Genomic DNA, 72,089 nt, shown 5'->3' on the forward strand with positions numbered 1-72,089 from the left:
AGTGCGAATCATGTTTACTTGGCAAAATGACAAAGCAACCTTTCTCTAAAGTTGGAGAAAGAGCAACTGAACTATTGGGTTTAATCCATACAGATGTATGTGGACCAATGAGTACAATTACTAGAGGTGGTTTCAGCTACTTTATCACTTTCACTGATGACTTCAGTAGATATGGTTATGTCTACTGAAGGAAATATGTCCTTCACCCAAGGTGCATTAAGTCTAATACCAAGGTTCAGATTAATTGCGAACAATTAATTCAGTGAGATCAAGTGATCGGAACAGCTAGCTGGAGCAATGCTTCCGATCAGTGAGTTCTAATGGATATTGAACTCACAACTTACTCTTGACTGAACCTACAAGGTCACACCAATGACACGTAACAGATCACAGGATTAAATGAATCGGAAATTCATTTAATAGCTTTTCGGGAATTAGTTAGAAACGTATTATACGATACGACCTTTGTCGAAATCGTATATCGTATCGCGAATATTCGTAAGCTGGGCGACACGAATAAATCGTATCGTACGACGGTGATTCGTCGTATACGAAACGATAAATAATATATCGGAAATATATTAAATCGCGAATACGAAGGGCATCGGAGTTGCCGGCCCGTCGAGCCAAGCACGTAAGCGTGCAAGGCCCAACGAGCCAGCAAACTCGCGAGCAAAGGCGAGCAAGGCCAGCCCATAGGGCGCGAGCACGCAACAGCACGCAACAGCGCACAGCAGCGACGAGCGAGCAAGGCCCACAGCCCAGCTGCTCGGCGCGCGCGCTGTGGGCTTCGGCCCGTAGTGTGTCGCTGGGCGCGGGCGTGCGGTCCGTGTGACTTGGCGTGCAAGGCTTGCTAGCCGGCCTTGCCTCTTGGCTTGGTCGGTTAGTAAGGTTATGTAAATAACCTTACAACCTAATTTCCAACTAAGAACAATTCATATTACTCAAACCCTAGAGACACAAAGAACCCTAATTCTCTCTGTGCCTCCAAAGTGAGTTCTTCCCAAAAGCAAAGTATCTTGATCGATTGTCTAAGCTACGATAATCAAGACGGATCTGAACGTGTTGGTGAACCAAGTAGAGGAACGACAAGTGGAGTTCTTTGTTCGTGTTCGTTGACAGATTATTGTGGAAAACACGCTTCGAATGTAAGTTTGCTTAATCTGTGCTTTATACCTGTTTCCTGGCTTTGGGGATTGTTCCGCACATGTTATTATGTTTAACTGTATTCCCCTACAGTGGTATCATGAGCCTTATGTATTCAAAGCATGAATTAGCATGATTATTATTGTTTTTACATCTGTCGAAAATTTGGATTTTTGTTGATATTTCGGAATTTTTACGAATTATTGGATGAATTGCGTAATAATCAGGTCCGAAATCATAAATCTTCTCTTTTTCGATTTTTAAAACCCTAATCTGATGGAAAACAATTTTCTAAGATCAACTCATGAGAATAGAATTGGAAAACAGACCTCGAAGTATCGTTTTTTGGGCGTTTTTGTTAATTTTTCATTAAAAATTAAAAGTGTCGCACAGTAATTCAATTAAAAGGGCAACCTAAACTACTCGGAATTTCTTTAAATTTTGAAACAATGTTGCTGGGTACATTCTTGATCTATGCTAAAGGTTGCCTTTTAATTAATTTTGCCTTTCCCCAATTCGTAAAATTTGAAACCCTAATTTTGCCTTTCCCCAATTCGTAAAATATGAAACCCTAATTGAATTTTAATTAATTTTGGTTTAATAATTCGGTTAATTGGGAAAGGGGATATAATTTCATGGGTCAGTGGCTAATTTTAAAAATTATTGGATTAAAATTTTGAATGGTTTCGTTAATTTTAATCGCACTTAAACCAAATTATTAAAAATCTGAAATTTAATTGTTTATGAACGATTTAAAGCTTCGGATTTTATTAATTAAAAGTTCAAACTTTAAATGTTGATTCGTTCATTCTTAAAAGTTTGAATATTGTTAGCCCTTGATTTAATAATTTTACGAAATTGGATTGTCGTTAAAGTTTATTAAATCGTTAAATATCGTTGTTTTTCGAAAATAAAAATCGTAACTGTTTTTGAAAAATAAAATTAATGCAAGTTGGTGAATTAAATTAAATTTTAATTAAGTTGGTCCGTATTACGAACCAAAGGCACGAACATGAGCATGGTGGAAGTATGGCTCGACGAGGCCATTGTGCTTAGGCCGAGCCATGCGACACGGGCAGCAGCAGCTATGCTGCGTGCCTCGTGCGCGCTAGGCGAGGAAAGGGCAGGCGAGGGAGCTTGCGGGGCTGCGACGAAGCAAGGCGCAAGCCTTGTGACGTCCAGCACACACACGATGCACAACACGCAGTACAGGGACAGCATGGCTGCGGGGACGCGGTGCGCGCACGCGATGGGGCTGGGGGTGTGCGAGCCTTGCTCGTGCGCCCTTGGGCCTCACGCAAGGCACGGGGCTGGGCGCAAGCCTAGCCCGACTAAGTAATTGGACTTTTTTTGTTAAAAATCGTTTAATTCGTTGGGCTTCGTATATTTGCATTAATTTGGCCTAACGGGATATTTAATTTAATATTTTATTTGCTTGGGCCGGGCCACGAGTTTTAATTTAATATTTCATAATTAATTATCCGGAATAATTATTGGTTTGAGTGGGAGCCGCTAAATGAAATTAAAATGAAATAATTATTTTTAATTATTTTCGTAGGTCGCATTATTTTAATTAAATTCAATTTTAATTAGAATAAAGTCTAAGGATTAATAATTTGAAAATTGATTAATCTTTTAGGACGCGTTTATGTGAACGTGAATTTTAATTAATTCACGTAAATACTTGCATATTAATATGGGCCATTCGTTTTAGCATACGAATGGGTGAATGCATAGAATATATATTTTATGTAATGCAGGTACTCCAAGTGACTAGTATGGCCAATTTAGGATAGTTAAATACGGTATGCGCACCGTTCTATCTTTGAATGTAAAGTTTTAAATATGGTCTGTGTACCATGGAAATTTTGATGTAATTTATTATTTTCAAGTATTTCTAAGTTTAGAACTTTAAGTTAGCATTTGAATGAAGATTCAAGACGATGCCAAGCTAACAAGGAGGTGATGAAGATTGGATGCTTCAAGACAAAAGTTTTGGGCCATACTAGATCACCATTTATTTATGCACTTCAATATATATATTATGCGTAAATGTATGAATGTATGTATGCTTTGCATGAACAGGTTGTTTCCTATGAATCGATTAGTTTTAAGTTCACTTAATAATCGAACCAACATAGAAACAACTAGGTCCAAGTAATATTGAGTTTAAAAATTGCCTTCCAAATCAACACTTACAAAAATCTAGGGATCTAAGATAGTAGGTTTACGCTAAAGCGATGTGCTATTTTAGTTGACTTAGGTGGTAAGGCGTCCTAAAGGAGCACGTTGATTATGGTTACAACTCAAACAACAATGGCATTAAGTTGTGGCAATGGGATAAATTATGGCATTAATTTATTAACCAAGAGTAATTTGGAGATTACTAGCAATAGGTTTTGCTTACCTAAAATCTTAAACTACTTAAGACATGCTAAAGCTGCTTAAGGATTTAGGACTTTTGGGGTCTTGGAATCGTTTCATTCATTTTGGACCATGTTTTTGCTTTTTGCATGAATGAAATTTTTTAATAGCTTTAATGATTGCATGTTTTTCTTTTATTTCAAAGTTATTGAATTGTATGAATGGTTATTTATTGCAAATTATTTTCGATTGTAGTAATCAAAATGGTCGCAAACATAACAACAATCATATCAGCTGAAATTCTGGATGTCGAGTTAGACTTGACTAATTTTCTTGAATGGAAAGGGAAACTTATCGAAGTTTTGAAAGTTAATGGCATACACTATGTCATTGAACAACCTTTCCCTAGCTATGATGCGCGAGGCATGACTCCTGAAAGGTACAGAAGTTGGGCACTTCAAAAGTACCTTGTCACGGAGTTCATCCTTAAGTCTATCCCTGAGAGTTGGAGAGGGAGGTTCATTACTTTTGAAACTCAAGCTCTCCTAATTAGCCTCGAGGATAAGTGTGCGGGTTTTCAACCCTTATGCCAAACTGGTGGCAATGGGGTTGACGAATTGGCTAATTCGATGAGCTATCTCAAGCTCGTAACCCCAAGCAAGTCGTGCCTAGAAATCGAACTTCTAGAGGCACAAAGGCGCATTTACTCTGTCAAGATGGACAAAAACACATCAATTCGGTCTCATGTGGATATGATGTCTGGATTATTTTTCACAATTGAGAGACTTGGTGGTTCCATCAAAGAGTCGGTAGCTATTGCACTAGTGTTGAATTCTCTTCATAAGGATTATGAAGGTTTCAAGATGCACTATCTCTTTCATCAGAAAGAGAGCACATTCTGTGAACTTGTGGAATTACTTGTGAAATGCGAGAAAATCCTTAAGTTCAATCAAGACCCTTTGAATGTGAGGTTCACTAAATTCAAGAGAGTAGGCAAGGGGAAGAAAAGCAAGGCTGCATCTTCGTCCACTCCCGGAGGGCATCTGGCGCCTTCCAAGAGCAAGATGAAGAGGAATGCTTCTCCTTCTACATCGCAATGCTTCAATTGTAATGAAATTGGTCATTACAAGCGAGATTGCCCCAAACTAAAGGAAGAGAAGAAGGACAGAAACGTTGCTTCTCCATCAGGTATGTATGTTATACATTGTAATCTAGCTAATTCTACTTCTTGGGTATTAGATACTGGTTGTGGCTCACACTTATGTTCCAATTCACAGGGACTAAGGAGAAGTAGAAGGCTTGATAAAGGCGAGATGGATCTACGCGTGGGAAATGGAGCACGGATTGCTACATTAGCCGTAGGATCTTATTTTATTTCTTTGCCTAGTGGGTTTGTTTTGGAACTAGAAAACTGTTACTACGTTCCTATGTATCACCAGAAACATTATTTCCGTTTCAAGTTTGGATTCTAAAGGTTTTAGTTTTCAATTTAAAGACAATAGTTGTTCTTTTTCTTTGAATGGAATGTTTTATGGTTCAACACAACAAGAAAACGGTCTTTATGTGATAGATACGAGCAAACACATTTATAACATAAATACCAAAAAGGCTAAAACTGGTGATTTGGATCTCACATTTCTGTGGCATTGTCGATTAGGCCATATAAACATAAAGCGCATGGAATTACTTCAACGGAAAGGAATTCTAGAATCATTCGACTTTGAGAAGATTGATCAATGCGAATCTTGTTTACTTGGCAAAATGACAAAGCAACCTTTCTCAAAGATGGGAGAAAGAGAAAGCGAACTACTAGGGCTAATACATACGGACATATGTGGGCCCATGAGTACGAAAGATAGAGGTGAGTTCAGCTATTTCATAACGTTTACTGACGACTTCAGTAGATATGGCTATATTTACTTAATGAAGCACAAGTCTGAATCGTTTGAGAAATTCAGAGAATTTCAAAATGAAGTAGAGAATCAACATGGCAAGAAAATCAAAGCTCTAAGATCGGATCGAGGAGGTGAATATCTTAGCCACGAGTTTGATGACCATCTAAAAGAATGCGGTATTCTTTCTAAATTGACTGCTCCGGGGACACCTCAATGGAATGGAGTGTCGGAACGGAGAAATAGGACCTTACTCGATATGGTCAGGTCAATGATGGGTCAGGCCGAACTTCCTTTACAGTTCTGGGGACATGCGTTGCAAACTGAAGCACTCACACAGAATCGTGCTCCGTCAAAAGCTATTGAAAAGACTCCATACGAATTATGGACTGGGAAACTTCCAAAGTTGTCTTTTCTGAAGATTTGGGGTTGCGAAGCATATGTTAAGCGATTAATTTCGGACGAGTTACAACCTAAATCTGACAAATGTTTCTTCGTTGGGTATCCAAAAGAAACTATGGGGTATTATTTCTACAACAAGTCAGACAACAAGGTATTCATTGCTCGTGACGGTGTCTTTTTGGAAAGAAATCATATTTCCAAATTGACAAGTGAGAGAATAATAGACCTCGAAGAGATTCGAGACGAACAACGAACTCAGAACTCTTTAGAAGCAGTTGTAGACACCTACTTTTGTCCCCATTCCCGAAAGGGAAAGGTTCGATGATGAAAGCATAAAATTTCCACTTGACAACGCATCTCCTATAAAATAAACGGATCTCAATTCCCCTTTTCATTTCACCCGAAACCTGCTATTTATGGAAACATGCTAAAAATAGTAACTGCCGTAAAAGGTAGCTTCTAAAAGTGGCAAATCATAAAGGATAGAAACCTGTCAGAATTAGGTGTTGCATTCCAACATAAATCCTAAATGAGATAGAAAACCGCGAGAATCCTATTCTTAATAGGATTCGGGAATAAGAGTTACGTATTAATTAAAATCCTATTGAGCCTAGAGTTCGTAACGGGCCCAGACGCATTCCGTCATAAAATTGATACGCGCTAAAAGACTCGATTAAATCTCAAACTCTACGGATTTCAGGAATCCGAATCTAACTAAAGAAAACAGCCCAGACCCTATTTTCAACGCCTGGCTCTGGGCGCCGAAATCTTCGGCGCCCAGGCCTGGGCGCTGAAATTACCTGGGTACGTGTTTTTTCCTAATTCTTTGCGGATTAGAACTCTGCAATTCTATCTTTCCACGAACTCTTCCCTATAAATAGACCCCTAAATTCGACGTGAAAGGAACACACAACAACACATAATTATATTCTGAGTATTGACTCCAACCCTTAGCCTAAGCCTCTCGTTGCGAAATTGTTCATGCGTTCTGTCGCAATCGATCCATAAATCGAACAGAACGTATCCTGTCCCATAATTGAGATTCGTTAAATAAAAAGGAGAAATAGCAAAGTCAAAGTGGTTAGTTTTCTGAGAACCGTGACGCACCTCTCAAGGGTGCGTCGTAATGTGTCCCTTTTCGATGATTTAACTGCTTTCCTCGCCCTTTTTATGAACTGTTAAACTAACCTAATCTGATTGTTCTATCACGCCTAACAAATATAATATTTTTGGGAAATGTGATTATCATGCTAGGCCCCTTAATACTATTTAAATCAGATAATCACGATCGAATTAGTATTATATGTTGCATATTGCTAAAATCAACTCAGATTAGTTTAATAGTTAACACATGCCCCTTCAATTATTTATGCTGAGCTAGTAAGGATATCCTGCCTCTGGAGTTATCGACGAGCGAAGTACTCCTCTCGGTAGTTACAGTCCCCCGAACCCTCAATCTCTACCTTGCGGGTGTATATTGAGAGATCCCCACACCAGGGATCACAAGGGAACCTACGGCCGTCGTGGTCAACATAATTGCACTCCCTTTATGTCACGATAACCGGGTTTTGTCAGTTTTTCTCATTGTCGTTAAAAACTGAATGGCGACTCCTATATTACTAGTCAATTGGGTGTATACTCACAGGGAATCCAATTACACTTGATTGAATAAAAAGAATCGTCACACCCACGAGGGACGAGGTCACGCATTAGCCTCGTGCTTTTTCGACCCCCTCACAGTGGCGACTCCACTGGGGATAGTGAAGGAAATACTCGTGCTTGTAGGTAATCAAAAAAGCCGAAGGGTGAAACGATCCTACCCCGCATTTATTTCCCCATCAAGTTGGGACGACCTGAAAATCAGCATATTAATGTGAACGGGCAGAACCTCATAACGAATCTCGGCTCCCTCGGGAGTTGGGACTAAGGATACCTTTTTTCGCCAATAGGGGGGTGCATACGCCGCGCATGTTTCCCACTCGGTACTTGTGCAGGTAGTACACCTATCCCGAACCCAATCGCTCGCTCATTAGGTCCCTCTCGCCTGCATGCCCCCTTGGCTTGCACTTGCGGGTTGGCCTCTTGAGAGAAATTCGTCTGTTGAAGACACTACCTCGACCGGGGCATGTGTTGGATCTACGATAGAAGCGGTACCAAGCCAGGCGCAGATAAACTACCCATAGAAGCCTATCATAAACTACGTGGCATATTTAATTTACAAATCCATGTTTGTAATGTAGTTATGTGTAGCGAAATATGTGATTGTGTGTGATAAACTATCCTAGAAAACCAACAACCTTAAAAATTGCCCAAACATTCATAGACTAACTTGCCAAAGAGTTATACCGAAACACGTGTTCCGCAAACCCGAATGATCGCCACAAAAATAAGCGACGCTCGGGATGGCCTGTAACGAATCCCACAAGCGCTGCTACGCGTAAAGGACGTTATTAGGCAAGCACGCAAATCGAAGTCGCATAAACAGAAGGCAGAAAACGAGAAGCAGCCAGGGACGCATTTCCAACGCCCCTGGCTGGGCGCCAGAATTTCTAACGCCCCTAGCTGGGCGCTGAAGGGTCTGCTTGGCGTTCTGGTCAGGCGCAGCAGCCTCGGGGCCCGAGCGAAAGGAAAATACGTAGCGCAAAAAACAAAATGTTCATAAGAAGAATTGCTACGAGGGCGTAAGAAAAGCACTCGATTTCAAAAAGCGACTCGCGAAAAAATTAATAACTCTTTGCGTCGTTGTTAGGCCTCCTACGACGGCAATGCTCGACACTAAGAGTCGACCATGCAAATAATCATGAATGTCACACGGGCAGAGATTTTCGAAAACATAAAGAGTTCAAAGTGCACACATAGCAGTCCAAATATACTAGTCCGACTTAAGGGTAGTCACAGAATGTCTAAAAAAACCGACTCACGAAACAAACTAATGTGTCTCCTACTCCACAACAATAATGCAGGGCCCCTGAGTACTTGCCCGTGATAGCCATCAAGGAACGCGATGGAAGAAGCACATCCCGAACATCTATACCTAGAGGTCGCACAAACCCAAGAGATGCATGCTCTGGGACACGACCCTTTATGTTCTCAAAGGCCACTCGCCCCAAAGAACCATGCTATGCCAAAAACGCTCCCCAACTCACACGCTTTCGGGCTATTGTTTGGGTTAGAAAAGAAAAGAGCGAAGAAAGAAACAGAAATTATGGCATTAGCTCTCCAAGATGAAGTGTTCGATCCTACTAAATTGATCGCTCCATCACCTTCGAAAGATGACCAAATCCAACGAGGGTGGCGCAAGACTTTCAAATGGACTAATGCTCGTGGGATGAAGTTCAAGATATCTGCGGGAGAGGGTCCGATGTACGAAGAATTAGAGTCTAAATCCGAGTCTGACTCCGAGTCCGAACCTAGCAAAATTGTAACCCCTCCCAAAAATAGTTTAGACCCGGAAATCTCTACTCCGGGAGATCTTTTTGATGTAATGCTTCATGACTTTAATAAGATAAACAAAACTTTTGAGTATGTGCCGCTTAAAAATCCGAGTAATAATGCAGAATGTCTCGCCACTAATGAGCACGAAAAAGAGCCAGGAGAGGAATATACCGAATTAATAAAAGCTGTAAGTGAACAAGAACTCAAAACTCCTATAATTGAGGACACAGAATCGGTAAATGTTGGAACAGAAGAAAATCCTAAAATTATTAAAATTGGTCTCACCTTAACTCCCACTGAAAAGGCCGATCTAATCTCCATTTTGCGGGAATTCGAGGGTGTCTTTGCTTGGTCCTACAAAGACATGCCAGGAATAGATCGAGAAATTGCTGAGCATAAAATTCCACTAGATCCCAAAATGATGCCAGTAAAACAAAAGCTACGGCGGCTCAAACCAGAGATAGCCTTAAAAATAAAATAAGAAGTCACTAAACAATTAGACGCCGGCTTTATAAAAGTCTCCAACTACCCAGAATGGGTGGCCAATATTGTCCCCGTAGCTAAAAAAGATGGACGAGTGCGAATGTGCGTAGACTTTCGAGACCTCAACAAAGCCAGTCCTAAAGATGACTTCCCTCTACCTCACATTGACATACTAGTAGACAACACCGCAGAGCACGCGTTCCTCTCCTTTATGGACGGGTACGCCGGATATAACCAAATACTCATGGCAGAAGAAGACATGGAAAAAAAAACTTTCATTACCCCTTGGGGAACATATTGTTACACTGTAATGCCTTTTGGTTTGAAAAACGCGGGGGCCACCTATCAAAGAACAGCCACCACGTTACTCCATGACATGATACACAAAGAAATCGAGGTCTATGTGGACGACATGATCGTCAAATCTAAAGACCGGCACGGTCACCTCCCGGCACTTAAGAAGTTCTTCACCCGAATCTTGAAATATAACATGAGACTAAATCCACAAAAATGTGCGTTCGGGGTAACCTCGGGAAAATTTCTAGGATATGTTGTTAGTACGCGAGGAATCGAGATTGACCCATCTAAGATCAAAGCCATTACCGAAATGCCCCCATCAAAAACTGAAAAACAGATAAGGGGCTTCCTAGGAAAGCTGCAATACATTAGTAGGTTCATTTCCAAGCTTACTATGACTTGTGAGCCAATATTCAAAAAGTTAAGAAAAGAAGAAAAGGCCGAATGGGATGAACAATGCCAAACTGCCTTCGATAAAATCAAAGAATACCTAAGCAAACCACCCGTCCTCTCCCCGCCTTTGCCTGGAATCCCTTTACGCCTATACCTAACCGTCACGGATACTGCAGCGGGAGCTATGCTCTCACAGTGTGTACATGGATCCGAGCGAGCCATTTACTACTTGAGCAAGAAGTTCATACAGTACGAGACGAGATACAAAGAACTTGAGACAACCTGCCTCGCCCTCGTCTGGGCATCCAAAAAACTCAGACATTACCTACTGGCCCACACTGTTCATATAGTGTCACAACTAGATCCCTTAAAATACATGTTCGAAAAGCCCGCCCTAAATGGTCGCCTGTCCAGGTGGCTAGTCATGCTCTCAGAATTCGACCTAAAATTCATGCCGGAAAAAACAATCAAAGGAAGAGCGGTAGCCGAATTCCTGGGCGAGCATGCCACGAATGAGAAAACCACGGAAGCTTACCTCCTCCCCGACGAGGAACTTCTGATGATACGAGACGACTATTTGACACTATACTTCGATGGCGCGTCCAACCAAAAAGGATGCGGCGTCGGAGTTCTCCTAGTCAGTCCCGAAGGAGTCCATATACCAATTTCCGTCAAACTTGACTTCGAGGCCACAAACAATGCCGCCGAATACGAGGCCTGCATAGTTGGGCTAGAGGCCGCAGTTAGCCTCGGAGTCAAACAACTACAAGTCTTCGGGGATTCTTCCCTAATAATCAACCATATATCCAAAAGATGGAAGGTCCGAAGCACTAGTCTCTCAAAATATCAAGCTCGCTTAGACCAAATAGTCGAGCAATTTGAAAAAATCGAGTATACGTACTTGCCAAGAGACGACAACCAATTCGCGGATGCACTAGCGAAGCTAGCTTCAATGCTCAACATCCCGAATGAATGGGACGGAATGACCCTTCGGGTCGAGCGAAGGAAAGAGCCGGCTTATTGTTGTGCCATAGACTCCGAACCTGAAAATACCGAAGAAGAACCATGGTACACGGACATCCTTCGTTACAAAACAAGTGGGGAATTCCCCCCAAACACTTCCCCGCGAGCACAAAAGGCCCTACGCCTCCTCGCTTCACAATATAGCATAATTCTGGGAGAACTGTACAAATACACGCCGAATAAAATCAAGTTACTTTGTGTCCATCAAAACCAAGCCCAAAGACTAATTGAAGAATACCATAACGGCGTGTGCGGACCCCATATGAACGGAAAAATGCTATCCCGAAAAATATCCCGCTCAGGGTACTATTGGACCACTATGGAAACTGATTGTCATCACTTTGTAAAAACTTGCCCAAAATTCCAAATCTTCAGTAACCTCAACCATTTGCCTCCCTCAGCACTACACCTTCACTTCTCCATGGCCCTTTTCCACCTGGGGCATAGATATAATCGGCAAGGTAACACCAACAGGCGTAGGGGGACACGAGTACGTTTTAGTCGCAATTGATTACTTCACTAAATGGGTAGAGGCAGTCTCCTATGCAAAATTAACGGCCAAACATGTCGCTCGATTCCTAGAAAAGAACATATTCTGTCGATACGGGGTTCCACATGAAATCATAAGTGACCAAGGTTCCCACTTTAGGGCCGAAGTCCAAGACCTGCTCGAAAAATATCATGTCAAACACCATAAATCCTCTCCCTACAGGCCGCAAATGCACGGCGCGGTAGAGGTGGCCAACAAAAATATTAAAGTCATAATCGAAAAAATGGCCGAAAATTATAAGGATTAGCCCAACAAATTACACTTCGCATTATGGGGCTATCGAACCTCAATCCGCACCTCCATTGGAGTAACACCCTACTCCTTGGTATACGGAATGGAAGCAGTTCAAACGGTCGAGTTGCAAATTCCCTCCCTCCGGATCGTCCTAGAAAGCAAGCTACCCGAAGCTGATTGGGTTCAAGCTAGGTACGACGAGCTCGTCCTTTTAGACGAACGGAGGTTAAGAGCTTTACATCACGTGCAAGTGTATCAAAAGCGCATCGCAAGGCAATTCAACAAAAGAGTCAAACCTCGAAATATCAAAGAAGGCGATTTTGTATTAAAAGAAGTCCGCGCACCTACTACGGACCCTCGAGGAAAATTCCGGCCTAACTGGACAGGACCGTATTTTGTAAAGACCATCCTACCTGGCGGAGCAGTCCAACTAGCTGACATAGATGGAGCGGAATTCGCTAACCTCACGAACTTAGACCAATTGAAAAAGTACCATATTTAATAAAATTCAGTCCGGAGTTAAGGCATCTAATAAAACACATTAAGACTCATAAGCAAACATTCTGCGCATTACTATAAGCAAACGGCATAAAACTCGATAAAATAGAAAAAGCGAAGGACAAAGCTGCAACGCCCAGGACTGGCGCTGTTATTTTTCACGCCCAGGCCTGGGCGCCGATATTTCCTTCGCCCTTGTTTGGGCGTCATTCTCTCTTGCCACCTACCCTCCCGCTTCTGCAAGTGTTCGTACTCCTTTTTCTAACCCTCAAAAGCACCACGAACACTTGGGGGGGAAGCAGACGTGTAATGAACACCCTTTCAAATTTTTTTTTTTTGCAAAAGCTAGAACTACGCGCGACCTGATTCTGACAAGATACGTAGGCAATCCTTCTCAAGGATTCGGTCCAATAAAAATTAAAAAATAATAAAGTCATGCAACGCATCAAGAAGAAAAGATATTGCAAAGGGCACCCTACCGTAACCCATGCACGGGAAAGACCAAATAGAATGAAAAAACAAAGCCACAAGAATTTTCAGGAACAAGCCTAACAAAGGAGTATGGCACGAGTCGGCAAAAAACAAAAAAATAGTGAACATGCATATGTAATACCCCAAGTAGTCGGTTAGTCTAAAAATATGTGTGCACTCTTGTATGAACTCATTATTTTTACGAAAGTCTTTCCCTTTTCAAAATTCGTCGTTGGTTTAGAAAGCTAATATTGCTATAAAATGTTAAAACAAAGCCCACGGAAGGCTCAAAACCTTCTTGCACCAAAATCGCAAAAAATATATATATACATGCGGAATACAAGAATGAATATGTACAAAACAGGAGGTAAGCCTAAGACTCGTCATCGGCTCCATGTCTCCAAGCCTCGCCGGTCCATCCACTCCACTCCCCGTGGTATGAGGGCCCCCACCCAGAATCACCCCAAAAATGAGGCTGTGACTGCAACTCGGGGCTAGGCTCTCGGGCCACCGACACGGAACGTCGCCTACACTCCGGCTCGGACCTCTCCCCGGAAGAACTCACCCCCGCGTCGGAACGGCGATGCCGTAAGGGCGAGTGCCGTACCCTCTCTCTCTCACGACCGTGTCCCCCGCCCGAGGGACCCGCGTCGTTGGCCCCGGCGCGTCTAGCACCCGTCTACAAGAAAAGACAAAAAAGAGAGTGAGTAACCGAAAGCCAAACAAAAGGTACAGATCAAAAGAAAAAAAGAGGGCACATTACCGAGTAGAGTGGGGGCTCCTGCAAGAAAGTGGGCACATTACCCGAGTAGATTGGGGGCTCCTGCAAAAAAGAGGGCACATTACCCGAGTACAGTGGGGACTTCAACCGGTTGATCACCCCCACCATCGCGTTGGCCGTACGGGCCGGAACCTGAAACAAGAGTGTTAGTAAAAAAAGAGAGAGAAAAAAATATAAGAAGAGTGCACAAATAAAAGGTGCATACCGCCTGTACTCCCTCAGGGAGCGGAGCATGAAAAACCCGGTCTTCCGGGAAAGTCTCCACAATCTCGGATCCACTCTCTCCGGTATACGAGATCCGAGCATCGGGAAGCACCCATCCCCCCAACGAAGGGTCAGGACACTCCTGCACAAAACACAGTAGGCATAAACATATGGGCACGAGCATGAAAACACTAAGATCAATACAAAGAGAGAAGGCAACTTACAGCGCCAGGCTCCGGGAGACGAAGGTAATCCTGGATAAACTGGTAATAGCTAGCTCCCTCTATCACCAACTCCGTCGCCGGCACGCCAGTCCTCGAGTGGACCCTCCACGACTCGCCTATCGAGCGAGTAGACAGCATGGTCGCAGGCGGAGGCCTACGCACCGAAAAAGCCCCGACCGTCTGCATACGTACCCTCTCTCCCAGGTACCAGACAGGGTCCCGGCGGCCAAGGAACAAGACCCGCATCTGGCTCAGGGCATAACTATCCCTTACCGAAGCATGGGTACCCCTAAAAGAGAGCCATGGGGTCCAAACCACCTGTTTTTGTACAAACACAGTCAGATCTCGCACATAGAAAATAAAAAGAATGACAAAATACGAGATAGAGGATAAGATTCTGTACATGCTCAGGGTTCCCGTCCCGGATAAGATCCCACACGGTATCGGGCGGTGGACGCACTGTCAGCTTCTTCTTCCAACCCCAACGGCGACCGGCAGGGAACTCCAAAGGCCTCTACCCCTTTCGGGGAGCCAGCCAAGGTAAGTGCTCAAAGGCCCACAGCTGCAAAAAGAAAGGACAATAAAACATTAAAAGAGAGGCCCGGTAAAAGCGAGAAAACAAAAGAAAGTCTAGGCACATACCTCGATCAAACGCGGCACTCCCGCTAATGTAATCACGAAGTGACGTCTACTCGGGTCTGAGTCGCGCACCGACAAACTCATCTGGCCGACAAGCGTCGCATAGCCCAAATCGCCCCAGCGATAGTCACCCAGTGTAGACACGTCCTCCACCATGCCTATCCACCTCGGGTCAAAGGTGTCAGTCGGACCCGATAGAAAAGTGGAAGTAATAAAATGGAGGTAGAACAGCCGAGCCTGTCTCGAAGGCGACTCCTCTACCCCATGCTCCAAAGCCCACATCAGGTCAGCGAAAGGTATCCCACGGGGCTGGTACGAAGGTAATCTACTACCCATCCACGAGCCCAGGAGCCTGGTACCCTCGGCAACAGTCGGCGATGGGCCATCCGACCTCAGACGAACGGGGTTCCCTGTAAAGGTCAAGCCCGTCAAAGCCGTGTAGTCCTCAGGAGTGATCGTCATCTCGCCCCAAGGAAAATGGAAGGTGTTGGTGGTATCCCACCACCACCTCATGAACGACCGCAGAAAGGACAGGGAGATGTTAAGCCGCAGTATCTCCCAGAAGGTCTCAACCACCGGAAACAGTGAGCTTGCCCTCACCAAGGCCTGGGCGTCCGAGCTCAGGTAGCTAAAAACGGTCTCACTCGTCGCTGCGCCATAGCCGCGAACCGTAGTCTCTCTCCTCGCGTGAAGGCGAGAAGTCACGTGGTGTTCTAGGTCGTAGTGCAGATCACGACCGTCGTAGAGCTCAGGGCCCATCCATAGGGGACCCGTGCCAGTAGACTAACGCGTCATGCCACGCTCCTCGTGGCCACCAGGAGGGGGTAACGACTCGTCAGACATGCTGATCAACAATACAACAAGGCATTATACCTTTGACAAAATCGGCACTCACACCGATCCCTAAAAAGAGTGCATTTCACTCGTGAAATGGAGTCATACAAGTTTTGTTCCCTAAAAACATGATACTAAGTTCATACTTAGCAAAATTCCCTAAGTAAAAATTAACTCCAGTAAAAATCAAAATTCTTCCATGATTTGTCACCCATGAATTATGAGGAACGCAAGCAATATACCAAGAACACCTACATTATAAGAAAATACTAGGGTCGTAGGTATACTTGGGGGCTAGCATGAAAATGCCCAAATTCAACAAAAATCAACATACTTGCAAAAATTAACATGCACAAACTAATTAACATGTTATGAGGAACATTTCCAACTATCTAATTGAAGGAAAGGGGCACAAAATCAAAAAACCCCAAATCAATTTCATGCACAAAAATACCTGACAAAAATACTGAAATTGACAAAAAAGCTCAAAATTACTGAAAATTACTTACATTGGGAAGATTAGGAAGTGATTTGGAGTAGAATTCGTGAAGAAAAGTGAAGGAAACGAGCAAAAATCAGTAGAAAGAAGTGAAGAGTTTGGGCGAAAATGGTGGAAATGGGAAAGGAAGGAGACGGTCCGCGTATTTAAAGACCAGCCTCCCCCTTCGCATTTTCAACGCCCAGCTCTGGGCATTAGAAATTCAAGCGCCCACAGTTGGGCGCTGAAAATGCTTCCCAAACAGCGAATATTCGCTGTCGGGCACGCGTACTCCCCTATATTGTGTAAGATATCCGTTATCTTGATATTTCTTTCCCAAAAAAAAACGGTATTTCGAAAAGAAAAAAAAATAAAAAATAAATATTGTTAAGCAAAATATACACAATGTGGACCCACTTATAGGACACATCTAAGCAGGAAATATTACGACCCACCAACAGGTTGTAATCACAAAAGCCTTTCTACATAGGCAAAATAAGAAATTCAAAAATGGGCTCGCCCACCCTCAGCGGGCGGGGTCTGCGTCACTAGCCGCGCAGGTCCTCAGTTTTCGAAAAAATAAAGTCTTCAAAATATAAACAGGCTCGCCATCTTCAGCCGGCGGGGTCTACGGCGCAAACCACGTAGGTCCTTATTTTCAAAAAAGCAAAACAAATTTCAAAATAGATTCGTCCACTTCTATCGGACGGGGTGTCCACCCTTAGCGGACAAGGTTCGCCATCTTTAGCTGGCGGGGTCTACGTCACAAACCGCGTAGGTCCTTTTTTTCAAATTTCAAAAACAGATTCGTCCACTTCTATTGGACGGGGTGTCCACCCTTAGCGGACAGGCTCACCATCTTTAGCCGGCGGGGTCTGCGCCATTAAACCGCGCAGGTCCTTAGTCGCTGCAGCGATAACTTTTGCTGGATTTTCCTTCGTTTTACGTCCTATAAAAACAAGGGTGCTGGATTTTCCTTCGTTTTACGTCCTATAAAAACAAGGGGGTTGGATTTTCCTTCGTTTTACGTCCTATAAAAACAAGGGGGTTTTCTCGTTTAACTAGCCTTGAAAATGAGAATCTTTAAAAACATTTTTACCTCGTGATTAGGCTTGGCCAGGCCCAATTACACTTTATAGCTTTGATTTCGAAAACATCTGTAGCTACTCCCAATGACAAAGTGAGGGAGTTTCTACGCACCTTTAGATCCTTCCAATGACAAAGTGAGGAAGTTGACAAATCCCAATGACACGTGAGGGATATGTCGACACTTCAAGTGATGACCCTTAAGTCAAATGTTATCACTCGGGGGCTCGTGAGACCCTCGCAAAACAGGTCACATATACCATGGCTTGTGTGATGCACTCCGTCTAATACTTTGACCATCGTCTTACTCCAAGACTCAGTCAAAGTGGGGGCTAACTATAGACACCTACTTTTGTCCCCATTCCCGAAAGGGAAAGGTTCGATGATGAAAGCATAAAATCTCCACTTGACAACGCATCTCCTATAAAATAAACGGATCTCAATTCCCCTTTTCATTTCACCCGAAACCTGCTATTTATGGAAACCTGCTAAAAATAGTAACTGCCGTAAAAGGTAGCTTCTAAAAGTGGCAAATCATAAAGGATAGAAACCTGTCAGAATTAGGTGTTGCATTCCAACATAAATCCTAAATGAGACAGAAAACCGCGAGAATCCTATTCCTAATAGGATTCGGAAATAAGAGTTACGTATTAATTAAAATCCTAACGAGCCTAGAGTTCGTAACGGGCCCAGACGCATTCCGTTATGAAATTGATACGCGCTAAAAGACTCGATTAAATCTTAAACTCTACGGATTTCAGGAATCCGAATCTAACTAAAGAAAACAGCCCAGACCCTATTTTCAACGCCTGGCTCTGGGCGCCGAAATCTTCGGCGCCCAGGCCTGGGCGCTGAAAATACCTGGGTACGTGTTTTTTCCTAATTCTTTGCGGATTAGAACTCTGCAATTCTATCTTTCCACGAACTCTTCCCTATAAATAGACCCCTAAATTCGATGTGAAAGGAACACACAACAACACATAATTATATTCTGAGTATTGACTCCAACCCTTAGCCTAAGCCTCTCGCTGCGAAATTGTTCACGCGTTCTGTCGCAATCGATCCATAAATCGAACAGAACGTATCCTGTCCCATAATTGAGATTCGTTAAATAAAAAGGAGAAATAGCAAAGTCAAAGTGGTTAGTTTTCTGAGAACCGTGATGCACCTCTCAAGGGTGCGTCGTAATGTGTCCCTTTTCGATGATTAAACTGCTTACCTCGCCCTTTTTATGAACTGTTAAACTAACCTAATCTGATTGTTCTATCACGCCTAACAAATATAATATTTTTGGGAAATCTGATTATCATGCTAGGCCCCTTAATACTATTTAAATCAGATAATCACGATCGAATTAGTATTATATGTTGCATATTGCTAAAATCAACTCAGATTAGTTTAATAGTTAACGCATGTTCCTTCAATTTTTTATGCTGAGCTAGTACGGATATCCTGCGTCTGGAGTTATCGACGAGCGAAGTACTCCTCTCGGTAGTTACAGTCCCCCGAACCCTCAATCTCTACCTTGCGGGTGTATATTGAGAAATCCCCACACCAGGGATCACAAGGGAACCTACGGCCGTCGTGGTCAAACATAATTGCACTCCCTTTATGTCACGATAACCGGGTTTTGTCAGTTTTTCTCATTGTCGTTAAAAAGTGAATGGCGACTCCTATATTACTAGTCAATTGGGTGTATACTCACAGGGAATCCAATTACACTTGATTGAATAAAAAGAATCGTCACACCTACGAGGGACGAGGTCACGCATTAGCCTCGTGCTTTTTCGACCCCCTCACAGCAGTTCACGTTGATGAACCTCCAAGGTCTTTAGAAGAGCCAGTGGGAGTAGTTCCTCAAAACGTTGTTGCCCCTCGTAGGTCAAATAGAACTATTTTTCTGCCGGACAGATGGACAGGCGTCCTCTTGACTGAAAACTTAGACGTTCTCATATTGGATAGTGATGAACCTTTGACTTACAAGCAAGCTATGACGAGCCCAAGCTCCATTAAATGGTTAGAGGCCATGCAATCTGAAATAGACTCCATGTCTGAAAATCAAGTCTGGGATTTGGTTGATTTGCCGGATGGGTTCACACCTATCGGATGCAAATGGGTCTTCAAGTTGAAGAAAGACAAAGATGGAATTGTATACATATACAAGGCTAGATTGGTAGCAAAAGGTTACAGGCAAGTTCACGGCGTTGACTACGATGAAACCTTTTCTCCAGCCGCGATGCTTAAGTCTATTCGGATAATCCTTGCGATTACCGCTTTTCATGACTATGAAATATGGCGAATGGATGTCAAAACTGCCTTCTTGAACGGTGTTCTTGAAGAGACTGTGTTTATGACACAGCCGGAGGGTTTTGTCGATCAAAAGAACCAAGGAAAGGTATGCAAGCTTAAGAAGTCCATCTACGGACTAAAGCAGGCATCAAGGAGTTGGAATAAACGATTTGATGAAGCAGTCAATAAGTTTGGCTTCATCAAGAATCAGGACGAATCTTGTGTATACAAGAAGGTCAGTGGGAGTAAAATTGCATTCCTAGTCTTGTATGTTGACGACATACTACTTATTGGAAACGACATTCCTATGTTGGAGTCTGTAAAGACTTGGCTCGGGAAGTGTTTCTCAATGAAGTACTTAGGAGAGGCACAGTACATATTGGGCATCAAGATCTATAGGGATAGATCTAAGAGGATGATTGGACTAAGCCAAAGCACTTACATTGACAAAGTGCTAGCTAGGTTGAATATGATGGAAGCCAAGAGAGGCCATCTACCCATGTCACATGGCATATATCTAAGCAAGAATAAGTGTCCCAAAACATCTGATGAGCGTAGAAAGATGAGTGGAATTCCATATGCTTCGGCTATTGGATCCATCATGTATGCTATGATTTGTACAAGGCCGGATGTTTCGTTCGCACTCAGTGCAACGAGCAGGTACCAGTTAGAACCAGGTGAGGCGCATTGGACTCCTGCCAAGAACATCCTAAAGTACCTGAAAAGGACTAAGGATCAGTTTCTGGTTTATGGTGGTACAGATGAGTTGATTGTTAAGGGCTATACGGACGCAAGCTTTCAAACCGACAGAGATGATTTCAGATCACAGTCTGGGTTTGTGTTCTGCCTCAACGGCGGAGCAGTAAGCTGGAAAAGTGCTAAGCAAAGCACTATTGCGGATTCTACAACTGAAGCGAGTACATTGCTGCCTCAGAAGCAGCAAAGGAAGCTGTTTGGATTCGGAAGTTCATCGAAGAACTTGGTGTTGTCCCCTCCATTAAAGGACCAGTGGATTTGTATTGCGACAATAGCGGAGCCATTGCCCAGGCAAAGGATCCTAGGAGCCACCAGAAGTCCAAGCACATACTGCGGCGATTTCATATACTTCGAGAGATCGTTGAAAGAAAGGAAATCGAGATTTGGAAGGTTGGAACTGACGACAACGTCGCGGATCCATTGACTAAACCGTTGTCACAAGTGAAACAAAACGCACATGTAGCAACCATGGGAATTAAGCATGTTGGAGGATGGCTTTGATTTTCTAAGTATTATTTTAGAACATCTGTTAGATCTATATTTAAAACAATTGGTTTAACCATTTCATATTTATGAAATTTATTTATTTCATATTCATTTAATTGTGGTTTAGAATTAAATGATAAGTCCATGTGATTTAAATCATTCAAATGGGATGTCAAGATGGATTCTTCGACAAAGAAACACCCATAAGTGAACTTGAATATTGAAGTCACAAAGGATCCCTAATCCAGGTCATTGAAAGGTGGACGACCAATGACTAATGAAGATTAGATTGCAAGTAGATTATTTACTTCTGTTTCTTGAACTAGAGTGACTGGATGTCAGAATCTTTTGCATAGATACTTATTGGATCTTGTAGCGGATTGACCATGAGAACACTTTAAGAGATTAAAGTCACGTCATAGGTAGTTCTCATTAATGGTGATTAGAAACCGTTCCTCAGAACATGAGCGATTATGTCTGCTCATTTGAGAATTAGTTCGCTTTGATACTAGCTAAACGTCGCACCGTAAAAGGAGGCTATAAAAGCAGTTATTGGGCGTACTATGAATCAAAGTGAGTGTTCATAGATTGCAAGAATGGATTGTCCTCCTATCTTTGATAGGATATGGTGTTGTTGTGTCACAAGGCCTCTCGGAGAGTTAGATACTGTAAAATGCATGGCCGTGCTCAGAATGGTTAGGCTTAACCTTCTGCAAAAGTTTGACAGTTGAACTCTGTAATCCGAGAAACACTTCTGGACCTAATAAGGATGGCTTGGATCTTACCTTATGTTCATTAAGTAACACTAAGTGACAAAGGAATGTGGATGCACACTTGTCTGAATGACAAGTGGGAGATTGAAGGAAATATATCCTTCACCCAAGGTGCATTAAGTCTAATACCAAGGTTCAGATTAATTGCGAACAATTAATTCAGTGAGATCAAGTGATCGGAACAGCTAGCTGGAGCAATGCTTCCGATCAGTGAGTTCTAATGAATATTAAGCTCAAAACTTACTATTGACTGAACCTACAAGGTCACACCAATGGCATGTAAAACATCACCGGATTAAATGAATCGGAAATTCATTTAATAGCTTTTCGGGAATTAGTTGGAAACGTATTATACGATACGACCTTTGTCGAAATCGTTTATCGTATCGCGAATATTCGTAAGCTGGGCGACACGAATAAATCGTATCGTACGACGGTTATTCGTCGTATACAAAACGATAAATAATATATCGTAAATATATTAAATCGCGAATACGAAGGGCATCGGAGTTGCCGGCCCGTCGAGCCAAGCACGTAAGCGTGCAAGGCCCAACGAGCCAGCAAGCTCGCGAGCAAAGGCAAGCAAGGCCAGCCCATAGGGCGCGAGCACGCAACAGCGCACAGCAGCGACGAGCGAGCAAGGCCCACGGCCCAGCTGCTCGGCGCGCGCGCTGTGGGCTTCGGCCTGTAGTGTGTCGCTAGGCGCGGGCGTGCGGTCCGTGTGACTTGGCGTGCAAGGCTTGCTTTCCGGCCTTGCATCTTGGCTTGGTCGGTTAGTAAGGTTATGTAAATAACCTTACAACCTAATTTCCAACTAAGCACAATTCATATTACTCAAACCCTAGAGACACAGAGAACCCTAATTCTCTCTGTGCCTCCAAAGTGAGTTCTTCCCAAAAGCAAAGTATCTTGATCGATTATCTAAGCTATGATAATCAAGACGGATTTGAACGTGTCGGTGAACCAAGTAGAGGAACGACTAATGGAGTTCTTTGTTCATGTTCGTTGACAGATTATTGTGGAAAACACGCTTCGAATGTAAGTTTGCTTAATCTGTGCTTTATACATGTTCCCTGGCTTTGGGGATTGTTCCGCACATGTTATTATGTTTAACTGTATTCGCCTACAGTGGTATCATGAGCAAGCACAGTACATACTGTCAAGATTTGGCTTGGGAAATGTTTTTCGATGAAGGAACTAGAAGAAGCACAGTACATACTGGGCATCAAGATTTACAGAGATAGATCTAAGAAGATGATTGGACTTAGTCAAAGCACTTATATCAATAAGGTACTTGAAAGGTTCAAGATGGCAGACTCCAACGAGGCTACCTACACATGTCTCATGGAATGGCTCTAAGCAAACTCAGTGCCCAAAAACACTAGATGAACGTAGACGAGTGAATGGGATTCCATATGCATCATTGATTGGTTCAATAATGTATGCTATGATATGTACACGCCCGGATGTTGCGTATGCACTCAGTGCTACGAGCAGATACCAGTCAGATCCAGGAGAGGCACATTGGACTACTGCCAAGAACATTCTGATGTACCTGAAAAGGCACAAAGATGATTTCCTGGTCTATGGTGGAGATGATGAATTAATTGTTAAAGGCTATACGGACGCAAGTTTCCAAACCGACAAGGATGATTTCAGATCACAATCTGGGTTTGTCTTTTGCCTCAACGGAGGTGCAGTAAGCTGGAAAAGTGCTAAGCAAAGCACCATTGCGGATTCTACAACTGAAGCGGAGTACATTGCTGCACATGAAGCAGCAAAGGAAGCTATATGGCTAAGGAAGTTCATAGGTGAACTTGGTGTAGTCCCCTCCATTAAAGGACCAATAGCTCTGTATTGTGATAATAATGGAGCTATTGCACAGGCAAAGGAGCCTAGACACCACCAGAGAGTCAAGCATGTACTTCGTAGATTTCACCTTCTACGAGAGTTCGTTGAAAGAAAAGGAGTCGAGATAAGCAAGATTGGAACTGATGACAACATCTCAGATCCATTAACTAAACCTCTGCCACAGGGGAAGCACAACTCGCACACTGCATCTATGGGAATCAAGCATATTAGAGAATGGCTTTGATGTCCTTATGTAATGTTTTAAAGTTTTAGAGTTTAATACTTTGTAAAACATTATTGGTTAATCATTCACATAAATGAATAGAATTCATTTTTCCATTTAATTTGTGGTTTATTAAATGATGAGTCCCTTCAATTTGACGATATATTAAAGATAGACTGTCAGGACCAGTCCTGTGACTAAGAAATGTCTATCAAGTGAACTTGAATGTCAAAAGTTGAAAATGGTCCCTGGTCGGAGTTTTCTATAAAGATGGACGCATAGAAAACGTTAGACGACTAGAATGCAAGATGACTAGTAGTTCTGTTTCTTGAACTATGAGGACATGGCAATGTCGTAATCATTTGCATAGATACTTACTTTGGGAAGACTAGTATCGTCGGACAGACCTATGAAACTTTACTGTAAGAGATGAAAATCTGTCATAAGTAAATTTCATTAAAATTTTTAGACACTAATCCTCAATACCTGAGTTATTTGAGATTACTTGTTTGAGAACTGCTTACTTTGACGTTGTCAACCGCCGCACCGTATAAGGAGGCTATAAAGGCAACACTCAGGTAATCACCTATCAAACGAAGTCTAATCTCAAGATCACAAGGTTGGGATTGTCCACCCATAAATCGGGATGAGATACTGAAAGTTGTACAAGGCCACTCGGAGAGCTAGAAACTGTAAAATGCATGGCCGTGCTCAGATGAATCATAGGCTATGATTATCTGTTTATTTGATCTGTTGAACTCTGAAACCGAGAAACACCTCTGGACATAATAAAGATGACAACTCTTACCTTATGTTAAAGAGCAAGAATCGAGAGACAAAGGAATTAGGAAATAGAGACTGAAGGAAATAATGCCCTTGGTCCAAGTATGCATTTAATGTTAAGTCTAATAAATGCGGTTCAGTATTATTTAACAAGTTAATTAATAATTCAGTGAGATCAAGTGAGCTGAATGCCTAGCTAGAGGTCGCTTCAGTTCAAGTGGAATTAATGATATTAATCCACAGCTTACTCTTGACTGAACCCGTAGGGTCACACAAATAGTACGTAAACGGATCAAGTATTTAATGGCATTAAATACTCCATCTATGGATATTCGGAATCGACGGATCTTGGTTTCAGTGGGAGCTGATGAATACTCCAGAAACGATGATATTGCCGGAAACGGAAATATGGATCGTATCGGAAATATAAATATTATCCAAGTCGTAGATGTTACCGGAAACGGAAACATGGTACGTATCGGAAAATATTATCGGAAATGGAAATATTGCCGGAATCTGAAATATTGCCGGAAACGGATATATTGTCGGAATCGGAAATATTATTGGAATCGGAAAATAATTCCGGAAACGGAAATATTAAATATTTGTTCGAAACAGAAATTAATTCCGGAATCGGAAATATTAAATATTGTTCGTATTGGAAATGAATTCCGGAATCGGGAAATTAATCGGAAGCGTGTGCGTGTGTTTGTGTCCGATACAAATCCTAAATCTAAAGGGATTTGTTCAATGATTAAATTCCTAATCCTAATTGATAAAATAGTTAATAAGAGTTTTAATATAATTCTAATTAAGCTAATTAGTATCCTAGTAGGATTCCAATTCTCTTTGCATACCCCTATAAATATGTGGCCTAGGTTCACAATTTAAGGACGAGTTTCAAGTATTCAAAGTGACATTTTGAGAGAAAATTTCAGTCATACTATTGCCGCATATTAGCCAAAATTCCTAGTACCTTAAGGGCGATTTTAGTTGGTCAATCTTAAGGCGGATCCGGACGTGCTATGGACTTTCTACGGAGGGACGACACTTGGAGTCCTAAAGACTTGTTCTTGTTCGGTTCGGGCACAGGTAGGGAGGGCACGCTACAAAGTGTATGCATTCTAGACTAATTATTTGATTATGTGCAATTAATTTGAATCCTGACATATAGGTTTTTCCGCATGATTTATGTTGTTCATATGTATCATAACCTAACAGAAAGTACGTTTGAAGTGCTTGCCCTTAATTTGTTTGTTCCCTCTAGCAATTAATTTCGCCTTACACCTTTCAAGGTCACCACTACATTGAGACTTCTCCTTATAAACCCATTTACTACCAATTGCAGTTTTGCCTTCTGGTAGATTGGTTAATTCTCATGTTCCATTCTTCTCTAAAGCTTCCAATTCATTTTCCATAGCATCAACCCATTGAGTATCTGGCTAGCTTGATTATTATAGTTAGGTTCATGAACAGAAGGAACATTTTTCCATGCTGGCTTTGTATTATTCATCAAGAAAAGAAAGATTTTCTCCATAAGAACGCTCAAAGCCAAAGCAGAGAAAGAAGTAAGAGATGTAGAACTCTTAAGAGGGTGATGTGTTTTAGAAAGGATATAATCATCAAACTTTTTTGTAAGTTGTGTAGGTCTAGTAGATGTTCTGTGTACTGGCACAGAGGGATCAAAAATAGGAATGGAAGAAACATGAGGAAAAGAGATATGAGGAGCAATAGAAGAAGGAGATGAAGAAGTAGAGGATGAACCAGGTTATATTGAAGAACCTGAACGAGGTTGATGTTCCATGTTTGGTTGAACAGAAACAAGAGACGGAGAAAAAGGGTGTTGAATAGGAAAAGGAGGAATACAGATAAGAGAGTCACCAGAGTGCTCATTTTCAGGGGAAAGAGTTGGATTGACCAAAGGGAAAGAATGCCCTGGTTCGGAAACATCTTTTGTTTGTTGAAAAGGAAAAATATGTTCCTTGAACACAACATCCCTACTCAATATGATTTTGTGAGAAACTAGACCGTAGATCTTATAACCCTTTTGAGCATAAGGTTGGATAACCGAGGAAAATTCACTTTCTAGCCCTAGGTGCTAGTTTGTCATGAGATTTAACGGCGGCATAGCAAAGGCAACCAAAAACCCTCAAATTCTCATAATTCGGAGACTTCTTCGTCAAAATCTCGTAGGGAGTTTTCAAAGACAAAACTAAACTTGGAATCAAATTAATCAGATAAGTGGATGTAAGGAGGCAGTCACCCCAAAATCTCATAGGAAGATTAGCATATAAGCGAAGATCCTTGGCGGTCTCAAGAAGGTGACATCGCATTTCAACCCTTCCATTTTTTTGAGGAACACCAACTAAACTACTCTGCTGAATAATACCTTTAGAAGAAAACAGAACCCCACAAAACTCTTGAACTATCTCTATACCATTGTCACTCCCAAGGACCTTAATCCTACACTGAAATAGAGTCTCAACATAGGCAAGAAAAGAAGAAATAAGTTGGGGAACTTGAGTCTTATTATGAACCAAATGAGTTCAAGTAGTTCTAGAGTGATCATCGAGAATGGTTAAAAAACAACGAGCACAAGACAATTTAGGAGTCTCATAAGGACCCCATAAATCAATGTGCACTAGATCAAAACAAGCACAATCGATAGATGTAGACACAGTAAATGGCAGCTTATGATGTTTTGCTAACACACATGCTTCACAATGAAAATCAACAGTTGTATTTATGGTAGAAAAGAAGGGAAAGTGTTGTAATTTTCTTAAGGATGCATGCCCTAGACTAGCATGAATCACATCATGAGAGCAAGTGTGTACATAGGCTTGTGAAACAAAAGAGTCCATAACAAAAGGTTTATTTTCAGCAACAAAGGAAGGAACTTTCTTAAGAAACCTATAGAGACCACCATGCCACGTTGCAACTGCTTTGACATGAGTAGTTGTAAGGTCCTGGAAACAACAAGAATTTTTCTCAAACTTTCCAAGAAGGTTATTTTGATCTAGAACTCTGCCAACAGATAACAAGTTGTGTTTGAAGGAAGGGACATAGAAGATATTGTACAACAAAATGTCAGAAGTCAATACAATATCTCCAATAGTATCAACTAGTTTATATGTACCATTAGGCAAGACAATTTTTATGGGTTGTTTAAGAATGCATGTGTTATCAAACATGTCTAAACTAAATTTCATATGATCGATTGCTCCTGTGTCAACTATTAAAACATGCTCATTAACAGATAAGGAAGATTCGGAAGTCTTAGTGGCAGATAAGGTACATGATGCGAAGTTAACTGCAAAACCATATGACTCGACTGAAGATGCTTTTGATGACTGCATTATCTTCACAAGCTTCTTTTAAAGAGAAGAAAAAACCCGAGGATCATCAACATTATTTGCACAAGCAACATTTTGTGAACCAGAAGTAGACCGAATTTCAAAATCTAGAGGTGAGCTACCAAGAATTCCATCAGAAGTATTATCTTGAACAGAGCTCGCAATCTCTGATAATCGTGAAACTTATTTCCTTGAGTACTCTGACTTTTGCTTCCTTTATACCACTCCGGATAGCCAACAATTTTGAAGCAGACATCCTTAGTATGACCTTTCATCTTGCAGTGATCACAAAACCTATCATGTTTCAGCTTCTTAAAAGAATCTCTATAGTCTCTCCGCTCACCAGCAGAACCAAAAGAAACTCTATTACATTGATGATTGTGAATAGACAATAGTGCACTCATTTCTGAAGAATGAGAAACCAGATTTAGAGCACCTTGCATCTCAATTTGTTGAAGTAAATTATAGGCTCTATTAACAAATGGTAGAGGGTCCATACTCAACAAATTGATCTTAGCTTGATCATAGTCCTTATTAAGACCAATAATCAATCACTAGTAGAAAAAACCCTTGTTGCAGCCCCCTTGTTGCAGCGTACATGTATTAATACGCTTCAACAAGCAGTAGGTCAACGCGGGTCAAACCCTTTAAAGGGTTATTGCAGCGTACAAATTAATAGCCCCCTGCAAAAGAGCTTTTTGCAGCGTACATATTAAAAGCTCCTGCAATAGCTAGATACTGTTGCAGCGTACATGTTATTGTTGAAGGAAATAATGCCCTTGGTCCAAGTATGCATTCTATGATAAGTCTAATAAATGCGGTTCAGTATTAATTAACAAGTTAATAATTCAGTGAGATCAAGTGAGCTGAATGCCTAGCGAGAGGCCGCTTCAGTTCAAGTGGAATTAATGATATTAATCCACAACTTACTCTTGACTGAACCCGTAGGGTCACACAAATAGTACGTAAACGGATCAAGTATTTAATGGCATTAAATACTCTATCTATGGATATTCGGAATCGACGGATCTTGGTTTCAGTGGGAGCTGAGATCGTCACAGGCAAGAAATGAATACTCCGGAAACGATGATATTACCGGAAACGGAAATATGGATCGTATCGGAAATATAAATATTATCCAAGTCGTAGATGTTGCCGGAAACGGAAACATGGTACGTATCGGAAAATATTATCGGAAATGGAAATATTACCAGAATCGGAAATATTGCCGGAAACGGAAATATTGTCAGAATCGGAAATATTACCGGAATCGGAAAATAATTCCGGAAACGGAAATATTAAATATTTGTTCGAAACGGAAATTAATTCCGGAATCGGAAATGTTAAATATTGTTCGTATCGGAAATGAATTCCGGAATCGGAAATTTAATCGGAAGCGTATCGTACGAATAAGCATCGGACGAGGCCTGCCGGACGAGGGCCCAGCACGAAGCCAGGCCATCGCCCAGCAAGCCAAGCGCGCCACACAAACAGCCACGCCAGGCCCAGCGCAAGGCCAGGCCCAGCAGGCCGTGGCAGCGCGCACAGCGCGCGCAGCGCGCGCGGGTGCTTGCGTGGGCTTGTGGCTCGCGCAGGCCTCGCTGCGTGGGCTGCTGCTCGCACGCACGCATGGGCGGCCCATCGAGGCTGCCGTGTGTGTGTGCGTAAGTGTTTGTGTTCGTGCACGTTTCCTAAAACGTGCAGAGTTCGGTTAATGATTAAATTCCTAATTCTATTTGATAAATTAATTAAATTAGAGTTCTTGTAGGATTCTAGGTTTAATTAATTTGTATCTGAATAGGATTCCAATTCCCTTTCCATAACCCTATAAATATGTGGCCTGGGTTCACAATTTATAACGAGTTTTCAAAGTATTCAAAGTGAGTTTTTGAGAGAAAAATTCAGCCACACATCTTGCTCAAAAGTGCCGAAAATTCTAGTACCTTAAGGGCGATTCTAGTTGGTCAATCTTAAGGCGGATCCGGACGTGCTGTGGACTATCTACGGAGGGACGACACTTGGAGTCCTAAAGACTTGTTCTTGCTCGGTTCGGGCGCAGCTAGGGAGGGCACGCAACAAAGAGTATGCATCTAAATTATGCTATATGATTATGTGTAAATAATATGTAATCCTGGGTTAATGGTTGTTTCCGCATGATTTATGTAATATCATATGTATCATAACCTAACAGTGGTATCACGAGCCCCTTATTATTTTCATAATCTAAATTGCATAAACATGGTTAAATATTACAAATTTGCAAGAATCAAAAGGGGTGATTAATTTTCGTAATTGTTAATTAATTGCAAATTGCGTTTATTTAATTATACGTACGCAGTTTTTCGGCAGTTTCTTCGTTACTCATCCAAATCGAGTGATTTTTGTGTCAATTCCGCATGTAAAAGGCATTCTAAAATTTTGACAAAAATAGTGTTTTACTGCCGAACCCAGAATTCTCAAATTCGAAGCCTAACTATGACTTTTCGAAGGTTTTAGTTTTTCGAATGCAAAAATTTCGTAAATTTAAGATGTTAAATTAAATATTTGCGATTCTTGTTGATAAATCTTGAATTTTTGATTGACCTACTGCATATGTTTAACAAGTTTGAATGCCTAGTCTTGTTAATTATGCAATCTAATTTGTAATTATGATTAATTTGTTGAAAATTAGAATAATTTAGAATTAATTTGATTTTCATAATTAATTGTAATTTAATTAGAAACCTATGATTAAAAACCACCATAAAAATTGTAAATTTATGATAAATTTTAAATTTTTATGACCTAGACTTGAATCCATAACAATCGGAAATCAATTGGATAATAAATTTTCGATTTTTCGCCCTAAAATTATGAAATTAATAATATTTATTAATTTGTCATTAATTTTATAAATTTTAAATTTTTTATGCGATTCGTTCATATAACTTGCACGCACAAAGCAATGGACGCTTCGTGTTACCCTTAAGGGGTGTTGTATAATGCGGGCATGCAACGACGAGCAAGGGAGCTCGTCGCCCGTGCGGCACGAATGCAATGAGCAAGGGCGTAGTGCACGAGCACAAGGCAGCAGCCCTGCCTTGTGTCGTGGGCCACGAGCAATGGACGAATGGGCATGGGCGAAGGGCGAGCCAAGGCAGTCGCGTGTGGGCAGCAAGCGAGCTGCGCCACAACGCGCACTGCCTCGCGCGCAGCGAGCGCAAGCTCGCGTGCCACGAGCGCTGCGCCCAGCGTCGCTCGCGCGCACAGCGAGCGATGTCGCGCGCCAAGCGAGCGATGGCTCGCGCGCACTGCAAGCGATGGCTCGCGTGCGACGAGCGCTGGCGCGCGCGCAGCAAGCACCACAGCGTGCGATGGCTTGCGATGGAGATGCAGCAGCTATGCGACGAGCGCATGGGCTGCGCGCACATGGCCAGCGATGGCTGTGTGCGTGCGGCCCATGGGCGTGCAATGCGTAGGGTGTTTGCGTTACGATTAGATCGTTTTGAATGTTTAATTTGAAAATTTCAGTTCACGTAATTTTAATTAATTTTAAAATTAATAATTTAAATTATTTTCTTGGATTTTTAATTTTGAATATTGTAATTATAATAAATGTTATTTATTCTAATTATTTTACTAAAATTAAAATCATGAATTAATTTAAATAACGACTGAAATTAAATTAAACTTTTTGGATTCAATTATAAATTTATATGAGCTTTAAATTTTAATTAAATTTGTATGTTTCCGGTTAGACTAGAAATACATTTTTATGTTTAAAATTAGTAAAGCATATGATTTTATTGGTTTAAGTGGGAGCGTTTTTTAGTCATAAACTCTTGATTAGGTCTACAAATCCTTAAGGTTAAAACAACTTGATTAGAATTAATAAGGACTGAATAATTGGTAGATTATTGGTGCCCTTGATTAATTGCTGCAAATATTTACGTGATGCATAATGTGTTTTACTAACCAGCTAAGTGGGCCATTCATGATAATGAATGGGTGAATGGTATATATTGTATATGTACTGTTTTGCAGGTTATGAAGTGACTAGTATGGCCCAAATAGGATAGAAAATATGGTCTGCGTACCATTAATTTGAATGTAATTGGTCTAAAGAACCAAAGTTATTTTTCAATTCAAATATGGTCTGCGTACCATCAAATAGTTGTAATTAGTTATAGCTTATCCTATTTGAAGAAAATGGTGCCTCCCACGGAGATTTTCAAGACGGACTTTGAAGTTAAAGCTTCAAGATGAAGTCGGGCCATACTAGATCACAAATATCTTATGCATGTTTTAAGTTATTTATTGCTTTTAAATATGTCTTAAAATGCATGAGATCAAAAGCTTGATTATGTTGCATGATTAAGGATTTTAGTTCACTTAAAATCTAACCAACATAGTAAGAGCCTTAAGTTCCAAACTTAAAAATTGAGTTAAAAGGTGCCATGCCAAAATATACACTTGCTTGGATATCCTTTACATCAATCTAGTAATAGTTTTCGCTCAGCGAGGTGTTACTTATTGGTCCTAAAGGGGCAAGGTACACAAATAATTGTGAGTACATGTTAGTTTTGGTGAAACTCAACGATATAAGTAAGGAGTCCTTTTATGTCGTGGCAAAATCGATAGGTTTACCTAATAAGTTCTTAGACGTACCTATCAACCAAGAATAGTTTCTAGACTATTAGCAAAAGGCTTTTGCTTACCTAAGATGTTCTAGGATTAAGTCGACAAACTGTGCTTAGTTCTTCAATGATTTTAGGATCTTGGAATCATTTTATTCACACCTGCCGGAACACATAATTTGAATAAAATGCTTAATAAACATTGAATTATGCATGTATGCTAGAATTTAAGTTTATTAAGAGAAACTGTGAATGGTTATTTATTTGTTTATTCTTTTCAATTGTAGTTTTTAATATGGCAAACAACAATTCATTCAACATTCGATCAATTCTCGAAAAGGAGAAGTTGAACGGGAAAAACTTCCTTGGCTGGCAAAGGAACTTGCAAATAGTTCTTATGCAGGAAGAAAAGGAGTATGTCCTAGATGAGGCGATGCCCGAAGCTGCAGGCGACGGGGTCACTCAGGCAGCCCTCAATCGTTGGATTGATGCCAACAAGGATGTGAAATGTCTAATGCTCGCCACCATGAGTGCGGATCTGCAGAAAACGTTCATCAACTCAGATGCTTTCACAATCATCAGTGAGTTGAAGAACATGTTCCAAGATCTGGCTCGAGTCGAAAGATTCGAGACTCATAGGCAAATTCTTGAGACCAAACTTAAGAAAGGCGAGCCCGTAAGTCCACATGTTCTCAAAATGATTGGACTCATTGAGAATATGAGTCGGCTAGATCAGCAATTTTCTCAGGAAATGGCTATAGACACCATCCTCCATTCTCTTCATAGCGGGTATGATCAGTTCAAACTGAACTACAGTATGAATAGTCTGGACAAAACGCTCACTGAGCTTCACGGTATGCTGAAGACCGCTGAAAAGACGCTCAAAAGTGATAAGCAGGATGTGCTTATGGTGCGTGGGGGCAAGTTCAAGAAATCTGGAAAGAAGAGGAATGCTAAGAAAGGTGGCAACAAGGCCAGCCCAACTAAGCAAACTGGCGCCAAATCTGTAAAGAGGAAGGTCAGTCAACCCACTTCTGAATCCGAATGCTTCTACTGCAAGAAGAAGGGGCATTGGAAGAGAGATTGCTTGAAGCTAAAGGAAGATCAGAAGAACGGAACAGTCGTTCCATCTTCAGGTATTTTCGTTATAGACTGTATACTTGCTAATTCAACTTCTTGGGTATTAGATACAGGTTGTGGCTCACACTTATGTTCCAATCCACAGGGACTAAGAAGAAGTAGAAAGTTAAGCAAGGGTGAAGTCGACCTACGAGTGGGAAATGGAGCACGGATTGCTGCATTAGCTGTAGGAACTTACTATTTGTCGTTGCCCTCTGGGCTAGTTTTGGAACTGGAAGAATGTTTCCATGTTCCAAGTCTTACTAAAAACATCATTTCAGTTTCTTGCTTAGATGCTAAGGGATTTTCCTTTTTAATAAAAGACAATAGTTGTTCGTTTTATTTTAAAGAGATGTTTTATGGATCTGCTAGATTAGTCAATGGACTTTATTTATTAGATCACGACAAACAAGTATATAACATAAATACCAAAAAGGCCAAAAAGAATGATTCAGATCTCACCTATCTGTGGCATTGTCGATTAGGCCATATAAACTTGAAATGCTTAGAAAGTCTTCAAAAGGAAGGAATTCTAGAACCATTTGACTTAGAGGATTATGGTAAATGCGAATCATGTTTACTTGGCAAAATGACAAAGCAACCTTTCTCTAAAGTTGGAGAAATAGCAAATGAACTATTGGGTTTAATCCATACAGATGTATGTGGACCAATGAGTACAAATGCTAGAGGTGGTTTCAGCTACTTTATCACTTTCACTGATGACTTCAGTAGGTATGGTTATGTCTACCTAATGAAGCATAAGTCTGAATCCTTTGACAAATTCAAGGAATTTCAGAGTGAAGTAGAGAATCAATTAGGCAAGAAGATTAAGGCACTGCGGTCTGATAGAGGCGGTGAATATCTGAGCTATGAATTTGATGACCATCTGAAAGAATGTGGAATTCTATCAGAGTTGACTCCTCCTGGAACACCACAATGGAACGGTGTGTCGGAACGGAGGAACAGAACCTTGCTAGACATGGTCAGGTCAATGATGGGTCAGGCCGAACTTCCATTAGAATTTTGGGGACATGCACTAAATACAGCTGCACTCACTATAAATAGAGCTCCGTCTAAAGCTGTCGAAAAGACTCCATACGAATTATGGTTTGGAAAGCCTCCAAATGTGTCTTTTCTTAAGATTTGGGGATGTGAAGTATACGTCAAACGATTAATTTCAGACAAACTTCATCCAAAATCTGACAAATGTATCCTTGTGGGCTATCCAAAGGAAACAAAGGGGTATTACTTCTACAATACATCTGAGAACAAGGTGTTTGTTGCTCGAGATGGTGTCTTTTTGGAGAAGGATCACATTTCCAAAATGACAAGTGGGAGAAAAGTAGACCTCGAAGAAATTCGAGTCGAACAACAAACTCTAGAGAATGCTCAAGATGACATTCAGGATGAAACTCAGAGATCTTTAGAAGAATCTGGTGAGAATCATGGTCAATCTAGAAATGTTACCCCGCGTAGATCGCAAAGATATAGATCTCAACCGGAAAGGTACTTAGGTATTTTGACGAACGAGAGCTATGACGTTCTATTACTTGAAAGTGATGAACCTGCGACTTACAAACAAGCTATGACGAGCCCTAGCTCCAAGCAATGGCAAGAAGTCATGCAATCTGAATTAGACTCCATGTCTGAAAACCAAGTATGGGATTTGGTCGATTTGCCAGATGGCTATCAAGCCATTGGAAGCAAATGGGTTTTCAAACTGAAAAAGGACAAGGATGGGAAACTTGAAGTTTTCAAAGCTAGATTGGTTGCAAAAGGTTACAGGCAAGTCCACGGTGTGGATTACGATGAAACCTTTTCACCAGTTGCAATGCTAAAGTCTATTCGGATAATGTTAGCAATCGCTGCATATTACGATTACGAAATATGGCAGATGGATGTCAAAACTGCTTTCTTAAACGGCGTTTTAACAGAAACTGTGTTTATGACACAGCCTGAAGGTTTTGAGGATCCAAAGAATGCTAAAAAGGTATGCAAGCTAAAGAAGTCAATCTACGGATTGAAGCAGGCATCCAGGAGCTGGAATATACGTTTTGATGAAGCAGTCAGTGACTTTGGTTTCATCAAGAACGCAGACGAATCTTGTGTATACAAGAAGGTCAGTGGGAGCAAAATTGCTTTCCTAGTATTATATGTCGACGACATATTACTTATCGGAAATGACATTCCTATGTTGAACTCTGTCAAGATTTGGCTTGGGAAATGTTTTTCGATGAAGGATCTAGGAGAAGCACAGTACATATTGGGCATCAAGATTTACAGAGATAGATCTAAAAGGATGATTGGACTTAGTCAAAGCACTTATATCAATAAGGTGCTTGATAGGTTCAAGATGGCGGACTCCAAGCGAGGCTACCTACCCATGTCTCATGGAATGACTCTAAGCAAGACTCAGTGCCCAAAAACACTTGATGAGCGTAGACGAATGAATGGGATTCCATATGCATCATTAATTGGTTCAATAATGTATGCTATGATATGTACAAGCCCGGATGTTGCGTACGCACTCAGTGCTACGAGCAGATACCAGTCAGACCCAGGAGAGGCGCATTGGACTGCTGCCAAGAACATTCTGAAGTACCTGAAAAGGCACAAAGATGACTTCCTGGTCTATGGTGGAGATGATGAATGAATTGTTAAAGGCTATACGGACGCAAGTTTCCAAACCGACAAAGATGATTTCAGATCACAGTCTGGGTTTGTCTTCTGCCTCAACGGAGGAGCAGTAAGCTGGAAAAGTGCTAAGCAAAGCACCATTGCGGATTCTACAACTGAAGCGGAGTACATTGCTGCACATGAAGCAGCAAAGGAAGCTATATGGCTAAGGAAGTTCATAGGTGAACTTGGTGTAGTCCCCTCCATTAAAGGACCAATAGCCCTGTATTGTGACAATAACGGAGCTATTGCACAGGCAAAAGAGCCTAGACACCACCAGAGAGTCAAGCATGTACTTCGTAGATTTCACCTTCTACGAGAGTTCGTTGAAAGAAAAGAAGTCGAGATAAGCAAAATTGGAACTGATGACAACATATCAGATCCATTAACTAAACCTCTGCCGCAGGCGAAGCACAACTCGCACACTGCAGCTATGGGAATCAAGCATATTGGAGAATGGCTTTGATGTCTCTGTTTAATGTTTTAAAGTTTTAGAGTTTAAATCTTTGTAAAACATTATTGGTTAATCATTCACAATAAATGAAAAGAATTCATTTTTCCATTTAATTTGTGGTTTATTAAATGATGAGTCCCTTCAATTTGACGATATATTCAAGATAGACTGTCAGGACCAGTCCTGTGACTAAGAAATGTCTATCAAGTGAACTTGAATGTCAAAGGTTGAAAATGGTCACTAGTCGGAGTTTTCTATAAAATTGGACGCATAGAAAACGTTAGACGATTAGAATGCAAGATGACTAGTAGTTCTGTTTCTTGAACTATGTGGACATGGCAATGTCATAATCATTTGCATAGATACTTACTTTGGGAAGACTAGTATCGGACAAGACCTATGAAACTTTACTGTAAGAGATGAAAGTCTGTCATAAGTAAATTTCATTAAATTATTAGACACTAAATCCTCAATACCTGAGTGATTTGAGATTACTTGTTTGAGAACTGGTTGCTTTGACGTTGACCAACCGTCGCACCGTAAAAGGAGGCTATAAAGGCAACGCTCAGGTAATCACCTATCAAACGAAGTCTAATCTCAAGATCGCAAGATTGGGATTGTCCTCCCATAAATCGGGATGAGATGCTTAAAAGTTGTACAAGGCCACTCGGAGAGCTAGAAACTGTGAAATGCATGGCCGTGCTCGGATGAATCATAGGCTATGATTATCTGTTTATTTGATCAGTTGAACTCTGAAACCGAGGAACACCTCTGGACATAATAAGGATGACAACTCTTACCTTATGTTCAAGAGCAAGCATCGAGCGACAAAGGAATTAGGAAATGCACACTTGTCCCTAAGGACAAGTGGGAGACTGAAGGAAATAATGCCCTTGGTCCAAGTATGCATTCTATGATAAGTCTAATAAATGCGGTTCAGTATTAATTAACAAGTTAATAATTCAGTGAGATCAAGTGAGCTGAATGCCTAGCTAGAGGCCGCTTCAGTTCAAGTGGAATTAATGATATTAATCCACAACTTACTCTTGACTGAACCCGTAGGGTCACACAAATAGTACGTAAACGGATCAAGTATTTAATGGCATTAAATACTCTATCTATGGATATTCGGAATCGACGGATCTTGGTTTCAGTGGGAGCTGAGATCGTCACAGGCAAGAAATGAATACTCCGGAAACGATGATATTACCGAAAACGGAAATATGGATCGTATCGGAAATATAAATATTATCCAAGTCGTAGATGTTGCCGGAAACGGAAACATGGTACGTATCGGAAAATATTATCGGAAATGGAAATATTACCAGAATCGGAAATATTGCCGGAAACGGAAATATTGTCAGAATCGGAAATATTACCGGAATCGGAAAATAATTCCGGAAACGGAAATATTAAATATTTGTTCGAAACGGAAATTAATTCCGGAATCGGAAATGTTAAATATTGTTCGTATCGGAAATGAATTCCGGAATCGGAAATTTAATCGGAAGCGTATCGTACGAATAAGCATCGGACGAGGCCTGCCGGACGAGGGCCCAGCACGAAGCCAGGCCATCGCCCAGCAAGCCAAGCGCGCCACACAAACAGCCACGCCAGGCCCAGCGCAAGGCCAGGCCCAGCAGGCCGTGGCAGCGCGCACAGCGCGCGCAGCGCGCGCGGGTGCTTGCGTGGGCTTGTGGCTCGCGCAGGCCTCGCTGCGTGGGCTGCTGCTCGCACGCACGCATGGGCGGCCCATCGAGGCTGCCGTGTGTGTGTGCGTAAGTGTTTGTGTTCGTGCACGTTTCCTAAAACGTGCAGAGTTCGGTTAATGATTAAATTCCTAATTCTATTTGATAAATTAATTAAATTAGAGTTCTTGTAGGATTCTAGGTTTAATTAATTTGTATCTGAATAGGATTCCAATTCCCTTTCCATAACCCTATAAATATGTGGCCTGGGTTCACAATTTATAACGAGTTTTCAAAGTATTCAAAGTGAGTTTTTGAGAGAAAAATTCAGCCACACATCTTGCTCAAAAGTGCCGAAAATTCTAGTACCTTAAGGGCGATTCTAGTTGGTCAATCTTAAGGCGGATCCAGACGTGCTGTGGACTATCTACGGAGGGACGACACTTGGAGTCCTAAAGACTTGTTCTTGCTCGGTTCGGGCGCAGCTAGGGAGGGCACGCAACAAAGAGTATGCATCTAAATTATGCTATATGATTATGTGTAAATAATATGTAATCCTGGGTTAATGGTTGTTTCCGCATGATTTATGTAATATCATATGTATCATAACCTAACAATTGTACCCTGCAACAAGTCCGTGTAACAAAATTTGTTTGCTGCAATAATATTATTGTTGAATAATTTAATTCATTTAACTAAAATATCTATCTCAAAATTTTAGAGTTCCCCGCGCTCAACTCCAAGCTCCTTCCCTCAATTTTCAATTCCTTGCGTCGCCGACGAACTCAGAGCTTGCTCGGTCCTGCGTCGTCGTCGAACTCATCTTGCTCGGATCCGCCGTCACTCTCCTCGCCAATGAGTTTCTTTTCTCGCCTCCTCGCCCCCGTAGCGTCCTATACGTTCTCCGCGCTGAACCACGACTGACATAGTCACTGAAAACTCAGCTAGCTCGGCCGGTGGTTCTAAGAAAGAACGGTCTGTTCTCCGGTGCTTGCTCGGCCGTCACTCCTCGCCACAAAAGTAATTTTCTTCCTGTCCCCTTTTTATTTTCTTTTTTAGAATTAGGGTTTGTACAATTCTGTTTTTTTTTTTGTTTGTTTTTTTGGCTAGTTGTTCAATTCGTTCTTTGCACTTAATTTGTGAAGATCGTACTGCCTGCAGGGATCTATCATCGTGCTTGTCTGGATTTACCAACTGCATTAAGATATTGATATATCTAATTATCTTCATGAAGTTTCTCCTTTTCCTCGTTTGAAAGTCTGAGGCCAGCTCATAGGAAGTCATAATTTCTGTATCTTTGGTAATTGAAAAGTTCAATTTTTGGCATTATTTAGGAATTATAGATAAATTACAAGTTGGTATGTAATTTGAATGCAATTTGAAGTAAATTTGAAGCTTTGATTTTGGAACTCTTCTTTTCTACTCACCTTTTTGGTTTTTCTTTTGTTTGTATTATCTGATAATTTAATTGTAAAGTCAATGAAAATGCTTGCTGGAATATCTGTAACCCTTTTGGATTAAATTCATTGACTTCATGGTAATACGCTGACACTTAACTGATGTTTTATAATTTTGATACCAATTGAACATGCAGGAGTTTGAGCAGTTTCTTATTTTGTGATTTTTTGAAAATGCAGGCTTCTATTTTGCTGTTGACATCAGCAGTTGCAAGGCTTATTTTGCGACTTAATCTTCAGCCTCCTGAATTTGTTACTGGTACTTATTATTTTGAGTTGGTCTTATGAAGTATTACATTTACATTTACTCTCTTTCGCCTAGTTACAATCAGATCTGTCTGTTCTTTTAGATTTTGAGTTAGCGCTCCCTAGTCAAATCCTATTCTGCTATGGTTCCAGCTAGCCTCTTGCTTGTAGCCTTGTACGGGATAAGAAAAGGTAGAGTTCCCCAAAAACCATTCGCAAAATAATCGATTTCTGTGCCTGGAAGTCTACGATTACTCATTGGCACCAACTTTGCGTCTACTGGTTCGGGTTACGCCGAGAGAACAGCCAGCTTATATGTAAAGTTTCAATCTTTCCATGCAAAACCTTGTTAACTCATAAAACTTAACTTTAATGTTGAAGACTGACTTTGTTGGGTTTGCAACCACAGAGGGCGGTATCTCTTACGCAACATTTGGGGTACTACAAGGAGTACCAGTGTAAGGTGACAAAATTGGTGGGGATTGAGAAAGCAAAAGGGATGTTCTCAGCTGGAATTCATCTTCTCAGTGCTGGAAATAGTGATTATCTTCAGAATTACTACATCAATACTTATATCTACATACATTATACACCTGATCAGTTTGCTGATCTTCTTAGACATCCTTCTCTAACTTTGTCCAAGTCTCTCTCTCTCTCCTAAATCTCCTCATTTCACAATTTAAATGCATACTGAAATTAGATAAGGAATTTTAAATCCACTTCTCTAACTTTGTCCAGGCCATATCCATCTGTTTGTCCACTTCTCTAACTTTGTCCAGGCCATATCCATCTGTTTGTCTAACTCTGAAGCACTGTTACTGTTAGTTATCATTATTTAATGGCTGCTGATAATACTCTGCTCTCCTACAACAACTACACCTCCCTCAACTTCATCATCTTCTTCTTCATCAATAACCAAACTCTGTCTTCTTGAATTGCCCCTGCTCCTTCCAAACATCACAACATCATCTTCTTCAACCCCATCCAGATTATCACTCATTTCGAATTCTAAGCAAAGCTACAAACAAAATGAATTGTTAATAAATTGAGGGAAAAAAAGTCTGATTTGTGATGGTATTATACTATTAGTATTCAATTTGGTTCATTTTTTACTCTATTGATATAGCTTTTGTGATTTGATGCCTATCACATAAGATATTGCCCTGCCTTTTCTTGTACCTACTCTATGAGTTCTTCTGTATATCTGTGAATGAGAGATTTATATTTGCTCGTTGTCATTGTGAAGTTCTTTAAGCGCTCGGTGGATCAGTATGAGAGTGACTTGCAGTCTGTGGTCCAATCTCTTTCACTTTCTATGGATGTAAAGGAGCTTCAGCTTGTTAAATCTAGTCTATGCTATGGAAATTGTATTAGCTTAACTAGCGCATCTTTTGCTCGGAAAAATTACCTACTTTCCTCGGCAGGTGAAGTCCACCCTATTCTCCGTCAATCTTCGCCGCGGCGGGTAAATTTCTTCCCTGTCCCTCTTCATTTTTTTTTCAGAATTAGGGTTTGTTCTTTAATTATTTTTTTTGTGGACAAAAGTCGTGTTATTGAGCCTGCTGAAACTTCGAAAGAGGACCTTTTAGTGGTAATCAGCACTTGTTTCCCAGTTGTTTTCAATAAGTTTTTATGTCTCCCTCTCTTGTCACTTCACAATAATGCAATGACAATTATTTGCTGCCCTGACCCTGCAAGCAGCTGTTGGTCCATTGCCTCTTGAGTAATTTCTAATTGGGAGTTCAATTGTTTACAGGTGCATCCAGAGAAGTACCTGGATAGTCTTCAAAGCAGCTCGACTGTTGCTCAAATTGTGGAGGTATATCAGAAATCGTAGAAACTAGTCACACTATTTGGATTATATTTAGGAGTTAGAGCATTATGAATTTTGACTGTTACTCAAAAGCCAAAACCTCTAACGATTTTTTTGAACATCCTCTGCTTTCTTTAGTCTTGACTTTGTTTAAAGAATTCATTGCCCATGCTCCCCAGATAGATCATGGTAATGGGTGGGAATTTTGAAAATAATTGCTTGGTAGTTGAGAAAGCCGATTTATTACTGAAAGATTAGACACCCCTCTTCATTTCTTCCCTGTCCCTCTTCATTTTTTATTCAGAATTAGGGTGAGTGAAGTGATTGTCCAATGTACTTGAATTGCTTGTAATATGTGATTTCTTTATGTAAATTATTCCTTATTAATGCATATGCTAATGACTTGCTGGTTATATTTGCGTGTTTCCGAGCTTGTTATGAGGTTCTAACTAGAAAGAAAAAGGTGTGTGTTTGTTTTTTTACTGATCGAGTTAGTCTTTGTTATGTCTCCGCAGCTTTTACCAACCACTGGACCGAGGCACGAGGCGCAGTAAGATAGTGAAGCTGCTAAATAGTATTGCGTTGAACTTGGAAGACCTGATTCCTATATGCAGTTAGTTTTCCTTATAGTCTCTTGTGCTATAGGTAAATTGTGTTAAGAATGTGTCAACAGAGTTCTAAATATATTCTAATTGATTTTTTATTTCATGACCATTAGGTTGCTTGATATGTATTTGGATCCACAGAACGGTAAGGAACCAATGCTCAATGCTTCAGTTTGCCTTCTTCATAATCACTGAGAATCACTCGATCCTCGGCAAGTCCTAGAGGTATTTGACCAGGACCACGGTAATCGTTTTGTTACTACATGCAACAACATCCATTTTTCATGTTCATTTTTTCTTTGTTGCAATTCTGTATAACATTTTGATTTCAACTAGCTAATGCAATTTCATGGTATGCTAATTGAAACAGATTAGTGCATGGGGTTTATAATCTGTCGCGACTAAGAGAATCAGCAGCCACCGGATTCAAGTCTTTTCATATCCCTGTTGATTGGATGCTTGACACCGGATTCGTCAGTCAGGTGAAATTATTTTCCTACAACCATTTTCTGTTACACATCATTTTCTTGCACCCTCTCTTGTGATTTACATGATTAGTATGTTAAGTTTTAAGTTTCCAAGACTTATTACAATCTACTTATGCACATTTATGGCTTGTTTGGTCGTTATAGGTCATATTTAGGCTTAAATGAGACATTTTCGCTCCCAAATTTGAACTAAAGAACCTAAAAACTCATTTTATACTTATTATACATTTAATATGCATAGTTTTAACTTTCTAAGACTCATTCCAATATATTTATGCATATTTAAGGCTCATTGGGTCGTTATAGGTCATATTTAGGCTAAAATGGCATTTTCGATCCCAACTTTGAACTAAAGAACCTAAGGACTCATTTTTAAACCTTTTACATGATTAATATGCTTAGCTTGAAGTTTCCAAGACTCATTCCAATCTACTTATGCACATTTAAGGCTTGTTTGGTCGTTATAGGTCATATTTAGGCTAAATGAGCATTTTCGCTCCCAAATTTTAAATAAAGAACCTAAGGACTCATTTTAAACTTACTAAATGTTTTATATGCGTAGTTTTGACTTTCTAAGAATCATTCCAATCTATTTATGCACATTTGAAGCTCATTGCGTCGTTATAGGTCATATTTAGCCTAAAATGACATTTTCGCTCCCAATTTTGAACTAAATAACCTAAGGACTCATTTTAAACTTATTATATGATTAATATGCTTATTTTTAAGTTTCTAAGACTTATTCTAATCTACTTATGTACATTTAAGGCTTGTTTGGTCGTTATAGGCCATATTTAGGCTAAAATAAGGAATTTTCGCTCCCAACTTTGAAATAAAGAACCTAAGGACTCATTTTAAACTTATTACATGTTTAATATGCATAATTTTAACTTTCTAAGACTCGTTCCAATCTATTTATGCACGTTTAAGGCTCATTGAGTCGTTATAGGTCATATTTAGGCTAAAATGACATTTTCGTTCCCAACTTTGAAATAAAGAACCTAAAGAGTTATTTTAAACCTTTTACATGATTAATGCTCTTAGTTTTAACTTTCTAAGACTTATTCCAATCTATTTATGCACATTTAAGGCTTGTTTGGTCATTATAGGACATATTTAGGCTAAAATGACATTTTCGTTCCCAACTATGAACTAAAGAACATAAAGACTCATTTTAAACCTTTTACATGATTAATATGCTTAGTTTTAACTTTATAATACTCATTCCAATCTATTTATGCACATTTAAGACTCATTGGGTCGTTATAGGTCATATTTAGACATTTTCGCTCCCAACTTTGAATTAAATAACCTAAGGACTCATTTTAAACTTATTATATGATTAATATGCTTATTTTTAAGTTTCTAAGACTTATTCTAATCTACTTATGTACATTTAAGGCTTGTTTGGTCGTTGTAGGTCATATTTAGGCTAAAATGAGGCATTTTCGCTCCCAACTTTGAACTATAGAACCTAATACTCATTTTAAACTTGTTACATGTTTAATATGCATAACCTAAGGCTAGATGAGGTAATTAATTAATTTTCCTTACTCTTGATTCGTATTTTAGACTATTAGGACATTGCCATTAGTTGCTTGAATGTTAAAATGTGATATTTTTTTTGTTTTTGTAAAGGTCTATACTCCGAGGAATACGTCTTATGCTAGTGAGGAAATTGATGTGGTTCGTGAGCAATGGGCTGCAAGTATTTATTATTGGCCTAAGGGGGCTTGATCGAGTTAGTTTAGATGTTATAGAACAATCTTTTATGTTAAAATATATGCGTACGTTGAAATTGAAACATATATATATTTAAATGTATATGGTACGTGCACTTTTGTTTTGGGATATCTTCAAAACACCAATTATTGTTTTTTATATTTGTTATACAGGTTGTGATATTCTATTATTGTTGTGACAGGTTTCTATATTTGGGCAATCTAGGTATCCCTAAAACTAAAATTTTACACCCTTGTTGCAGCGTACATATATATGTACGCTACAACAAGGGTGTAAAATTTGGCAAAAAACTAGACTTGTTGCAGCGTACAAATAGATGTTTGCTGCAACAGGTTGGTTTTTTGCAGCGTACACCTATTTGTACGCTGTAACAAGTCAAGATTTTGGCCAAAATTTTGACACTTGTTGCAACGTACAGGCATATGTACGCTGCAAAAACCACTTTTCGCAGCGAACGTTGTACGCTGCAACAAGTTCAGACTTGTTGCAGGCCCCCCAGTTGCAGCATACGATGTACGCTGCAACAGGGGTCTAAAAGCCCGCTGCTATAAGGGTCTTTTCTACTAGTGAATTGAATTAATTTTTTCAATTAATCTCCCTCTAAAGTTTTTCTCAACAATCCACAACTACACCTTAACATAGCACCACAAGTACAATCAGGAAATGGCTCTAGAATTTGCAATTTATCCCAAATTTTCTTGAGTTTTTCATAGTACACAACAATCGAATCATCATTTTGTTAAATTGATATTAAATTGTTATGAATTTCATATAACTGTGGAGCATTAGAATGGCCATACCCCTCTTGCATCTCAAGCCAGAGATCTCGAGCCGAATGCAACGAAATGGTGATTCTCCATACGGTTCTTGACCAAAGTGTATGACCATTTCCGCGCCTACCGAAACTTGACATTTTCTTGACGTTCCTGACGTCAAGTATGGAGGTCGTCCGCCAACCAACACCTCCCCCTTGAGGAGGTGAAACAGTTGTTGCCGGATTCGCCTCTTAGTCAAGCAACTGTTCGACTTCCAAAGCCGACCACTTGCATCATACAAAACTTAGACCGACCATAGGTTGAGAACTTTGCATGTCGCATTCATATTCATGCTAGTGTGACAACGTGCTATTTGTGCATTGTGTGGCCGTCTTTGCACTAACCTCAAGTTCTAGCTTTTCCAAAACCATTAGCCTCCAACTAGGAAACCTAACCCCTAGGAGCATCATTCAAACCTCATGCATCTAAAATCGTCGATTTAGGGTCTTTTAGAAGTGCCACTCCATTTGATTCAAAACCCCTAAACACGCAAATACCAAATTTCAAATTCCAAATTCAAAACCCAATCCAACGGCGTCATAATGCCGGATTTTCAAGTCCAGTTTCAAATTCCAAATTCAAAATTCAATCCAACAGCGTCATAATGCCGGATTTTCAAGTCCAATTTCCAATTTCAAATTCAAAATTCAATCCAACGGCGTCATAATGCCGGATTTTCACGTCCAATTTCTAATTCCAAATTCAAAATTCAATCCAACGGTGTCATAATACCAGATTTTCAAGTCCAATTTCCAATTCCAAATTCAAAATTCAATCCAACGACGTTATAATGCCGGATCTTCAAGTCCTATTTCCAAATCCAACGGCGATAAAATGCTGCTGGATTTTCAATTCAAACTTTCAAGTCCAAGTCCTATATCCAAGACCTCAAGTTCAAACTTCCAAATCCATGACGGCGTAATGCCAGATTTTCAATTCAAACTTTCAAGTCCAAGTCTTATATTCAAAATCTCAAGTTCAAATTTCCAAATCCATGGCGGTGTAATGTCAGATTCTCAATTCGATCTTTCAAATCTCAAAACTCTATGTTCAAGGCCTCAAAGTTCCCAGTCCAATTTCAAATGCCTAAAACCTATGACAGTGTAATGCCGGATTTTCAAGTCCAAATATTCAAAATTTTAAAGTCAAAGGCTCACCTTCTATACAAACTCCTCTTTTCAAATTCCGAATTCAAATTCCAACTCAAGTTTCAAATTTATTTCAAAAGATTCGTGTCCATCATTTCTCCCAAATACAAAATTCAAAAACATTTCCAACGGTTTGAAAATCCCTTGAAATAATACAAATTCAACTTCCAAATTCGATCCCGGGTTGAAACTCCCTTGAAATACTCCAAGTTCTAATACATGGGTTGAAAATACCTAGAAATAATACAAAATCCAATGGGTTGAAACCCACCCTAAAATATTTCCAAATGCCATTACGGGTTGAAAATCCCTAGAAATAATACAAAATCCAATTTTTTCGATCGGGTTGAAATTCCCTTGAAATAATCCAATATCCAATTTCATTTCTCACGGGTTGAAAATCCCTTGAAATAATCCAAGCCCCGTACAAATTCCAATGGGTTGAAAGTCCCCTATAATAATACAAATTCAATTTCTGCATTCTATCCCGGGTTGAAAATCCCTTGAAATGATACAAGTTCAATTTCCCTTTCCAATGGGTTTAAAGTCCCCTAAAATAATACAAATTCAATATCTACATTCTATCTCGGGTTGAAATTACCCTAAAATATTCCAAATTCAATCTTGGGTTGAAATTCCCCTAAAATATTCCAAATTCAATCTTGGGTTGAAATTCCTTTGAAATAGTTCCAACGGGTTGCGAACCCCGGAACAAATATACAAAATCCAATAGGATCAAAATCCCTTTTGATATTCCAAGTTCTAATGTTGGGTTGCAAATCCCTAGAAATAGTACAAGGAGGAAGCCTCCACAAAAGAATGAAGCTCCTTTCAAAAATATTTCCAACGGGTTGTAAATCCCGATACGAGTGCAAATTCTTATACAAATCCTAATAGGTTGAAATCCCTCTGAAATATTTCGAATGGGTTGCAAACCCCAAATACAAATACAAAATCCAAAATCCTGAATCTTCGGAGTGGCACTTATAGTCAAGTCTAGGTCTTATTCATTGCATGCTAGGTGCTCTGAAATACCATATGTAGGGAAGTTCAAGTTCTAAATTCAAGTCATGTGTCAACTAGGTGCTCGTACTCATTCTCTCAAAATACAATACAAGATGACTTCATTAGCAGCGGTTGTAGGTGAGTGATGAGCGACATTTATGTCTCTCTAAACCTTTATTTTCTTATTACTTTCTTTTAATTTTCGTCCTTATTTTCCCTTTTTCTCTATGATTTTGCTTACATTGTAGTTTGAATTGAATTCGTAGTGTTTCTTAGTTTAGTTCGTTTTTCCTTGGTTTTTATTTCGTTTTTGTTTGATTTTTCTAGGATTTCGGATGGAGTTGAGAATGGAAAACAAGTTGAGCAAGAATGTAGAACGGTGCGCTTGCACCATTATCTGGTGCGCGCGCACAAATTGGAGCAAAGTTAAATCTGCAAAAGTGACATTTCTATGCTGGTGCGCCCGCACCCACATCTGCCGCGCCCGCACCAAATTATTGGGACTTACATGAACTTTTGAAATTGCCAGAATTGGCATTTCTATGAGGGTGCGCCCGCACCCATCTTGTCGCGCCCGCACCAAGCTACGTTGTCCATTTCCAACTTCTTGTTGAGCCTTTCTGCGCCTCCAACGCCTCAGAGGCGCGGGCGCACCGACAGATCTTGATTTTCCTCCTATTCTCTCACTCATCGGTGCGCCCACACCCAATCCGGGTGCGCCCTCGAAGACCCATATTTGTGCGCGCGCACCCCTTTGGTGCGCCCGCACCGACGTCCGGAATTCAGACATTTTATTAATTTTTGTACTTTTTCGAGAAAGGGTATAAATACCCCCTCTTCCCCACTTTTTAGGAACATCATTTATTGCTCTTAGTTTTCAGTTTTTAGGGTTTTTAGAGAGAGAAAAACACTCTAGTCTTATTGCTTTGATACTCAACCTCAATTTGTAGAATCCTTTAAAGCTTCAAGTAATTTCTTTCCTTTTTCATCTTGTTATTTGAATTTTTCTCTTCAACTTTTGCTCTTTGTTATTGTTGTTAGTCTTCTTCATACCCATAATTCTCCATTAATATGCTTGTTTGGTTTTGGTAATTTCTTTGACTTTTGCTTAATTGTAATAGTTCTTTGTTTGAATTTCAAACTTAGTTTGTTGTTTCCTTTCATGCCTAGGTTGTGTGTAGTTACTTGCTAGGGTTAGAGGGTGAAGCTTGCGAATGAATTAGGGATTTTGAGGGGATTACATGTTGATGATTTGATTAAACTTTGATTTGATGATAAGGATATCCATGTCTAGTTAGATTAGTAGTTGAAAATCCTAACTCTATTTAGTTGATTGGAATGCTACATGTTAGTTTGGCAAAAAATTGTGAATTAGTGTGAGCATGTGGATGAACTAGTTCTAATTGTTAGTCACTTGGTCTAGGGGTCATGCGAAAGCTCTCCCTCGGATTAAGCAACTTAATGCATTCTATCCGAGAGGTGGTGAATGCAACATTTTCGGTTTTCCCCCTAATTATCATGTCTTTGCAACATCTTAGTGTTTGAACCTTCGTCCTTCCCTAATGAACCCAAGTGGAACCCCAATTACCCTAGATTTTTCCCTATTGATCAACTTGTTAATTAGCGTAGAATTGTTAGTTGTTATAATCCAATTCACTCTCCTATTCTAAGCTAGCTTGGTTTTGTTAGACTCGTTCTCACCGTTCTCTTAGGATGATCCCGAACTTGCCACTATAATCAATATAGTCGGTTAGTTAGGTGTTCTACAAATATTGTTTGATTAGGTGGTTTTCGTATAACGACGCGAAAAACGCTTGTCACTGAGCTCTATGACCGTGTTAAAGAAGTTGAGGCTCGCATAAGGGCCCTCGAAGACAATCAAGAAACTCTTTTCAATGTTCTGGGTCCTTTCGAAATAGAGGAAATCTTTCATAACCAGAGGCTCGCTCTCGACCTTGTGCAACCTGATGAAAATTCGGAATCCGTGTTTGTTACTGGATTACCTCAAGACATATGTGGAATATGGGCTAGCGACGATGAAGATGTATACCATTGTCCTCCTATCGACAATATCTCTGATGATGAGTGTCAAGAAATTGTGAACGTCGATTGGTACTTGGGCACTAAAGCAGAAAATAGTGTTCAGGTCATGACTCGATCCGACCGAATTCAAGAGCCAGCCAACAGGGAAATACCAGCAACCAATATTGCTCCACTCACTGAGGAAAAACCCATGATCAAACAATTGAAACGTACAAAATCAGAGGTTAATATCTGACAACTCATGGCTTCCTCTGTTGAGCATCGCACTGCTCTGATCAATGCTCTGATCAAGCTGAATGTCACCCCGGAAGTTACTCCTAACGAACTGGTCGGGTTATTAACAAATCTGGAAGAAGGGATTACCTTTACAAATGAGGACCTCCCTCCTGAGGGGGCGAGCCATCACAAGGAACTTTATCTGACCGTTGAATACAAAGACAAAATCATCCCCATGACTCTAGTGGATAATGGATCGGCCATCAATGTGTGTCCTCTTCGCACTGCTGAAAATTTGGGCTTCACTCCTAGTGACTTTTCTAGCTCCTCCCAGGGAGTTCGCGCCTATGACAATACTCGTCCGGAAGCAATGGGGACTCTCACACTTCTACTTCCAACAGGCCCAATTAAGCGCAAAGTGAGCTTTCAAGTGCTCAACATCAAAGCAAGTTTCAATCTTCTTTTGGGAAGACCTTGGATCCACGACCTCAAAGCTGTACCATCCTCACTCCATCAGAAAGTTCGAATGGAGGTCCAGGGAAATATCATTACTCCGAATGCATCCCATCCAAGAACCAAGATAGCTGACAAGGCTCTGGTACTAATAGAACATGATGACAATGACGAAGACCTTTGGGGGTTCAGTGCCAAAGTAGGAGCCATCGAGTCCAAAATGAATCCCATGGCAAGGTATATAATGATCAAATGTGGGCGCTTCTTGGGCACCACTCTGCCGCCGCCTACAGAATCTCCTTTCAAGACTCAAGGAAAGAATAATTGCTTTGGTCTGGGATACAAGCCAACTAAGCATGAAAACAAGCAACAAGAGGCCAAGCTAAGGGCCCGTCGAGCCGGTAATGACCAATTCAAAATACCTCCCCATCAGTGCACACTCAATGGACAATTCATGAAAGAAGGAGAGGATGACCTATACTTTGACTTTCCAGAGAATTTCTATGACGTTTCAAAAGGGATCCTCTACCCTGGGTTCAAAATCTTTTAAGACTGCCACTACCTCGAAGATGCCCCTCCAATACAAAACAAGGTTGCCCCTGAATGCCTTGATTCATCAGCTTTTGGTCTCTTGTTCGGCCAAGAAATAGCACCAATCATCTCTGAAGATACTATGGTCCAAATGATCACTCAAATCGAAGATTTTGACCAGTCTAAGCTTATTGCTCCTAGTGAGAAGGTGGTCAACGGCTGGAGGAAGTCCCTCAAGATTACTGCTCCAACTGGCAAAATGTACAAGATTACTGTGGGCGAAGGATCTATGATGAGCGAGTCCGAGTCAAAGGATGAGTCTGGATCTGAGTCTAAAGATGAGTCTAAGAGTCTAGGGCTAGAGTCTTGCATCAATCAAGAGCCTCTAAAGATCGAACTTCAAGTTAAAGTTGTGGATGTAATGATTGCTAATTTCAATAATACTTCAATTTCCTAGCTCCTCCTCTTCAAGTCCAAATTCAAAACACATTCCTAATCCAAACAAGTTTGCTTCTCAAGAAACTGACCTTGAAATTTCAAAAGCTATCGAAAATCATGAAAACAGGACGCCCATAATTGAGGGAACAGAAAAAGTTAACCTTTCTAATAGCAGTGATCCAAAACTAGTTCAGATTGGTTTGACTCTATCTCAAGCAGAGTGGGATGATCTTATCAAGCTACTTTCAGAGCACATAGACGTCTTCGCATGGTCCTATCATGATATGCCAGGGGTTGATCCAAACATCGGTTAGCATACAATTCTCCTTATTCCAGGTTCAAAACCCATAAAATAGAGACTCCATCGCATGAAACCGGATGTTTCCCTCAAAATTCAAGAAGAGGTCTCCAAGCAGATAGAGGCCGGGTTTATTCGAGAATCCAAATATCCAGAATGGATTGCAAATTTCAACCCAGTTTCGAAGAAAGACGACAAGGTCCGAATGTGCATTGATTACAGAGATCTTAACAAGGCTAGCCCTAAAGACGGTTTTCCACTGCCACACATCGACTTTCTAGTCGACCACACATCAAATCATGCCTTACTCTCTTTTATGGACGGGTACGCAGGCTACAATGAGATTCCTATGGGAGAGGACGACATGGAGAAAACAACCTTCATCACTCAGTGGGGTACATATTTCTAAACAGTTATGCCGTTCGGACTAAAGAACGCGGGGGCTACATATCAAAGGACAACAACATCCATTATGAGCGACATGATTCATAGAGAAATTGAGGTATATGTCGACGACATGATCGTCAAATCCAAGGAACGACATGAGCATACAAAAACACTTTGAAAATTCTTCAATAGGCTCAAGCAATACAATATGAGGCTCAATCCTCATAAACGTGCATTCGGGGTAACATCAGACAAGTTACTCGGGTACGTCATCAGTGCTCGGGGCATAGAGGCTGATCCTTCAAAAATCAAGGTCATTCTAGACATGAAATCGCCAGCGAATGAAAAAGAGATTCGGGGTTTCCTTGGCAAATTACAATACATCAACAGATTCATTTCAAAACTCACCATGATTTGTGAGCCAATGTTTCGAAAGCTCTGCAAGAGTGAGCCAAAGGTATGGGACGAAGACTGTCAGCATGCATTTGACACCATCAAGGGATATCTTTTAAATCCACTAGTGTTAAAGCCAGCAATGCCGGGTGTTCCACTCAGGCTTTACCTTACAAAAACTGACTCAGCAGTAGGGGCCATGCTTGCCCAAGAAATCAAAGGCAAAGAAATTGCTTGAGTACGAGACCAGATATACTCCACTCGAAAGGCTCAACATCGCCTTGGTTTGGGCCACAAAGAAACTACGACACTACATGCTCTCCCATACAGGTGCACGTGGTCTGCAAAGCAGATCCTCTCAAATACCTATTCCAAAACTCGATTCTCAATGGACGGCTGTCCAGATGGTTGGTTATGTTGGCTGAATTCGACCTCAAATACATTCCTCAAAAATCTATCAAGGGTTCAACGGTCTCAAATTTCCTAGTCGAATGTCCTATCGAGGTAGAAGAGGAGAATTATGACCTAGATGAGCAAATTCTAATGACAAGCGACGACAGTTGGTCGCTGCACTTTGACGGTGCCTCTAACCAAAGCGGATGTGGTGTCGGGGTAATCTTAGTAGCTCCTGGCGGCACTCACACTCCCATCTCAGCAATATTACAATTCAATGTTACAAACAATGCGGCCGAATATGAAGCATGCATTATGGGCCAGGAAGCCGCCATAGCATTGGTTGTCCAGAAACTTAGAGTATATGGGGACTCTTCCCTAATCATCAATCAGATTTCCGGCAAATGGAAAGTTCGAAGCGAAAGCTTTGCCCTGTACCAGTCCTATCTCGAGAAGCTGTCTGAGCAAGTGGAAGAGCTTCGTTACACATACCTCCCAAGAGAGGAGAATCAGTTCCCCGACGCACTGGAAAAACTGGCATCAATGATCAACATTCCAAATGGCATGGCCGAAATGACCCTTATAATTGAAACACGTCAAGAAGCAGCGTATGTCCATGCTATTGACGACGTCGAGCCTGACAAAGATGACCCTTGGTTTACAGACATTTAAAGGTATCTACAAAATTCCGAATATCCACCGCATTTTTCAAGCAAAAGTCAAAGGGATTTACGTCTACAATCAGCCAACTTCGTCCTAAAAGGCGGCATTCTATACAAGAGGTCCCCTAACGGCCCCAATCTCCGATGTGTTGACAAGCACGAAGCACAAAAGGTCATGGACATCGTGGATGCTGGGGTCTGTGGTACTCACATGAATGGGAAGATGCTGGTTCTCAAAGTCATTAGGGCTCGGTATTACTGGACCACCCTCGAGTGGGACTGCTATTTCGTCGTCAAGAAATGGCCTATCAGCCAAAAGTGGGTGAACCTGAAGCACATTCCCCCATCCTTTCTATATTCACAATCATCACCATGGCCATTCTCAGATTGGGGTATCGACGTCATTGGCAAAGTCACTCCAACAGGCACCGGGGGTCATGAATTCATACTGGTTGCAATCAATTATTTCACTAAGTGGGTCGAAGCCAGGTCGTTCAAAATATTGGGTTCCAAGAAGTAGCCCAATTCATACAAGAAAACATCATATGCAGATACGGCGTTCCTCACGAGTTCATTAGTGACCAGGGAACCCATTTCCAAGGCGAGTGTGAAGATCTATTCACCGAGTAAAAAATTCAACATCACCGCTCTTCGCCTTATCGTCCACATACCAATGGGGCAGTCAAAGAAACCAACAACAATGTCAAAACCATTATCATGAGGATGACAACAAATTACAAAGACTGGCCCTAGAAACTGCACTTCGCATTGTGGGGATATCGAACTTCAATTCGCACTTCAACTGGCACAACTCCATTTTCATTGGTCTATGGAATGGAAGCGATACAACCTATTGAGCTGGAAATACCTTCTCTAAGGATAGTCCTTGAAAGAAAAATCCCAGAAGCTGCATGGGTACAATCAAAGATACGACGAGCTAGTCATGCTCGATGAGCGACGGCTTCAAGCCGCTCACATGTACAAGTCTATCAGCGCCGAGTGGCCAGACATTTCAACAAAAGGGTCAGAACCCGAAACATGAAGGAAGGCCAGCTCGTCATGAAAGCCCTTCGCAAGAGTGTCATGGACCCGAGGGGAAAATTCAGACCCAATTGGGTCGGGCCATACATTGTCAAGAAAATCCTTTCCGGAGGAGCAGTCGAATTAACAGATGTCGATGGGACTGAGTTCCGTTCTTTTGACGAACCTGGATCGGCTCAAGAAGTTTTATGTCTGAATTCGAAATTCAAAATTCAAAATTCAAAATTTAAAATTCAAAAAGTTATGTAAGTTAGAACTACGTTCGACCTGATTCCTTAACGGGACACGTAGCAACCTCATTCCGAGGCCCGGCCACCTTAATACAAAAAAAATTCAAAGTTTCCTCAATTAAGGGCATCCTAAATATCAAATCTATTTCAAAATTCAATTGTTGTTGTTCTTATTCCAAATGTGCAAAGCATGTTCAAGTGGAATCTGGCATAATCTTCAAAGCTAATTCGATTATAAAGTTGGAATCAAGTGAAGCAAAGTTCAAAGCCTTTCCACTTCCACTAAGCACACTTCCTAAACACATTTTCTAAACACACTCTTAAACACATTTCCTACAAATACCATTTTAAAACACATCAAGCCTACAAAGATATGGGGTTGGGCGACTATGCTCTTGAGTCTTGGCACCTTGAGTATTATCCCCTTGCCCTTCTTGCAATCATTCATCAATCTTTCCCTTGCCCAAGCGGCGGGAGAATGACCCAGCTAATCTTCCAAGATGGGAGGACGACGAACCTCCTTTGGACTTAGAACGGCCAAGCACTGAACCGACCACACTCCCGTCACCTTCTTCATAATCAATTGATGCAGGGCCTCTAGCTCTAGAACCTCAGGCTCCCACGGATCCGGAGAGTGAAATGTCCCTTTGGCTTGGATCTTTCATCCATACAATATACCCCGCAGACAGAGTAACAGGCTCAGGTGGGAATGTAATGTTCAAGAATGGTTTGGCAACCCAATACCGCCTCCAAATTTTAAGGCGATCAGCGTTCAGTACAACAGTTTTCAGATGCTTCTCAACACAATCCGGGATTTCCTGCCTTAAGCCATATTGTCTCATCACTCGAGCAGGAGAGTAGAAGACTAACATTGAAAGGCTAGACACCCTAAAAATAGCAGAACCAAGTGCATATCTCATAGCAGCAATTCCCCACCATGGAATTACCCACCTGATATACGATCCAATCTCCGAGAGTGCGCAACGCCACTCATCCAGTGAAAGCAGGACTTACATCATGGGCCGCACCGTGAATCCCTTCCTATTATAGCTTGCCATGTTCTCTGGTGGTGCCACTAACATGAGTCTCTCCATAAGCCAGACCTTGGGGAAAATTTAAAAATGCAACTCAAAATTCAATGTTCTAAATACAAGTACAAATTTCAACATACAAGAAACTCCAGATTCTTACTTGGAGTAGCACCGGACTTCCCGATGGCATAGAAGAGGGGTCCGACTTCAGCATATCAAGGCCCAACAATGTCTCGCCAATCACAAGCGGCATTGGGTCCCTAGCATAAGCAAACTGCTCCACAATCTCTATTAGGGAGGCATCGCCATTGCCAAACCCCTGCTTCGAAAAGAGGAAGCGAGCAAAGATACAAAAACTCAAAGCCCTCATGCGATAGACCTTGGGGATATCAAGACCAGCAAAATAGGTGATGAAGAGGGACAAATCCACCCCTCGGGCATATACAACAGCACTCAAAAGTGGGGGCTTCAGGCGCAAATACCTCTCAAAATTCAAGAAAAAGTGTTCCTCAACACTAGGCATACAAGGCTCTATCATAAGGGGCCAACCCAATATGGCACTAAATTCTTTAGGGAGGGTACATACCTCGTTGTTACCAAAGCGGAAAACATGGTGAATTGGATCCCAAGCCTCCAAAGCAGCATGGATGAAGTGCATATCAAGTTTCACAATCCAGAAGTAGACGAGCAACCCGAGATGCATGCCATCTAGCTCCCTTTTCTCAAGTTTGCCTAGCGAACCAAGCCAAGAGTTCAAGGCATTTTCAAAAGACACAACCATTTGCTTCCTTTTTGTGAAGAAGTAGAGGGTGAAGAAAAGCAGGGAAGGATTGGTGCAAGAAAAATGATCCGGATCGCTCCCTATTTATACAAAAACCAGCACTTAAGGTGGTACTCGAAAGTACCTCCTGCGCTGGACGTCAAAGCCTGCGCCAGGCGCAGAGCCTGCAAGAAGGACTAGCCCAACGTCCTAGCTACTTTATTACATCAAGTACGCACTCTTCATGGCATTGTACAACAAAATCGATCAGTCCCAATGATTTATGCCGAATATTCCAGAAGTCGCAAGCCGCGCAATTTCAAGCAGTTCGAATCAGCATCTGGGTCAATTTCGGGTCAATTTGTTCAAAATTCAAAGCTTTCTAGTCTTAGATCAGCGTCCTAAGTCAAGTCAGCATGTGCATAAGAAAAAGTTGAATATACTTTGACTTGCACTTTTTCTAACCAAAAAACCTCAGTCAAAGTGGGGGCTTATAGTGGGTATATACACCCGAAAAAATGGGCAATTTTTTTTATTTTACATGCATACATATAGCCACAAATTTCAATTCACACACAACGCATACGAAATTCAATTCAAAACCTTTCAAAAAACAATCATACAAGTTCAAAATACAAAATCCAAGATTCAAATACAAAAACCATACAAAATCTAAATATTCAAACCATACAAATCCAAATACAAATACAACTACAAATATCCATACAAAGTTCCACATACAAAAGCCCAACCAAGGAAAAGCTAGAACTCGCTACCATGCAGGATCAGTCCGAGTCATCCTCAATCATAGGCTCGATCACTAGCTCCTTGTTCCTGTTTCGGCTCACATACTGCTCCAGGTCCCGATCAAGCTCCGTCTCAGGGTTAACTGACTCCTGCTCCGAGATACGGAGGGTACTAGAAACTGCCGAGGTCCTTGCTGATGGGAAGGAAACTGATAAGACTGCTAGGTCGCCATATACCGACGATGCATCTCTAGGTCCTGAACCTGGCGCATCCCTCCATCTCATACCACTGAGTCCAAGATGCTGCACCCCAGGGCTGAGAACTGCTCGCTCCTAAGTGGACGCCATGAGAAGCCATGAAAGGCATCTGACCGCCTGCACCTCCGAAAGAATACGGATGCCTACCATGCTGAGCAGAAGAAGAGGGAACATCTCCCCAACCAGCATCTGAATGCTTCGGGCGGGTCCCTGCACCAAAATCAGGGCCTCAACCTAAGCTACGCCCAGTCTGCCCTATCGAAACACCAGCTTGAGGTCCCCTATCCTCAGGTTCTTTGTGGCCTCGACGGCGCTCCTATACAAAATTCAAAATTCAAGCATTAGACATCCATATACAAGTTTCATAAGTACAAACACCTCAGAGTTGATAAACTCACGTCTTTGTCCCGGCCAACAAGCTTATTGGTCAGGTTAATACAATGCTTCTTCAAGGAATCAATCACATTCATCCAACGACGCACTCTCACCCGAGGTGTCTGCATACAAAATTCAAGATCAATTTTCAGATACAAATTTACAACCGATTTCAAGAAAATATAAAGGTACTTACAGCTACATAGTACTCCGGAAGGGAGTTGGTCGCCATGCGATCGGGAGGAGAATCCATCGGGACGGTAACCTCCACCTGCTCCCCATCCGAGTCCACATAGCAGAGGACTCTGTCAGGATAGGGAGCATCCTCTGGGTCGATCTCATCGGTCTACTAGCACACGTACAAAGATCCAGTTATACAAGATTCAATAATACAAGAATACAAGATTCAATATCCAAAGCTCACCGACGGCGCAAAACGAACAGGTGGAGCAAGCCTCGAAATGAGGTCTTCATAGCTGGCCCTGCTATCTACAAAATTCTCCCACGGGAGACAAATGGACTCGCCACCAGCCTCTGCATAGACCCGGGTGACATCAGCAATCTTCGCCAGCATGGACTCTGGAGGATCCAAAGGGACAAACCTGCCTCCTGCACTGTGTTGAAGAGTCACTCGCACACCCAGATACCACATGGGGCGATAAACCCCCGGGAACAGCACCCGCCGTCCAGACAAGTAGAAGGTTTGCATAGCCGAAGCAGGGGTGGGCGCAGCAACAAAAGGGAGCCAAACCACCTACAAGACAGACAACTCAGTCAATATACAAAGTACAAATGGGATGAGCTCCTGCACAATACGAAAATGCACCTCTCTAGAGAAAAAAACTCTCGAAACTCTATGAAAGGTCGCCAAAGACACCCGTGTGCGCACCGCTCCTTCCCAAGAGGCAGTAAACCGGGTAAGCCGCAACTCCAAGGCGAGCAGGCGCCAAGCTAGGAAAATGCTCATACGCCCAGATCTTCAAAAAGCAAACGAGACGTCAGTCAGTCTTATGCCTACAAAATACAACATACAAACATGCAAATAAAAAAATACAAGGAGTCCCAAATACCTCCAATACTCTCCACAAAGCAGCTATGCTCGTCGAACTCTCCTGAGTAGTCCGTGAACCATTCTTCATCTCAGACAAGAGGTGGTCGTATGCTAAGCCACCCCAGTTGAGGCTCGAAAAAGCCCTCAAATAGCCCAAGGACGTCAAAAAGGCCACCAGTACGGGGCAATTCCTGCCAGGGGCGAGTACTCGACCTACCAGGGCCAAAAGGAAGAGCCGAACCCTCTGCTCCGCTGTCATGCCAGCCATACGGAGCCCAGTAAAAATCACCTCTACATAAGCGGAGGAATCGCTATCTCCGATCAAGTCAACAACAGGGCCGATCCAGTCTCTGACACCCTCAGAACGCCATTTCAAGGCGGCATAAAAAACCACCTCTCTCTCATAAAACGGGAGGCCGGTGATCATGGCAAACTCGAAAGGAGTAATAGTAATCTCCCCCCAACCCATGTGAAATGTGTTGGTGGTGTCCCACCACCGCTCCATCAAGGCTTGTGTCCGGGCTTTGACGCCCACCTTCCCTCTAAAGCCTCTCGTAGCATCCCAGAAAGGAGCAAATCCAGTCTGGTCCCAAATCGCCTGGGTCTCCTCGACGCCAAGAATGGTCGGAGAAATAGTCCAAAGCTCCTCCAAAGACCAAAACGTTCGCATTCCTTCCCTATAAGTCTACAAAAAAAGTGGATCAATACAAACCTATACAAGTTCAAGTAGCAAATTCAAAGCACAGTACAAGGCATACCAAACCAGCGCGTGGCCGCTGAGACAAATGAAACTCTGGGTGGAATACACGGTATGTGGATCGCCAGCCGTCCCCCTCCAAAACAGGTTTTCCTCTCGGAACCATACCAGCAGCCGGTGGATCCATTTCAGCCGCTTCGTTGTCCAAAGCATCCTCCATGGCCGCTCGACTAGTCGATTACTCGGCAAGTTTCCTCCGAGTATGACGAGGCATACTAAAACATTCAAAATACAAAATCAACATCCAAGTCTAGGGGCTATCCTATACTAGCTCGTACAAAAATTCAAAAATACAAAAATCCCCAGTGGCCATACAAGTTTAGCCAGGGACCTTTATTTCAAGGGAGTATTTAAACTCTACACCAACGCCTAGGCTGTCCATGCCGAAACAGGTGTTCAAATTCTACACCAACGCATAGGCTATCCATGCCGAAGCAGATATTCAAATTCTACACCAACGCCTAGGCTATCCATGCCGAAGCAAGTATTCAAATTCTACAACAACACCTAGGCTATCCCAGTCTATTCTCCTACAAGACCTACCGAGGTCACCAGTGGAGTCATTATCTACAAGTGCTAAGTACGAAATTCAAAATGCAAGAGTTCAAAGTTCCAACAGTTCAAGTTCAAATAACTACCAAACAATTCTCTTCATACAAGATACAAGAAGCCTACTGCCATACAAGTACAACATCAACAAATACAAGAACATTTCAAGTACAAAAAAAATCCATCCTACATGCAATCCTAAGGTATTTCATAAGAAAAACATGAAATACTTGGATGGATAAAGGCGGAGGCAAGGCAAGAGCAATGAAGCCAAGGGGAGAGAGCAACCAAACTTTGAGAAAACAAGAAGGAAACAAGTGAGTGTGCTCATGCAAGAGCACGGCAGGGGTCTTATATAGGCAAACCCTGCGCTGGGCGCTGGCCCTTGCACCAGGCACATCCACTGCTCCTTGCGCGAAGAATCTAGGCGCGGTCATCCGTGCTGATTGCACGTACTTTGCTGCTACGATTTTCTGCACCAGGCATCAAACATCAAATCATGCTACCTTTCGAGGAATACTAGTATACATCTATTTCTCCAGCATTGACAGATAAATATCTCAAGCATACAAAGTCCCAAAAATACAAGGATTCAAGCGTTTGACTCACAGCGGACCCAAGCTCCGGAAAGTCAATCAAATTTCCAAAATTCTAAAAGTCAATAAAAAAACTCTTTTCCCCAGTAGGCATATTCTCCAGCGGGTCAAGCCTTGGACGGCACTCCGTACAAAAGCCCAACGGATTAACTCCGGGTATTCAAAATTCAAAAATTCAAGATCCAAGATTCAAAATTCAAAATTTTCGATGCCAAGCTCCGTTCTAGGTCAAGGACGAAAAAACAATACAAATGCAAAAGATCAGAGTCGTCAAAGAGCACGGAGGTAGACTCTATCCTTTTTCCTGACACCTGTCTTCTGCAGGTACCGGCTGACAAAGAATGGTTTTGATTGCAGAGCATCTTGACTGTTCTCCGTCCCTATGCTTAAACTTTGACTTTCCCTTTCCTAACCGAACACTCAGTCAAAGTGGGGGCTTCTGTAGATACCTAATTTGTGTCTCCCCTAATGGGATGATGACGATACTATTATCCTTGATAGGTGGTTGGTGAAACTCCATGCGGAAGTCCCAATTGCTAAAGTGTATTCCAAGATCCAAAATCTGAAGTCCAATTCCCGAGCCCGTTCACTTCACGGAACTCGGTACAAAATTCAATTTTCAAAAATCAATTAAAAAATCCAAACACAATCTCACCCAATGGACCTCTCCATTAGTCTTACAAGGCCTTTTCCAGTCGAAATGATATTAAGCAATCCAAATTCGGGCGCTGACCCACAAAACCGAGCATGCCGGCCCCGTCCCGTAAAACCGAGTACAAACACGAAATCTGAAATTCAAAAAAGGCTTGTTTTTAGACGCAAACCAAGCCTTAATCCCCAAGAAAACACTACGTGCCAAATTCGTACAAATAGTACGAAAGTACAACAATACAAAACAAACCAAGGACGACGTCATAGTCCTTGTTTTGGCGGAATCTGGGCCACATCACGAGCGCCAGGCGCTGTTCCTGCGCCAGGCGCAGAAGGCTTTTGGATTTTAGCCGCTTAATCTCCTATAGAATTCTTAATTTCCTAAGCATTTGAGGAGGCAGATTTCTAATACAACGTCGTAATCCAAAATTCTGCTCTCAAAATCAAATACAAAATTAGTTCTAATCTACAATTTCCATTTCAATTTCCAAATACTTAAGAAATTGGGAGCACTAATCGAAAAACCAACCTAACCCAAACTAGGTAATTCCGAATCCCTAATACAAATTACCATGATTTAATTAAAGTTTCCATCTTTATAATTTCAACTTTTCTTATGATGTGCTTATGATGTTCATACACACATTTGAACTAGGAAATGTCAAAAAATGAGTAATCTTTGAGGGGATTTCATACTTGAAATTCCCCCTCAAATGATCATCCAAACTCTGCTACAAATTTCAAGTTTCAATCTTTATGCTTTGATTTCAAAAAAACATGATTAGTAAGTTGAAGCTTTCACTCTTGAAAGTATTCTTTACAACAATCAACTTCAAATCTTCAAAAGCCCCAACTTTATACAAGTTCAAGGATGTTTAGAAAAGTGCAAACCCTTTTCCAAACTAGAACACACGAACCCTCATTTTTTGTGTTCAAATGCAAGTCCCACTTTCAAGATTTAATGATGTTTAAGGTTGTTTGTAATCACTTCCTTAAACTAGAATCAATTTCAAGTTATGTAGCACATTAAAGGTGAGGCCTTTTTAACATTAAAAGGTCTAATCTTTTGAGATTCAAGACTCCTAATTTCAATATTCAAGTTCAATATTCAAGTTCTATATTCAAGTTCTATTTCAATAACCAAAACAAAAGATACTTTATGATGAGCAACTCATCTAAAGTTGAGATTTTTAGAATTGAATCCCGTGTCGGGCAAACTTATTATTAAGTAGTTGTTTGGCGTTCGGATCTCCAGTACAATAATACAATTTCAATATCGGATTTGAATATCGCACATTTCAATATCGCATTTCAATATCGCACTTTCAATACCGCAATTTCAATATCGCATTTCAATAACGCACTTTCAATATCGCACCTTTACTTTTACAATTTCAATTCCTCACTTTTTACTCACCTATTTCAAGGTGATGTGGTTTTGTACGCATTTCAATAATTCCTACTATCTTGTGATGATGCTTTACATGTTTATTGCTTTCAACACCTCACATGCTACATTCAATAACATACAAAAGGTTACATCACGCTTAACAAAGATAATTCTTGGACAAACCGGCCTTAGGTTCCTTTAATTAACTTTAAAGCAAAGTGACCACATACAAGTAGCAATTTCTATGTTCTAAAATTCATGCTCAAACCAACTTAGTGTTATGACTAGGATTATTCGAAAACTATCCTTGTCATGTACTCGAATATACTTTTTAAAGCTCGCAAAATAAGCATTTCGTTCCCTAGCCCGGATCTCACCCCATCCGTTTCTAAGATTCAATGCCTTATCCACAAGAGTCAACTTTGGTCTTTCCAAACCGGACCCTCATTATTGGTGGCGACTCCTTCGATATTCAAAATCTACAAAACCCGTAGGGGAAAGCAAATCCAACAAGTGCGGGAGGAAAATAAAAACCCCCTACAATCGCAGAATTAAATTGTTGAGTAGAAGAAAAAGAAGGAGTTTCAGTAGAGATTTCAGGCATTTTAAAACCTAAAAATCGATTGGAAATAAATCAAAAATTTGGGAATTTTTCCTTGCGAAATCGCAAAATCAGATGAATTAATTGCTGAAATTATAGATGAATTAGAACGCTGGATTCTCTAATACCATATCAAATTATCAAATCATGATGATTCTTTGATGGAATTCACGAACTGAAGAACAGTTTTGGGTAAGGAGAGAGAGAGAAGTTTAGAGAGGGAAGTTCTGAAAATCTATTTCTGTTAGAAAAATGTTTGTTACAAAGGCTCCAACTAATCAGTTACATAATGTCTCTCCTCTTGCTTAAGCTAAACAATAATTTCCACTAACTATCGCCGGAGTTTCGATATCCGGTGGTCGGCTCGTCGTGCCTGTTACTAATTTATAATATAAAATGATGTCCATGTGATCACAGTGGTGCCTCTAGTGCCGTGTCGAATGTACAACATACTTATACATGGCAGACCAATTTCGGCTCTGTTTGGTAAGCATTTTCAGTCACCTTAAATCATTAAGTGCTAATATGATAAGTCACCTTAAATAATTAGAAGTGTTTGGCAAGTAGCTGAAATAAAATATAAGGTGGATAGAGGGACTGATATTGAAACGTTAATCTGATTAACGTTTGAGTTTCAGCTCCTGAAATTCTAGTTTTTTCTTTTAAAAAAATTGAAGGCGAACATCAACCACATTAACAATGGAAGAAGATAGAATTAGCGGCCTTTCCGACAACCTTCTCATCACCATACTCTCCCCTCCCCATCCATTCTGCCTAATTTGTTATATCACCTTAACCGGAATCTGTTCTAATTTCCTGGATTCATCAAATTTGCCATCAAAATCTAGGGATACTCCATGTATTTTCCAGCAGGTTTGGTGAGAGTTTTCCTCTATATATTTCAGGTACCCACTTCTATCCTTGAAACTTGTTAGGGGGGGAAATACCCTCTTGGTGACGTGGACAAACCTGGCAAGCATTGTGTACGTGGCTGCCAGCAAGGCATATGGTGGCACCGTTCGAACTCCCTCTCAACGGTTGGGATCAAAACAACCGTTACGAACCCTTGATGAAGCCGCCCTTCATTACGTATTTATTGTCCAATTATGTGCAATTAAGCACAAGCGTTACACTTTCATTGTAAAAGCCTATAAAATGGCTTAATCTTGTCAGTTTACATATACGTTTTCTAAGCAATAAAACATACTATCATTCCATGCTATTACAACTTACTCTCGTCACTCTTAATTATCTAGCTCGATCGATTGTTAGCACCATCATCAAGGTAAGATCGTCTCTAAGTCGAATTTGCCCAAAACAATTTGGCGCCCACCGTGGGGCTGACAATCAAAAACAGCTTGATAATACCATTCTAATCACCATGGCCGGAAATTTTAGCTCATCCGACGATATCACTCGTCGCTTCGAAGCCATGGAGCAGCGCATCAACATCCTCCAAAAGGAAAATGAAGCATTGCACTCCCAAGTCAAGTCCACCGCCTCCATCGCTAGCGGATCCAGGTTCCAGTACCGGCGAGACACCTCCGGGCTAAACCGCCGCTTGGATCTTGACGCCGCTCCAGATCATCCCCTCCATATACCCTTTGGAGAGCCTGGGGGTCCAGTTCTCGAGCAGATTCGCGAGTTCGACCCGTTACCAAATCAGCCCCACTCTAATCCGAGTTGGCTTCCTCCGCCTCCAACTCGACCAACTTCTGCAGGTACATCGGCGACCGTCGTCGCCACGACAGCTGCCCGGGCCGCCCCATCTCAGGCCGGCATGACGACATCCACCATGGCGTCAGCTCGCGCCTCTGCTCCGGTATCTCGTCCGTTACCACCCCCGATGGTAACCATGTCGATGCCCCTGCCCGTTACAATTCCAGCACAAGGATCAGCACCGGTGACTCAAATGCCGTGGGACCAACTCTTCTCTCAGCAAGTCGTCCAACCTGTCGTCAACCTAGTTACTTCAGCGCCAGGAGCACCCCCCCCCAGTTGATGGCGGTTCCCTTAGCCAGCCAGGCACCGCAAGCAGCGTTTCCAAATGCCCTAATGCTCCCAGACTCTTCTCGAAACTATTCTCCATACACTCCTCTTAACAGGTCAGTCGTTCCAGTTAGTCACGGTTTCGTAACTCCTTTCCCTTATGTTGCAGGTACCCATGTTACCCAAGGAATGCCCCCTTACATGCAACAAGTGGTACCGCAGTTCACTCCTCACCAACCTCATGGTGTATACCCACAAAACACCTATTATCAACATCTCCAAGCTAGCCTCCCCGAAATATTCAGCCCCCTCGTCCCGGTGCTCAACAGCATCTGTGAAAACATAAATCACCAACTCCAACAAAATCATGACTATGATAAACAAAATCCCAGGAGTGCCAACACCGATCAAAGAGGCCATCCCAGACAGCTATGCCGACTCACCATATGCTGACCCTATTGATGCAATCGACATCCCGAAACGATTCAGCCCACCCAACATGCCCATGTATGACGGGACGACCGATCCAAGGGAACATATCTTGACCTACAAGCAGCGGATGATTACCATTCCAGTCCCCAAACACATGAGGGAAGCCAGCATTTGTAAGGGGTTCGGTTCGACACTGGTTGGACCCGCCTTGAAGTGGTTAACCAGCCTTCCAAATGGATGCATCACCTCTTTTTCTCATCTCGACAACATGTTTAATCAGCAGTTCGCCAGCAGCAGGTGCCTGGAGAAGCAGACGAGCGACCTGTACCGTGTGATCCAACGCCCTTACAAACCCCTGAAGGATTATATAGACCGGTTTATCAGGGAGAAGGTGACTATACCTGAGTGTGATGTCCCGGCAGCAATCAAAGCGTTCAGACAAGGATTGTACGGAGAAACCGACCTTTGGAGGGATCTGATTAAATACCCCTTCAAAACGTTTGAAGATGCTCAAGCCAAAGCAATGGCCCAAGTTAGGTTGGAAGAAACTCTCTATTCTCGGAAAGGGGGTAATGACTACTCAAAGACGGAAAGACGACTTCCCTATTCCAAGAGAAGAAATGATCGTCCTGCCCCTTATTCCCAACCTCAACACGTAGCAGTGGTGGAAGACGACGATGACTCCGACTAGAAGAACAACCCGGATCTGCCTCCAAAAATTAACAAATATTCTTTTTGTGTCGACACTGTAGGTCTGATGAACCACCTCTCGGAGATGGGGAAAGCAGTGCAGTGGCCACCGAAGTCTAGCAAACCCGAGTCGAAGAAGGATCCCTCAAAATGGTGTGATTTTCATGCCGACATCGGTCACACCACCAACGATTGTGTTGCGTTGAGAAGAGAAGTAGCCTATCTGTTGAAAAACGGATACCTCAAGGACGTCATGTCTGACAAAGCCCGTGGCGTCGTCAACAAAGACAACTATAACTCTCCATCTCGACCTCCTCCGCCTCCCCCTCATAGTAAAACTGTGAATTTTATCGCTGGAGGTTCTGACATTTGTGGTTTGACTTATTCTGCAGCGAAGAGGCACGCCCGAGAAAACGAGATAGACAGACCGGCCCGAGCCGTAGCCGCAAAATATCTAACCCCTATATCTTTTGATGAATCTGATGCAGGAGACATCTCGGATAAACATCATGACGGCTTGGTGATATCCATCCCTGTTGGGAACTGCATGATCAAACAAGTCCTTGTCGACAACGGTAGCTCAACTAATGTGATGATGCTCGACGCCCTCAAGGAGATGGGGCTCAACCCAGATACAAATGTCGTCAAAAAATCCACCGTGCTCATAGGGTTCAGCGGTGAAGCAAAGACCACTTTCGGAGAAGTCACCCTACCTGTTTACGCTCAAGGAATCAACCAACAGGTAAAATTTTGCGTTATTGATTGCCCTTCATCTTACAACATTATCTTGGGCAGGCCCTGGATCCACGACATGAAGGCCATCCCTTCGATGTACCACCAAACCATCAAGTTCCCAACTCGATGGGGGGTTCAGGAAATCAAAGGAGATCAACAAGAGTCCAAAGAATGTTATAAGGCAGCTCTAAAGCCCTCAGCCACCAATAAATCCTCATTATAGCAACTACAGTCCGGTTCTGACCCAGCCATCTATAAGGAGCCTAAATCCGAGCAACTTGACGAGGTTATCTTAGATCCTGCGAAGCCGGAGCAGGTCGTTTTTATTGGATGTGATGTACCTGACGACATCAGGTCGGAACTTGTCAAATTTCTCAAAGCCAACGTAGATTTCTTCGCGTGGTCCCATGAAGATATGCCAGGCATCAGCCCAGACGTCATTACTCACAAGCTCAGTGTTGACCCCCATCATAAGCCCGTCAAACAGAAACGGCGGAAGTTCGCTCCAGAACGCAACCAAATTATCAATGACGAGGTTCAGCAACTATTAGATACGGGAAAAATCAGGGAAGTAAAATATCCAGACTGGTTGGCCAATGTCGTCGTAGTCAGAAAGAAGAATGGGAAATGGCGTGTTTGCATAGACTTCACCGACATCAACAAGGCGTGCCCCAAAGACTCTTTTCCTTTACCCCACATCGATGCCATGGTTGATGCTACTGCAGGGCATGAGATGCTCACATTCATGGATGCGTTCAGTGGATACAACCAGATTCCGATGCACCCGGAAGACCAAGAGAAAACCGCCTTCACCACGGAGCGGGGAACTTATTGTTACAAAGTCATGCCTTTCGGTTTAAGAAATGCAGGTGCCACCTATCAACGCCTGGTCAACAAAATGTTCAGAAAACAGCTAGGCGACACAATGGAAGTCTACATCGACGACATGTTGGTAAAATCCAAGAAAGCCTCAGATCACATCACGCATCTCCAACAAGCCTTCGACGTACTACAAGAGTACAACATGAAGCTCAACCCCACCAAGTGCTCATTCGGAGTCTCCTCCGGGAAGTTCTTGGGTTATATGGTTACTCAACGAGGCATTGAAGCTAGTCCTGATCAGATTCGTGCAATTATCAACCTACAATCCCCTCGGAATCAAAAAGACGTACAAAAGTTGGCAGGCAGAGTGGCCGCCGTCAACTGCTTCATCTCCAGGTCATCCGACAAATGCAAATTGTTCTACGACATCCTCAGGAAGAACGAGAAGTTCAGCTGGACCGATCGACACGAAGCTGCATTACAACAACTCAAGAGGTACCTGTCCAACCCTCCGCTACTGTCCAAACCAAAAGACAATGAAGAACTACAGATATACCTTGCAGTTACGGAGTCGACCATCAGTGCAGTACTAGTATGAGAAGAAGACGGGAAGCAGCTACCTGTTTATTACGTCAGTAAGTCTTTACTTAGCGCCGAAACAAGGTACTCTCATCTCGAAAAACTTGTCCTCGCACTAGTTGTTGCTTCTGTTAAATTACGCCCTTATTTTGAATGTCATCCTATCACTGTTAGAACTAACTATCCCATTAAGTCAATCATGAGGAAGCCCGAGTTGTCTGGCAGGATGTCCAAATGGGCAATACAATTAGGTTGTTATGACATCAGGTACGAACCTCGCACAGCCATCAAGTCGCAAGCTCTAGCTGATTTTGTGGCTGACTTCAACCCGAGCCTCCAACATGAAGTCGATCAAGAAGTCAACATATTGACCGATGGTGGATCCTCATCAACATGGACCCTATACACTGACGGCTCCTCCAATATACGGGGGAAAGGCCTCGGCATCGTACTAAAGTCGCCACAAGGGGACACCATAGTACAGTCTGTCTATTGCAAGTTCAAGGCCACCAACAACGAAGCAGAATGCGAAGCCTTGATCCTGGGACTATCATTAGCACTCGACATGAATATCCGCCGACTTGAGGTACGTTGTGATTCTTTATTGATTATCAGTCAGATTAACGGCTCATATGCAGCGAAGGACTCAAAGATGCAGGCCTACTTGGAAATAGCAAAAAGGCTCGTGAACAAGTTCGACTCATGCACCTTACAACAAATACCAAGAGATCAAAACACCCGGGCTGACGCCTTAGCCAACCTCGGCTCAAATATCAAACCTAAACTCACTTCCATCCCCGTAGTCCACTTGTATCCAGCCATCACCAAAGATAACCTACCCATCGCCGAACAATCCCAACCTACTCAAACGCCTTCATGGCGCGACCCCTACAAACACTGGCTCAAACACAACACCATCCCACCTGGAGTCACCCACGAAAAATCCTTCCGCATGAAAGCCTCCAGATTCATCCTAATCCACGGAATATTGTTCAGAAAATCAGTTGCAGGACCGTACCTGAGATGCCTAGATCATGACGAGATCGAGTCGACACTACGCAATATACATGATGGAGAATGTGGAAACCACGCCGGAGGAAGAAGCTTAGCCCACAAAACTCTTACCATGGGATATTTTTGGCCCACCATGAAGAAAGACGCAATCGCCTTTGCTAAGAAATGCGACTCTTGCCAGCGGTTCGCATCTGTCACTCACCAACCTTGTGAAGTACTCCACCCCATCTTGTCCCCTTGGCCCTTCATGAAGTGGGGGATGGACATAGTGGGACCCTTACCACAAGCATCAGGGCAGCGCGTCTTCATGTTGGCAATGACTGATTACTTCTCTAAGTGGATCGAAGCAGAAGCATTCAAACGAGTTCGAGATACTGAGGTCATCTCGTTCATTAAGCGAAATGTCCTTAGTCGGTACGGTATCCCTTCCGAGATCGTCTACGATAATGGTTCCCATTTTATCAGCAACAAAACCAAAAAATTCTGCAGTAGATACAACATCACCTTGCATACTTCTACACCAAGATATCCTCAAGCAAATGGCCAAGCCGAGTCAAGCAACAAAATCATCATCAAAAACCTCAAGAAGCGCCTCGACGACGCCAAAGGAAGATGGGCAGACGAATTACCTATGATCCTTTGGGCCGACAGGACAACACCCAAGACGGCGACCAATCACACTCCCTTCTCCTTAGTCTTCGGTTGTGAGGCAGTCATCCCTCCCGAAGTCGAGCTCCCCACAGCAAGAAGCAGTTTCATGGCTCCAGGAATGAACGACTCAGTCTTGGCCTACGACATTGATACTGTCGATGAACTCAGAGAAGCAGCATTGGTCAAGATGGCGTCCTACCAACAAGCAGTCGCAAACAGCTACAACAAGAATGTGAGGGTTCGAGTATTTCAGCAAGGAGATTGGGTTCTGCGCAAAGTGTTTCCAAATAAAAAGGATCCTCGACACGGCAAGTTGGCTCCGACATGGGAAGGTCCTTACCAGATCATAAGACGAACAGGTCATGGCGCATACAAGTTGGTTGACAAAGACGGCACATCCATCTCAAGAAGTTGGAATGCAACACACCTAAAACTGTACCATTTCTGAACACTCGGATCTTTTTTCTTGATTTCTAGTTTTTCCTAACACACAGGCATGTTAGGTTATGATACATATGAATAAACATAAATCATGCGGAAAAACCATAAAGCCAGGAAACATATTATTTACACATAATCATTTAGCATAATTCAAATGCATACACTTTGTAGCGTGCCCTCCCTAGCTGCGCCCGAACCGAACAAGAACAAGTCTTTAGGACTCCAAGTGTTGTCCCTCCGTAGATAGTCCACAGCACGTCCGGATCCGCCTTAAGCTTGACCAACTAGAATCTCCCTTAAGGTTACTAGGAATTTCGGCTATTTGGGTTGCAAGTGTTTGGCTGATTTTTGCTTGAAAATCTTACCTTTTGAATACTTCAAATCTCGATGTAAAAATGTGACCCTAGGCACCTATTTATAGAGTTTATGGAAAGGTATTATAATCCTACTAGGATATGGATTTATTAATTAGAATCCTATTAGAACTCTAAATAATAAATTTAATCTTTTAGGATTAGGATTTAATCAATGCACGAATTCCAATAGGATTAGGATTCGTTACGAACACGAGTGTTGCACGACCACGAGGAACGCTCGCAGCCGCGCAGGCCTTGCGGCCCACACGAGCAGGCGCTGCCTCGCAGCCCACGAGCATAAGCCCGCGCGCGCCTATGGCCTTGCTGGGCCTGGCCTTGCGATGGGCCTGGCGAGGCTGTGGCAGCTCCGTGTTTGGGCGCTTCGCTTGCTGGGCGCGGGCCTGGCTTCGTGCTGGGCCTTCGTCTAGCAAGCCTCGTCCGATGCTAATTCGTACGATGCGCTTCCGATTAAATTCCCGGTTCCGGAAATCATATCCGATACGAACAATATTTAATATTTCCGATTCCGGAATTAATTTCCGTTTCGAACAAATATTTAATATTTCCGTTTCCGGAATTATTTTCCGATTCCGATAATATTTCCGATTCTGACAATATTTCCGTTTCCGGCAATTTTTCCGATTCCGGCAATATTTCCATTTCCATTAATATTTTCCGATACGTACCATGTTTCCGTTTCCGGTAACAT

At 41.8% G+C, this 72,089-nt stretch overlaps 2 protein-coding genes across 2 annotated transcripts; both read left to right on the top strand.

Moving 5' to 3' along the window:
- Nucleotides 1-39,980: 39,980 nt before the first annotated feature.
- Nucleotides 39,981-40,865, top strand: LOC130464179 (GDSL esterase/lipase At3g53100-like). The gene is made up of 3 exons (XM_056833636.1): nucleotides 39,981-40,004; nucleotides 40,139-40,237; nucleotides 40,614-40,865. Exons 1-3 carry the CDS (start codon nucleotides 39,981-39,983, stop codon nucleotides 40,863-40,865), a joined length of 375 nt encoding a protein of 124 aa, XP_056689614.1.
- Nucleotides 40,866-66,027: 25,162 nt separating this feature from the next.
- On the top strand, nucleotides 66,028-66,783 carry LOC130464183 (uncharacterized). Its single transcript, XM_056833641.1, has one exon. It carries the CDS (start codon nucleotides 66,028-66,030, stop codon nucleotides 66,781-66,783), a length of 756 nt encoding a protein of 251 aa, XP_056689619.1.
- The last annotated feature ends 5,306 nt before the right edge of the window (nucleotides 66,784-72,089 follow it).

This window comes from Spinacia oleracea, chromosome 1 (assembly GCF_020520425.1).
Source record: "Spinacia oleracea cultivar Varoflay chromosome 1, BTI_SOV_V1, whole genome shotgun sequence".
Classification (NCBI taxonomy): Eukaryota; Viridiplantae; Streptophyta; class Magnoliopsida; order Caryophyllales; family Amaranthaceae; genus Spinacia; species Spinacia oleracea.

What these genes read in the sequence shown, in the direction of transcription:
- LOC130464179 (XM_056833636.1), top strand. Translation starts at nt 39,981, where the DNA reads ATGAAAATGCTTGCTGGAATATCT. An exon ending in AAATGCTTGCTGGAATATCT is followed by an intron (nt 40,005 to 40,138) that starts GTAACCCTTTTG and finishes TTGAAAATGCAG; the next exon opens with GCTTCTATTTTGCTGTTGAC. An exon ending in GTACTTATTATTTTGAGTTG is followed by an intron (nt 40,238 to 40,613) that starts GTCTTATGAAGT and finishes TTGCAACCACAG; the next exon opens with AGGGCGGTATCTCTTACGCA.
- LOC130464183 (XM_056833641.1), top strand. Translation starts at nt 66,028, where the DNA reads ATGACTATGATAAACAAAATCCCAGGAGTGCCAACACCGATCAAAGAG.